This window comes from Coptis chinensis, chromosome 9 (assembly GCF_015680905.1).
Source record: "Coptis chinensis isolate HL-2020 chromosome 9, ASM1568090v1, whole genome shotgun sequence".
In the NCBI taxonomy this organism is placed as follows: domain Eukaryota; kingdom Viridiplantae; phylum Streptophyta; class Magnoliopsida; order Ranunculales; family Ranunculaceae; genus Coptis; species Coptis chinensis.
In genome coordinates, this window is record NC_141464.1 from 48,130,718 (window position 1) to 48,202,806 (window position 72,089).

The window sequence follows — 72,089 nt, forward strand, 5'->3', positions numbered from 1 at the left end:
TTGGTAGGAGATGGAAGTGATACATGGAGGTGGGCTGGAGGAGAAAGAAGAACAACAAGAAAAAACAAAACAAAAAATAGAAAAACTCCAAGCTGATATGAAAAACCTGTTCTACTTAAAAGAAAAAAAATTGGTTGCGATAGGATGTAAGAACTTGGAGGTAGACCCAAAAGAGCACACAACCCTGGTAGGGAAGCTGTTTGGGGGTAAACATATTCCTTTGCAAGTTTTTGCGGATGAGGTACATAGGAATTGGCAAACAAAAGGTCAGACGAGTATAGAGATGGTTGCAAAAGGTATGTACAAGATGGTGTTTGAAAATGGAGATGAATACAACTATGTTAGACAGAATGGGCCTTGGTTGATACAAGGTTTCATTCTGTCCATCAAAAAAGGAAAATATGTAGACCTCTTGGAAGATGATTGGAAGTTTGACAAGGTGGACTTCTGGATCCATATATATGGACTTCCAAGAGATCGGATAAACGAGGAGAATATCAACATCATTGGGATGAATCTAGGCAAAGTGAAGGGAGTTGATACGGGTGTTCCGAGTTTAAAAATCCAAAGGGCGGGGTAAGAGTCATTATGGATATCAAGGAACGCTTACTTAAGGGAATAGATTTATGCACGGAGCTGGGGGAAGTTATTCCAGTGACGTTCAAGTATGAAAAATTGGACATTTTTTGTTATTTCTGCAGATGTATTGGGCATGATTTGTACTATTGCATTTTAAGAGAGAAACTCTGTGTAGAGATGAGGAGTTTGGGTGGATCCCCTAGGGATATCAAAAATAATTTCTCCTTCCTCCAAAGGGCCAATGTGTTCTTTAATGGTTTGGCCGCCTCTTCTCCAGCAATTATTACCATTTCGGGGACTCCGAAAAAGCCTAGATCTGATCAGATACCAGCTAAGGACAGAGGCTCACTGGGTAGACGTTCATGGCAAGGGGCGGGGATCCTTGCTACACCGCCAAGAGCAGCTAAGGAGGGGGCTGGGGTGGTGACTAGGACTAAGGATGCAGAGGAGCAACGGTCTGATCTGACAGAAGGCAGAATGGATGGATCAGGAATGGGGAATGCAGAGTCAGTAGCCGTTGGGGATGCAGACATGGCAAGCCAACAGGAAGCTGAAGAAAACCAGATTATGGGAAAATCGGCCCAAGCCCAAAAGTTCGATATGATAGAAGCCCAAGAAAACAGTTGTGGATCAGGACAGGGGCTGGAGCATAAGGAACAAGCCTTAATTGTCTGGGGACTGGCCTCTATGGAGATGGACCTGGATAATATGAAGAGGCCTAAGGAGGATGGATTGGATAAGGCCCAAGGGGTTGGTTTGGCATACCTAGAAAGTTCTACGAGAGACCTAGATCCTCTAGCTCTGAGAGAGGACTCCTTGGAAACAGGGAATAGAGCTGGAGATGAGCAGGCCTTGCCACTTTCTCTCTCACCAGTCTCCAACACAATCATACCGTATCTTGAGAAGACCAACAGAGATGGGATCTATCAATCCAATCTAACAGCTGGAGAAGCACCACCTTTTTTCAGATTCTCTGGTTTACCTACACGTGGAAGGGGTTTTAAGACGGTGGTGTCTCGAGGAAGGCGTCAAGGGTCAGCCAAACAAAGAGCAGGGTTAGTAAGAGGGGCTGAAGTGGGAAAAAAAAGAAAGAGTATCTCAAGATCTGGAAGAAAGGCAGAAACCATGGATGATGAAGAATGGACAACGTATTGTCTGAGGAAGGTAGCACGAGAATCAAAACGAGCCAAAAGAGAGGCAGATGCTCTGAGGGCCAGAGGTCTAGGACACTTGCTCATCCCAGAAGAAGCTCCAGTGATTAGCATCTCAAGTGATTCTATGGTCTCAACTGAGCCATCTAACTCGGGTAGATCTCTGGTTTCTACCAACCCATCTGACTTCTCGGGACACTCATTTCCAGAAGATTAGATTCCTTCAGACGCGTTTACAGAATGGGGGGAAGAATATCAAGATATAGAGGTTGGAAATGATATGGGGTTTCAGCATGAGGAGAGGCCAGAGGAAGTGTCTATTGGAAATATGCCTGGGGATCTTGCTAAAGGCAGTTTGGAAAGAGATGGGTATGTATCAGAGGAGAGTATCTCTAAGGTGATGCTTCCACAACCAAAGCCTATAGCGGTTGATGATTCCTCAGTGGTGCACAAGAGATCTGTCAAAATTAAGCAACAGTATAAAGGGGAATGTTCAAGGCAGCCAAATGGAAAGGAGGGGGGTCGCAGTGTTAGTGGCGGATATAGTAGTGGTAGTGTTGAGTCTGGAAACAGTATGGGTCTGTTCTCTCCTCCGGGGTTCGCGGCAGCTGTCCCACAATAGTCGCCTCATCAACTTATAAACATAAAATGAATAGTTTACCTACGAAATGAACGATAAAACTCAAAACGTAAGTAAACTAAACTTATCTACGTGTCTATATTTTATCAAAGATTTCTACTCTCAATCCTATGAGATATAGTGGAGTAGAGTGATTCGTTCCACTCCTAGTCCTTCCGCATGCTGTGTTCTTTACGTATAAGTACTCTTAACTCTAAAGTCTAATGAGAGATTTACGAAGTGACAACTAGACTTCGATGCAACTACCCACAAGATGCAACTAGTCGACTATTAGAACAACTATGGGAATGCTACGTTGATTCTATGATAAAGAGTTAGAGGGGGGGATTGATTTCACCTTAACTCGACTTAATCCTATTAACGACGAATCGTCGTAATCCGAATTTGAACTGCTTCGCAGAACAATATGGTTTCTCCTAATCCCTAATTACACATGGCATTTCTACCAATTCATAACTAGCATGTGAACGATTAAACCCATTCTCATGGTGAACTAATCGTTTCTAGATTGGAAAGGAAATTACGACGACTCTACGATAATCGGAGTCAAGCTTTCATCAAGGCTTCTCAACCCCCTCAATGGAGGTTTAGCCGAGAATCATTACGCAATCATTTCCAATTAAATTAAAACTAAACATAATACAAAGAATTGAAATTTACTAATCTAAATTAAACAATAATTAAAATCTAATTAATAACTAAGAATTGAATAACAAGTAATAAATGAAATCAGGTCTAACACAATGTAAATAACAAGAATCGAAATTGACAAACTAGCTATTTCATTAATCAAACTAATTAAGAATAATGATTCTAAGAGTTTAATCTAAAATAAGAATTGAAATGGAACTAAACTTAATTAAACTACTGAAAACTAGATCTAGAATTCTATAAATTTTTAGGTCTAACTAGCTACCATTAACTATCTACCCTATCTACCATTAACCAAGAGTGAAGCTTTGGTTTTTATACATTCAGATCCAAAAATCGTGCATGGGCTTGGAGCCATGTTTTGGGCCAGAGAATCAGGCCCAAAACCCAATTCTTTCAGTCCAAAAAGGCCTCTTCAGCTGCAGTTTGCTTCAACAGACTTTTTGTTCACTTCTGATCCTCTGATTGGGTCAAGGCTTAGATCATTAGAAAGCTCTTTCCAAGCCGGTCGTTTTGACATAAGGTAGGCCCAATTCCGAGGTCTGAGTCCAAAGATACGGCCTTCAAGTTCTCACGACTTTGTGTCTTTGTTTACGCCCGCGTCGACTTTTCAGCTTTTGACCGGGCTTTAGAAAGGCTTTGTCTTCTTCAATCTTGGCCTTTAATTACATAACTCCTTAGCAACCGACCTTTGTTTCTTTATCTCGCTAAAGTGGCACATTTCTGCACATAATGGACTTTGAAGCCTGACATGCATAAAAACACGTAATCAGTGTTAACTCTTAATTATTACTCACATAATTGATCTAAAAGTATGACTGTTACAGGGTTAAAACTACAGTTTTGGGCTCTTATCAAACCACCCCCAAACAGCATTTTGCTTGTCCTCAAGCAAAGATGAGAAATTAGAATATGTGACCAAAAATGGAGTTCTAACTACTCGTTTATTTGAATCGCGATTGCATTGACCATATCTGACAAGGCCTTAAACCACTAGAAATTCCCTAGTGGACGAGTTATAACCTCGTGAGAGTTTTCCAGTGAAGGTACTCACAAACTTTATCTATACTACAACGACTAAGAAATAAAACTATTGCTTCCTTATTCATGCTCTAAATTAACTATTCCTCTCACTAGCAATGCATATAGAGTAATCAAGTCGAAACCTAAGCTAATATATGCATAATAATCAATCATCTACAATAAACATATATACAATGAGTACTACTATGAAAAATGCCTAGCAGGTTAGTTTCAAAACTTCGGGATAACGCCCCTTAAGTAGGTTCTCACAATAATAGTTAAGATACAACACTCGATTTTTCCACTCAAGTTTATTTACTCCGATTAATGCGGTGGGCACACTTTACCTTACAATCTCAATGGCAACAAGGAAGCCGGAGTCGATCAAACACATCTGCCACTTACTATCACACTAACCTATTCCTAATTGAGCTAGAGGTCTTTATTAGGTGTTGTGGGGATTAGGAGATGGTTTAAGAAGGAAGGAAATGGATATTCAAAAAGGACAAGTCCGAGATAATAGAGTCTTGATTATGTAACTAGAGAAAACCTTGTTATTTATTTTTTGCTTCTACACTTTGTTTCCATCCTTATATATTATATATATATATATATATATATATATATATATATATATATATATATATATATATATATATATCACGGTTTGTCTAGAGTGCCACTCTTATAGTGACACTCTAATCTCACACTTTTCCTAGTCCCTCCGATTTCATCCCCGATCTAACAAACTAAAATGATTTTGCCCAATAAAAACAAGTGGGGGTATAATCGTCATTTCTTACACAAATTAGATTTTGGAAGCAAAACCCACGCCTCTTTCTTCTTCCTCACTACCTCATTCTCTACTGACCTAACCCCCCTCTTCTTGCTATTCTCCTCAACAATGAACACGATCTGATGAAAAGAAATAGTCTTGTTGATGTTAAACCCACTACTCACCTCTAAAATCTTAGCCCCATTTTTCTACTACTTGGCCACAGCATTATCAGTTTCTAATGGTGGAAGCCAAGCAGAGAGACATCCTCACATGTACAGAAGCTCAACTGAGCGACAGAAAGCTCTGAATTCATGTCCACGAGACTTTTAAGCCTAAGTAAAACACTTTCTAAGCCTAAGTTCGAGACTTTTTTTCGCCTAGGTTCGATTTCTTTTGACATCATTTTGAGTGAATTAGTTTGTACTATTTTTTTTTTTATGATTCTAGTTTGAATTGGGTGGTTAATCAGATCAATGAAATTGTGTTAATGCGAACCACTAGGAGTCAGATTGGTCATCTCGACATGGAACTATCCTATCTCAGTATGTAGCAATCATTGAAATCTTACTTACGTGTAGCTTCTATATGTATGATCAGATCGACTTAAGTGCCTATCAATATTTAGCAATCCTTGAATGTATACAAATAATTATGTGCTCTTTTGATTCAAGTTATTAGTGTTTTTATCTTTAGTTCCTAATGATATTGTTCCAGATTTTTGTCACTTCACTGTTCATAAAAAACAGGGATTCATTTCCTTTATATGTTTATGAATAATCAATAAGTTCAAATAGAATGTATATGGTTAACTTTTTATCATTCCCTTTGCTTACCCTACAGCCGTGTTCTTTGAACTATCTAGGAAAATGCAGTTCGCTCATTTGCCTCATCTTTCAACCAAAAGTTCCTTCATCTCCCTTTCTTTTGATTTTGTTCTTTACCTGTTGGGAAAAATTATTTAACTCGTGGCTAAACCATTATATCCTAATTCTGATCAACTCTTCTTCATTTTTTCCCCTTATATTTGCCCGAATTTGAGTTTGTAGTTTTTTGCTAGATATTAAGGGTTCTTGCTCATTGCCGAACGTCTTTTCTAATTTGGAACTCATTCATTTCATTTTTTTCAGTTAGACATGAAAGTGTTTGGACGCTCGAAGTGGTCTACTAGCTTGTGCTCTTCTGTCAAGTTGCAAAAAAACGTGGGTAGCATTCGAATTGCTTCCTTATTGGTCATAGGCTATTGATACTTCAGTTTTTTTGTTTGTTCTTGGTGAGGTGTTTAATAGCATTTTCTGATTTTACAACTTCCAGCAGGATCAAGGGCACCACCTCAGTTGAAATTGCGTCTAGTCTCAATTGGTATTTGAAGTATTGGTGCGGTGCTCATATTTCGTGGGACAAAACTGGTGGTGTTCAGTTGTCGTCCATTAATTCCAAGCCCTGGAGCACTACCAGTTGTAAAAGTTGATGTATCTAATGTTATTACTCATTAGCGAGTGCGTGTTTCTTATAATATTGTAGTGAATATGAAGTCCTTTTTTTGGTAAGCCATTTAAGCAGGCATGGATGTGCTTGAATTGAAGAATGTAGGATCTGTTCATGTAAAAGTAATTGATTATACTTTTATCAAATTTGTCTCTTTTTATTTGCCTAGTATTTTTTGTCTTTCATATTTCTAGTACAAGGAAACAATGTGAATTGAGAAACAAAGTTCATTGCAATCTGCTTTTACGCAGGGCCGACATGCCAAAAGAAGCCTATGCCCTAACAAGGCATCTTGTGATGTTCCTTAGCTTCCAAACAATATGACTATGTTAGAAGAATCTAGCTTTGTGGAATTTTTAAATTTGATGAGAAGTAGGCTTTTGGGATCAGACGTGTGTACTAAAGAGGGGGCAAGTAAATTAGGCTTTTGTGCTAGTGGGAAGTGTTGGAATAGCAAGCAAGTCACGCTTTTTTTTCTAACTTTTGAGAAGCCGTACATTGCAGCTATACATTGCTTAGTAATAGAAGTTTATGCAGTTCCTTAAAGCTCAGGGAATTGCACATCAAAATTCTAGAATGAGCAGGATAGACAAATTTAACTTGCTGGGTTCTCTGGCAAGTTCATCTAGCTAGAGCATCCCATCTTATAATTCTGACTCCTGACAAAACACACTCCTGACATAACAAAACTCTGACATGCATACCAAACTTACACTAACACTATAACAAACTCTGACATGCAGGCCTAATGTATAAACTATAACTCCTGACATAGTTTATGACTATAACGTTGACTATTTCTTGCGAAATTTTGTTGTTATATCGAACCTTATGAACTTGCAAAAAAATGGCGTGTCTGTTTGGACTTTGTCCCCAAACGGCATGGCCACACCGTTGGACTTAGTCCCAAAACGGCATGGCCACACCGTTTAAGTACTAAGGCCAAACGGTGTGGCCATGCCGTTTGGGACAAAGTCCATCTGAGACCGCCATTTTTTTATCCAAGTTCAAATCCAAACGATATGGCCACACCGTTTGGATTTAGTCCCAAACGGCATGGCCACACCGTTTGGGACTAAGTCCAAACGGTGTGGCCATATCGTTTGGATTTGAACTTGCAAAAAAATGGCGTGTCTGTTTGGACTTTGTCCCAAACGGCATGGCCACACCGTTTGGACTTAGTCCCAAACTGCATGGCCACACCGTTTGGTACTAAGGCCAAACGGCATAACCATACCGTTGGACTTAGTCCCAAACTGCATGGCCATACCGTTTGGACTTAGTCCCAAACTGCATGGCCACACCGTTTGGTACTAAGGCCAAACGGCATGGCCACACCGTTTGGGACAAAGTCCAAACAGACACATTTGATTGTTGAAGGTGTTTGATAGTTTTGTAACATACATTGAGCAATCAAATTATTGGAATCCATTCCAAGGGAAAATAAGTTATCCCCAAAGGTCGATTAGTTTTTCGGTTTCTTCCATTTTGCAAAATATTTGACTTTCTGTGATTGTTATTTGCATTTTGTTAGTTAAAATAGTTAAAGAGAACTTTGTTTTTGATCATGTTGAACGATTTATTCCCGGGATGCCAAGTCTTGTGGAAGGGAGTGTAATTAATAGCGAGGGTAGGATTCAAGGTGCGATAGCAATAGCTAGAACCAATTTATACACTCTTTGATTCCTTTTGCCTCACAACTTTGCCCGAAAATTGAGTTGCCTCACAAATACCAAGACAAGCCAAAAGAGTGAAAATAACTAAATAAGCCACTTATAGTTCGGTGCATCGCTTATGGTTTTATCTTGAAAGGCACAGTTGATACATGAAATTCATAATATATGAAATTTCTATTTCTCACTCCCCGAGTATAAATAAGTACACCACAAGACAAATACATGAAAAACTTCACTCATCAACCTTATTTATAATCAAGCACAATTGGAATTGTACTTCAATGATTCTAAGTGACTATCCTTGTAGCAAAGAAGGTAGCTACTAGTTGTATCTGAGGGGATCGGCGTCATGCATGTTCTCGGTTTTCTTAAATGCGTTGATTTGCCGAGGGCCACATCGAGTAGGACTTGCAATACCTCCGTCATTTGAAGGTCGCTTTGAAGGTAAAGCACAGTACATATGATCCCTAGTCTGAAGACCAAACTCATTTCATGCAAATAACATGGATCCCGATCTCCTCGTCCGGGGCATTAGTTATAGATTTTTCCTCATTAAAGTGGCGCCATGCCCATTCGCAAAACTTATGTGCTCATCTCCATCATTAGGTTCCTTTCCGTAGTCAATTCTAGGAGTACTACCCCAAAACTGTATACATCGATCTTTTCATTCACCTTGGTTGTGTAAGTGTACTCTGAAATTCAATCAACCAACTGCAGTTTAGCCGATTTTCCAACTTTAAGTATGTTATAAAATATAGAAATGTACTCAAATAAGACTCACCTGGCGCAATGTATCCGTAAGAGCACACTACTACAGACATTGTATCCGACTCCCCATGCTTAACCAACATCTTTGCTAATCCAAAGTCTGCAATCGTAGCATTAAAGTTGGCATCCAACAAGATATTGCTTTCGATTTCACATCACAATGAATGATGGACTGAGAGCATCCATGATGCATGTAGCAAAGACCTTGAGCAACTCCAACTGCGATATGCAACCTTGTAGGCCAATCCAAGAGAACATGGTTAACTGAATCTGAAAATATTGATTCTCTCTTTCTTTTGTGTAACCATCGGTCTAAAAGCTGCTATTCACCATGTATTCATAAACAAGAAGTCTTGAGCTCTCACAAGAAATACAAACAAAAAACAGTTTTACTATGTTTGAGTGAAGAATTGTTCCCAATATCTGGACCTCTGCTTGAAATTCTTTCTCACAAGTTGTTGTCCAACTTCCCATTGTTCCATATCCTTTTTTACCTTAATGAATTCAGAATTAAGTAGATCTGGTTTTTTTTTTGTTTTGAGAAGATGAAAAGAAAAAGACGCGTTTTTACCCCCACTTTGTTGTTTGAAATTAGGAGTGTTAGATCTTTTGAGACTTAGATTAGATCCGACGGTTTGAGAGGAGTGTGAGATAAGAGTGTCACTATAAGAGTGGCACTCTAGACAAAACCGATATATATATATATATATATATATATATATATATATATATATATATATATATATATATATATATATATATATATATATATATATTTTTTTTTTTTTTTTCTTTGGCTTTTGACTCCTTTTATTATATTTTTTGGAGTTTTTATTTTATTTCTATTTTTATTTTTCTTTTCTTTGGATGGAAACTTCTTTTCTTTATTTTCTGAAGCCATTAACTAACTTTGTTTACACAAGTTTTTCTCTTCTTCTTTCTTCCTCATTCTATTTTCAGACTTATCTAAATTGGGTAGGTTGAATTTTTTATTATTTTGTTTTGTTTTGTAACCGGGTAAAGGATTTGTGGTTTATGAAAGGCTAAAGAAAGGCTTAGAGGGGCGACTAGCGGAAAATAATTCATAGGTTTGAATTTCTGGCTATATCGATCCAAAGAGGGCCTAAATTCTCGCTTAGGATATGGCATAATGATCAAGCAAGTGGACGTGTGATTTCTCTATCCGGATTTTACTTCTCCCTTGTGTCATTTCTCAATTGTTTTAGCTCATATAAGGCTTTTAGGCTATATTCTCCGGGATTTGTAGAATAAGTACTCTAGCCTAGAGTTCGAAAAACTTCTTGCTAACAATCATAGATACTCATGTAATATATTTATAGATAGATGCAAAGATTATTACCTACATATTAACCTAAGTTTCTAAAAATTATTCTAATGCAAAAGCTACATGAGACTTCTAGATTATTAAGAGCATAGAGAAAGAAAACAATACCACTATTCCTAAGTGTATAGCATAACTTATTTATTTATATTTTTGAATTTTTGAAATTTTAACTAGAAAACAAATGCATATTATACATATCTATATCCTAACAGATGCCTTAATTACACGTGTTTCTATGCCCCCAAACAAGAAGCATGCTTTGTCCTCAAAGCATATAAATAAAGAGGGTAGGAAAATTACCATTGAAGCGCGTGAAATTCAGGAACATCTGCAAAACAAAGTTAGAACGTACTAATATAAGAAATAAAAACTGACTCAACTCTATAAGAGTTCTACCCATTATGGGGTTAACAAGAATGAAATTGCTTGGGACATAAGCAGACACTAAATAGAATGAAAACTTACCTTATCTCCCGCATTACTCATCATCTTCCTCATCCTCTTCTTCCATAAAGAAGTGAGGTTCCTTCGCGTCCTGCCATGCCATGATAATTTGCCAGGCTTCCCGCCATTTATCATCTATTATTGCTAACCTATTAAGAGCCACTTGGTCTGACAGGGTGTAGGGTGCAACCTGATGAGGTTGTATCCTCCACCCTTGCCAAGTCATTGCACGAAAAGATCGAATAATACTATTGGTGGGTCGTACAGTGTCGACCGTAATCCAATCCATGAAACGTACAAAAACAGGGGAAAGAAACATAGCATAATAATACGGAAATTAGAACATACATAAGAAGGTACTTATGCCTCATGCTATGGGATCGAGCTAAACTAGACATCAAGGTTCGGGAAGGTCATGACACATACGTCCCCGCGGCTAAAGCAAGGAAGACGGCCGCAAGTGGCATCATTCACGTAAGAAAAAAACGCCATTCCCTAAAATGTTTAGCATGATCCAAAACATAACAGTTCCTATGTTCATGGACCCGGCTACCAAAGGCGGCGTTATATTCCCCTTGGTCCTCGATACGAAAATGCCCGCCATAATACGACTCATGCAAAACTTCGTAAGTGTAGATATACATATTATCTACCCAATAGCACCATGGGTCTTGTATTTCAGCGGGTATAGCAAGTCCAAGAACAAATGCTAGCAAGAACCATAAGCGGTTCCCAGCCTACATATGTGATCGCTTCGCGAAACCAAGCACCGTAAGTAGTGCTTTGGAACAAATCTTCGAAAGACTGTTCTGGTATCAATGTTGGAGATGTCATCTTAAAATTACGCTCTGGAATAGCTACGAATGATCCAGAAACTATCCGCAGAAAACTGGAATTTTTCAGGTCCACGAAAGTCAGGGCGCGAGTGCGCTTTGAAGATTTGGAATTCCAGTGTTTGAGCTGGTCGCGCTTCCTTTGAAGCGAAAAGGCCTCGACAAAAAATCTGAAAAAAAATTGCGAGGCGAAAAGTGCTTTCGAGTTCTTGAAACTTCGGAAAATGAGACGAAACGTGGGAATCGTGGGAGTGAAAGGTGAGTGATGGAGGTTAGGTGTAGTGTGAGTTGTGAGTGTAGAATGTATGAAGTTTATATAGGTTTTAAGTTGCTAAACCGGATCGGGAAGTTGCCAAAAGGTTTTTACGGCGGTTTCGAAAATACCAAATTTTCCAAACCAAAAACGAAACAACTCATTTTCTTGATTATAAAACAAACCTAGTATCTTTTAGGTTGAATTTATGATAGAATCTACCTATTTAATCGAGATTTCATCCTACCATGATACTTATTCATAGATATGCCTAAACGGCCATATTTTCACCTTGACTCCGCAATAAATTCTAAGGCGAGGGTCATATAAAAATCATCTTTGGAATAGATAACACCACCCCCAAACAATTTGGGAAGGTGGGATCAATATTAAACAACCACGCACAATGAAAATAACCTCATTTTATTAAAATTTTCATTCGAAGTACATTTCATTACAAAATTCAAATTACGAAAATAAAACTTACATTAAAATAAATGGCAATAATGAAACTACAAATAAAAATAGAAACATCAAACGATACTATCCCTAATCACTCCGGTACTGGTAGCGGAGGGCACACGGTCTGGGGATGGCTCCTGAGCTCCCGATGGGCCAACACCATTCGTCTTTCGGCGACGACGCTCGTGCCTTGATGGTGTGTCCTCAGAAGGAGAATCCCCGTGAGGTGGGAATCGTTCAAGCATGTCGGCCTGGAATTGACGCTGAGCTTCTAGCTCGGCCCTCATCTGTTCCCACCTCTCATCCTCTCTCGGGAACGGATCTCGAAGTTATGATGGATAGTTGCCCATCAAGTCCGGAGGTCTTCGCAGATAGTGTTGAGAGCAAACGCGTGCCACGATGAATTACAGCCATGCGTTACGCATCCGATCAACACCTCTCCGGGGCATCCGCATCAAAACAAGTCAAGTCCTCCTCATCCTCCGAGGCATTCTCATTTCCACCATCCTCCTCGGTGTTCTCATTTCCCCATCCTCCCTCATCCTCTACCCTATCCTCGGGCAACCTCCAAACTCGTTGGACACACTCCTTATAGATCACGAGGATTTGATTGTAGGGTGATGTAAGACCTATCGACGCCGGGAGTCGCTCTCAACTTCGGCATGATCTTGGTTATCAACACGGGGAGAGGTGCAACGGACTTCCCTACTCCCCTAATCATGCTAAGCAAAACTCCAAGATCTGAGAACTTCGTGATACGCTCCCGGAGTATCCATAAAATGTGGAGGCGATTCGGACCGATGTCGCGGCCCGACCTTCTCCTTCCCCAGATGTTCCGACCCAATCCAGCAAGCTGTAGCCAGTGGTTTGGTTCTTAAAGGATACTGGCGAACACAATGCGATCTCGCATTGTAGTTCCCTTCGATATCTATCACGTTCATCGCTGGCTCTACCCCATTATATTGGGACTCTGCAACGTGACATCGGATGGATTCTAGGCGAATGCCTAGAATCTCCGCCAACAACCCAATGGTTACTTCCTTTCTCCTCTTCGCCACCATTACAAAATTCTAGTCCCTTCCACCTCCTTCGTGTTGTAAAACCGTCGGACTAAGTCTTCGTGGTAAAAGGCTTCAGTCGAGTACCACAAGCTATTCCAGTCTCTACTGATCATTTCGTCACCGTAAAACGGCGCGAAGTGGTCGCCAGTAAAAGCCTGCTCCGGCAAAATTCGACGTTGTTGAGCCATTTTAGTGTTTGGAATGTAGTGGGGGTTTAAATGGGATGGGGTGGTGGAATTTGAATCGACCGACTGAAGCAAACCGTGGTGGTGGCACGACGGTGGCGCGACAGTTTAAATTTTTTTTAAAATTTTCGTGGGTTTTGGTGATGTAAGTTGGTGGATTTGGTGGGCGTTTGGTTTTTGAGAAGATTGGAAGTGGATTTGAATTGTGGGCGTGGGTTAATTTGGTTTTCTTTTTCTTTTTTATTTTTTTTAGGTTTTTGGAGCTTGGTGGGCGTTAATGGCGGTTTGGAAGATGAAGTACTGTTGGGGGCAAAGGTAAGGGCGCGGGTGCGCTGCCAGTGGGTGCGGGTTGGGCCCAAGCCCAATTCGAAATTTTTGAAATTTTCGATTTTTCGCGAAACTTCAAATCAAAATTGCCGCTTCGTTACCGGTCCGATTTTTGTGAATGATATATGGAAATGATCAGGAGAAAATTTCCAATCTAATGATCCATAAAACACTCTATTCCAACCGTGGATGACATATAAGATAGTAGAAAACGCCTCAAAGTGCGTGCATGACGTACGTTATGCGAACGAATGAATTCTAAATTCATAGAGTATGTCAACCCGAATTGAAATACAATTAAACGGCCTAAGCAACTCTAATGGGACATAAATATTCTAGGACGGAAACACGAACACCCCACCCCCAAACAAATTTTTTACAACAAAGCTTAGAAATTTTTTTTTCTAGCAATGGGTCTTTTAAAGTCAGATTTCCGAGACTTCCTAGATTTCTATGTTTATTTTTTTTATATATATATATATATATATATATATATTGTTACTTTTTAAAAAGAAAAACAATAAACAAGAAAGACATAATTCACCCCATAGAGAAACATGACTCAAAAATCCGAGAAAACATGCAAGAGTGGAAAACGTGAATTATGTCAAACGTGGACTTAGGATCCGGTACTTACAGCCACACACTCCGTAGGGAGGGCCCGGTTACCTTAATGGTGCACTCACCAATATATGGAAATGAAAAGAAATGCACCAAACACAAAAGTTGAGTCGTTTATCGTCAGATACTCGAGACTTTATCTAAACATATGTATGAACATGTAGTTTATCATATATCAACAACCGAAATAGTTGTGGATCATTCCATAAATAAATATCACAGAAAACATATCCAAACACAATCAAGCATCAAGATTTCCTATGACGCAACCTAGTGAAATGAAAGCGAAGTCGGGTAACCCTATTACGTAACCTAGCATGCACCTTCTTTTTCATTTTTGCACGAGAGGGTGTCCTAGTGAATAAGTGTGGAAAAGTGAATGGTTGTGGAGAATATGGTGGATATGGATAAGTAGTAGAAGGACAGCATGTAAACAATGAGGATGTGGGTTTAGCACAAAACTCATTCATGGTGTGTGTAGGGACTGTTTCAAGTCTGAAAATGAAGGTGTCAAATGCTTTTGTCTTCTGAATTATTTGTTTACTAGGTGGATTTAAAAATTATGAAGCCTGAAGAAACAAAAGGATCGAGTGCAAACTCGAGATTCCTTTGAAAGGGTGGAAGGAGGAAGTCGAGGTGTATGTTGTGCAAAGTAGTTCTTGATAGGGTGATTCATCACCGCTCTAAAAACTCATCAATTCCTCATCTAGATTGGTCATATCCTCGTTACTATGATAGTCCTCTACATCTTTGAGAAAGTCATCTATCTCATCCTCATCCGTAATATGTGTGTATCGACTAGTGTAGGGATGGAAATGTTGGAGTTTGAACTTCCAAAGGAAAGAAATTTGGGCATATGATTATCATGGAACGTGTTGTTGAAATAATCTCGAGCAAAACTCTCGATCATGCTAACCTCTCCATCCATGGACGAATCGGGTAACTGTGTCTTTGTTTTAAAAACATTGACTTCAACAACAAGATGGCCAAAAAAGACATGGACATTGAACCATCGCGACAATTAATGGCGCATTGGCGGTTGCCGTGAAAGGGCGCCCTAAGATGATCGGACAGTGTTAACGACTTACGTATCAAGGATGACAAAATCAGCCGGATAGTAAAAATCCCGAACTTTTACGAGAACATTTTCGACGACACCCTTAGGATACTTAATAGATCGATCGACTAATTGCAACGTCATTTTAGTGGGTTGCATCTCGTCTAGACCTATTTGTCTATACAAATAAAAGCGGGAGTAAGTTAACACTAGCCCCAAGTCTAATAACGCCGGTCGTCGTATAAGAATCTCCTAAGGTGCATTGTATGCGATGGGGCGACACGTCCTTGTACTTAACAATTCCATTATGTTCGGATAGAGTTGGGAATTGTTACGTTAAAAAGCGTCTTTTGGTATATTGGTCCTATGCCTAGTAGTACACAACTCCTTAAGAAACTTAGCATGGTGTGGTAGCTTTTAATAGCTTTCCTGAGGAAGGGAAGATTTATAGTTAGATTATTGAAAACGTCCATAATCTCCTCATAATTAGTATCCCTAGTTAACACGGCTAATTTTTGTGGAAACGGTGGTTTCGTCTATATTTAGCAATGGTATCACCCGGATGTTTAACCGTGGCTTTCTATTTCTTAGGTTGTGTTGTAACCGGTACCTCTACGTGGTAGGCTCTTGGGTTTCTATTTCGCATCTAGTAAAATAGCGGTGTAGGGGGCTCTTGGTGGGGTACCTATAGGCATAGTTACTTTGTTATCAACCACTCTGCCCGAAAGCGGAGAGTGGTGATGGCCTTTAGCTCACCTACATTTTCATATTCATTACTAGTATTATCGGTTACCTCAAAGGCTGTACTTGTTGTTTTAGGATTAGGTATTTCGTGACCTGGAAACACACCTTTGGGTTGGGCTTTATCTTGAGCCAACTGTTTGGTTAAATTATTAACGGATTGTAGAAGCTGTTGGTTAGATTGAGCCATGGTTTGGAAAAGTTTTTGGCTCACTTGTATGAAGGTGTCAAGACGATCCGGTTGTGTGGGCGTAGTAGTCATGGGTGGTGTGACTGGAACTATTTTACGTGAATTATTTATGGGTGGATTTTGATAGTTATTATTTACCGGAACGATACCTCTATTAGCATTATAATTATTATAACTACCTTGACTTTGTGCTTGACCTTGTCGAGGTTTCACTTGGTTGTTATAATTATTAAAATTACCCCGACCACGCTAGTGTCGTGGGTGGAGCTTGGTTAAAACTTTGTGTTGGCCTAACATATTGATTATTGTACCCTGGAGGTGTGACGTGTTGGTTATTTCTCCAACCGAAGTTGGGATTTTGTCTCCAAGGGGCGTTAGGTTCACTATTAATGGAACAAGCCTGTTCATAGGCTATAGGACAGTGGAAGTCGGGATGCTCGGGGCTCCAATAGAAACTACATGGATTTGAATTTACATTCATGACGGGGATATGATTTTGTTGAACCGAAATGGCCTCTACCTTTTTAGTGAGTGATTCAATTAGAGTTTTAAGCTCGGGATCGTGTTTAATTTGAAACATACCGGCGGCCTTAACTGTATTAGAAGAACTAGCGGAGCGGTGGATATCGTCACTACCCCCCAGTTGTTATTTCGCTTAGTTTGATCCTCTAAAAATTTATAAGCCTCCGAGGCTCCTTTGCTTAAGAAACTACTCCCATTTATTATGTCTAGGACTTCTTTATGGTGGTGTAGAAGTCCTTTGAAAAAACACCGAACTAACGTGTCTTTAAGCTAAGTTATGATGTGGACACTCTATAAGGAGATCGGTGAAATGATTCCAAGCCTCTGAAAATGATTCATGAGGATTTTGTCGAAAGAAATGAATCTTGGAAAGCATCTCATCCGTCTTTAGGGGTGGGTAAAAATGTTCCATAAACAGCTGAACAAGTTTAGCCCACGAGTCCACAAAATTAGGCTTTGGGCAGTTAACCAAGACGCCTTTTTATCGGGCTAAGGTGAAAGGGAATACCCTTAGTTTAATTTGTTCCGCACCAACCGTAGGATGGTGGAATGTTGTTAGGACTTGTTCAATCCCACGATAATGCGATAAGGCTTTTCATGGTCTAATCCATGAAAAACGGGTAACAAATTAAAAATATTTGGGGGGATTCTGAAATCCCCCACTGGGTCTGCTAGAACGATGCAAGATTTGGGGCTATTGCTCAAGGCTTTGTAGAAGTCAGAGAGAGGAGTCTCTTCTTCGTCGGGCATTGTGTCAGGTGATGTGTGTGAAATAGTAGCTAGAGGTGTAGTGGGTGGTATACTAGATAGAATTGTTTGTTGACGTTGTTGTGTGATTACGTTTGGTGTTTTTGTTCGACCAGACCTTAATCTCATACAAGGCTAAAACCAAACTTAGCTAAACACATCAACACTCCAAACAATTATGATATACTAGTATAAACCTCTAACAGGAGATGCGAGGTGTGGAAGAAAGGAATACCTGATTGGTCCTTGCTTTGCTTATGAATAAGCGTCTTGTTCTGGCGTGTTCGGTGTATATAACAAGTTAGAACAACGAAAAACTTGAAAAATCAAAGTTCGAATCAAAACCGTAGAAATCTGGAAAAATCTAGCTTAGAGGCGCTGGTCTTCGCGATAGAAGCGTGATCGGCTCCGTGTAACTTCAAGTTACAGTGATTTTAGGGTCGTCGCTCGGTTGCTCCGGTGCTTATGGGCGCGAGTCGCTCCGTCGAGCGAGATGCTTCCGGTGTAATTTCTCGCGGGACTTTTCAACGATGAAACGGAAACCCACAGTATGAATCAAACAAGGGTGGGTGGGTGAAATGGGACTTTAAGAAAATTATTTACACTACAAAAACAATGCGAAAGTGAAACTAAGATGGCAGCGGCGCCATTTGATAAAACATAAAATGAATAGTTTACCTACGAAATGAACGATGAACTCAAAACGTAAGTAAACTAAAACTATCTTATGAGCCTATATTTTATCAAAGATTTCTACTCTCAATGCTATGAGATATAGTGGAGTAGAGTGATTCGTTCCACTCCTAGTCCTTCCGCATGCTGTGTTCTGTACGTATAAGTACTCTTAACTCTAAAGTCTAATGAGAGATTTACGAAGTGGCAACTAGACTACGATGCAACTACCCACAAGATGCAACTAGTCGACTATTAGAACAACTATGGGAATGCTACGTTGATTATATGATAAGGAGTTAGAGGGGGGGGGGGGATTGATTCCACCTTAACTCGACTTAATCCTATTAATGACGAATTGTCGTAATCCGAATTTGAACTGCTTCGCAGAACAATATGGTTTCTCCTAATCCCTAATTATATATGGCATTTCTACCAATTCATAACTAGCATGTGAACGATTAAACCCATTCTCATGGTGAACTAATCGTTTCTAGATTGGAAAGAAAAAATATTACGACTTTTACTTTATAATCGAGTCAAGTTTTCATCAAGGCTTCTCAACCCCTCAATGGAGGTTTAGCGAGAATCATTACTGCCAATCATTTCGATTAAATTAAAACTAAACATAATACAAAGAATTGAAATTTACTAATCTAAATTAAACAATAATTAAAATCTAATTAATAACTAAGAATTGAATAACAAGTAATAAATGAAATCAGGTCTAACACAATGTAAATAACAAGAATCGAAATTGACAAACTAGCTATTTCATTAATCAAACTAATTAAGAATAATGATTCTAAGAGTTTAATCTAAAACAAGAATTGAAATGGAACTAAACTTAATTAAACTACTGAAAACTAGATTTAGAATTCTATAAATTTTTAGGTCTAACTAGCTACCATTAACTATCTACCCTATCTACCCTATCTACCATTAACCAAGAGTGAAGCTTTGGTTTTTATACATTCAGATCCAAAAATCGTGCATGGGCTTGGAGCCATGTTTTGGGCCAGAGAATCAGGCCCAAAACCTAATTCTTTCAGTCCAAAAAGGCCTCTTCAGCTGTAGTTGGCTTCAACAGAATTTTTGTCCACTTCTGCTCCTCTTATTGGGTCAAGGCTTAGACCATTGGAAAGCTCTTTCCGATCCGTCGTTTTGACATAAGGTAGGCCCAATTCGAGGTCCGAGTCCAAAGATACGACGCCCGGAAGTTTTAATTGACTTTGTGTCTTTGTTTACGCCCAGCGTCGACTTTTCAGCTTTTGACCGGGCTTTAGAAAGGCTTTGTCTTCTTCAATCTTGGCCTTTAATTACAGAACTCCTTAGCAACCGACCTTTGCTTCTTTATCTCGCTAAAGTGGTACATTTCTGCACATAATGGACTTTGAAGCCTGACATGCATAAAAACACGTAATCAGTGTTAACTCTTAATTATTACTCACATAATTGGTCTAAAAGTATGACTGTTATACGGTTAAAACTACAGTTTTGGGCTCTTATCATCAACCATGATACAAGCCTGGAATTGCCGAGGGATAGGTTCCTCCGTGGAAATTCAAAATCTAAAGGACTTAATAGGGAAGTTCGATTTTGATATTATATGTCTGTCTGAAACAAAGGTTGGCGTAGATAGGATGAAAGAAATCAGTAGAATGGTCAAGTACAGGGGTTGTTTCTGTGTTCCAGCAGTAGGTCGGAGTGGGGGGTTAGCAGTTCTATGGAAAGAAGGGGTGGACCTTGAAATCTTGGGAGCTACTAGGAATCAAGTGACAGGTAAACTTAATAATTATTTTTGTACTGAAACCTGGTTTTTCTCCTTTGTGTATGGTGAACCTGTTGCATGTAATAGACATCGGGTCTGGGCTGAGCTCAGGGATGTGGATACCCTGATCCCAGGACCTTGGTGTCTATTTGGGGATTTCAATGCCATTACCTCGCTTAATGAAAAAATAGGGGGAAGAAGTATGTTTGATAACAGTATGGTTGAGTTTAATGGGTTGATAAATGACCTTGGGTTGATTGACCTAGGTTTTAAAGGACCTATGTATACTTGGAGTAATAACAGAGCCCCCCACAGTCATATCCTAGAGAGACTTGATAGAGCTCTGGCTACTGATGCCTGGGTTGTCCTCTTTCCTAACATGTATGTGTATAATGTTGTCAATGCTAGTTCTGATTATCTTTCTATTATGATAAATCTCAAAGATAAGGAGGAGAATAGAGCCAAGCATGAAAAACCCTTTCGGTTTTACAATATGTGGTTCTCTGATAATGCTTGCATGCCTGTTATAGAAATAGCCTGGAACTCTATTTTTCATGATTTTCCTGACTTTAATGTGATCCTAAAACACAATATGACTCAACAACATCTTACTATATGGAATAAGAAGGTGTTTGACAACATCTTTACAAATCTGAAAAAAGTTAACAAGGAGCTGGAAGCTGTCCTGACTAAACCTTTCTCCCTAGCCAACTATGAGAGAGCAAAATGATTAAAATCTGAGTTTCTTGAATGGTTGGTTAAGGAGGAAAGTTTTTGGAAACAGAAATCCACTATTCACTGGTTGAAGGATGGGGGAAAAAACACTAGGTTTTTCCATCTCTCCACCATTTTTAGAAGAAGAAAAAACAGTATTGAGAGGCTGCAGAGGGGTGGGGGGGGGGAGTAAGGGAAGAGCTGAATTGGGAGATAACATCAACTCCTATTTCCAAGCTCTCTTCAAGTTTGATCAACCCCATCAAAATGATAGCATTCTCAATCTGTTCACTCCTTGTATCACGGAAAAGGAAAATGAGATGCTTACTGCCATCCCATCTTCTGAGGATATTTGGAGAGTTGTTAATAAGATGGGAAGCCTGAAGGCTCCTGGGCCTGATGGATTCCAAGGGTGTTTCTATCAAAACACTTGGGAGATTGTGGGGAGCAGTATTGTTGCTTTTGTGAAGGATTTTTTCCATAAGGGGGAGCTGAACCCTTCTTTTAATGAAACCTATATTGCTCTCATTCCTAAGATCAATAATTAGGAGACTGTGGCACAATTTAGGCCTATTAGTCTCTGCAACTTTTGTTATAAAGTCATCTAAAAAATCCTTGCCAATAGGCTCAAGCATCATCTGAATAAAATCATATCTCCCTTCCAAGGGGCTTTCATCAAAGGTAGAAACATAGGAGATAACACTGGGTTAGCTTGTGAGCTCTTTCATCACATGAAAAACATGAAAGATAAGAACCATGGCTGGGTAGCTTTGAAGATGGACATGGCAAAAGCCTATGATAGAGTTAAGTGGTCCCTGGTGGACAACATCTTTGATAGACTGGGTTTTAGCCAAAAGTGGAGGAATCTGATTAAGTAGTGTATATCCACTGTTTCCTTTCAAGTGCTTCTAAATGGGAGTCCTCTTAATAAGATAATCCCTGAAAGAGGCCTTAGACAGGGTGATCCCCTATCACCATATCTCTTTATCATCATGTCTGAGGCCCTTTCTAGGATGATTGCAAAAGCTGAGGCTAAGGAGAAAGTCCATGGGATTAAGATCCGGAGGGCTTCTCCTCCCATCTCCCATCTTCTGTATGCAGATGACCTGATCCTGTTCACCAGAGGAAATCTTGAGGATGGGGGTCATCTTAAAGATATCCTCCAAGACTATTGTGTTGCTTCTGGTCAGCTGATAAATTTTGATAAATCAAACATGTTTTTCAGCAGAAACATCAAGTTTCGCAATAAACTAAAGTTAAAGAAGTTCTGGAAAATGAGGCTTTTTTTATCCAAAAGACAAATACTTGGGCATACCTATCATGCTATCCAAAAAAAAGGCTGAGGATTTTGACTTTTTAGTTGATAAGATCCATAAGAAAATAAAAGGTTGGAAGGCTAAGGTCCTTTCACAGGCTGGAAGGGCTACCCTGATCCAATCTGTGGTACAAGCCACTCCTCTCTATGCTATGTCTACCTATATGCTCCCCATGTCTACTTGCAACAAAATAGACAAAGCATGCAGAGATTTTTTTTGGCATGGTGTTGAAAATTCTAAAAGTGTCCACACCATTGGGTGGGACAAGTTATGTAAAAGTGTAAAACTAAACCTGAAGGAGGGTTGGGGTTTAGAAAGATGAGGGATATAAATGTAGCAATGCTAGCCAAGCTCCCTTGGAAAGCTGCTACAGATACTGAATCTGTTTGGACAAAAACTCTTACTAGTATATATAGTAAAAACTGGATAGGGGATGTCTGGAAACCTCCTGGGCATGCCTCTTTCTTTTAGAAAGGTATCCATAACACTTTCAATCTCATAAGTGGAGGGATAGTCTGGGGAATCCACAGTGGTAACTCCACCTCCGTTTTAGATGACCCTTGGGTGATCTGCAATGGAAAACCTCAGACTCTGAGAGAGTTAGGGGTGGAGGATCCCAGACTAGAAGGCCTTCATGTGGCTGATCTCTTTCTGGAGGATAGAATTGGATGGGATGAGGCCAAGCTACAAGGCTTCTTTCATCCTTTCCTTGTGGCAAGAATCAAAGATATTATGATCAGACCTCTGGGTCTTGGCAAGGATAGGCTGATCTGGAGTGGAGAGAAGTCTGGGAGATTTACTGTGAAATCTGTCCACAAGTATCTAGCCAAAGATAGTGGTGAAGGACAGAGTTCTAGATTCAATACTAAAACAGTAAAGCTTCTTTGGAAAGCCAAAATACCAGCCAACATTCAAATGTTCATATGGAAAGTCTATATGGATGCCTTACCTATGGGAGATAGGTTGGCTTCTCGGAAGATGGAGGGGGACTTTTCTTGTCCCCTATGTTACACCAGTTTGGAAACAGAAAACCATATGTTTTTTGAATGTGATTGGACTAGAAATTTGTGGTTCACTTCAAGCTTGGGGTTAAGAATGGAGATTCAGGGTAGGAACAACACTAAGGATTGGATTTCCAAATTCATAAGTTGGAGCAATAATAAGGGCCAACATATAGCTCAGGCAGGAGTCCAGGCTTGTTATCTCCTATACAAGATCTGGAAAACTAGGAATGAAGCCAAGTTTGAACAGAGGCTCCCTAATAGGGAAAGAATTCTCAGAAGGAGTAAGATGGAGGCCTGCAACTGCTACAAGGGTTTTGCCACTACCAAAATGCAGAATGAGAACTCTATCCCCTCTGAAACTTACTTTGATCAAAACAACTTTGATTTAGATTCTTTGTTCCCTACTATTCCAAATGATTGTATTAATATTAGATATGATGCTGCCTTTCAGGTTATGTCAGGGGAGACAACTGCTGGTACTATAGCCTGGGACTCAGAAGGCAAAGTAGTAGGGGTAGGCACTAGAAGGTTCCAAGCTAGGTCTGCAGAGGAAGCAGAGATGGTGGCTGCTGAGGTGGCACTAGGACTTGCGATGCTTCATGGGTGGACTGCTGTGTACATAGAAGGGGACTGCTTAGAGGTCACTAAGGCTCTTAATGGCCAGACATGTTCTTGGAAGTCTGAGAGCTTGTGAGACTATGTAGTAAAGTTAAGCTCTAATTTTGCTTTCTGTAAGTTTAAGTGGATCAATAGGAGGTCTAATGGAGAGGCACATTTGCTTGCACAATGGGCTTTCCATAAGCAGCAAATGGACCAGCTTCCTCTTTGTATCCTGCAAGACAAGTTAATCCCTGTTCTGGTTTGATGGTATTAGTAATATATATGGTATTATCAAAAAAAAAAAAAAAAAAAAATTGCCAGTTTGCCAAATTGCACACATTAGGGTCAATGACATCCCTGTTTTCAGATTTTAAATTTCGTAGCATTAATTAATTACATTTTATTTTGCAGGACACATGTTACAAGAAATATATAAAAGGTATCTCACTTCTTTAGCTAATCGAACAATGATAATAGTCTTGCTAATTCGCTATAACAGCAGTGTGAAACTGGATTGGTTCAATCGTTCATTTGACTTGCACTAAACAGTTTAACTCAAATTTGTCCCACAGCACAAGGTCCCACGTACTCGTTCCAGTTTCATTAATTTGACTGTCGAATCAACGAAGTGATACGTGAATGGACGTGGGTTTGACTTTTGTGTCAGGCCTTTTATTAATTGTGTGAGGCTGTGAGCTAACGCCGTTGGCTAAGACTTTAAGCAAGCTGTAACTAATGAGGCAACTGTCTAGGTTCAGTTGCCAAGGTCCAACCAATTGCAGGGGAAGAACAAAGCCAAAGCCTTTAGCAAAGAGTCCTGTTACTGTCAGACCCTGATTTGTGTTGGGCAGACCCCGAGTTGTCTGACATTATATTGGGCGCAACTTCGAACTATGCACCTCCAACCAAAACACGTAAGAAACCGAGAAACTGGCAATAGCCAGTTACAACTCTTCATCAAATTCACAAAAAAACTTACCAAAACCAAAAACAAAAAATTCCACTCGTCGAATTCACAAAAAAACCTACCAAAAACCAAAAATTGCGCTTGTGTTCTCCTTCTCGACAGACCCCATCTTCCAGGTGAACTCCACAAGCTTCTTCTCGCACTTTCAAAGGTATTTTCTTAAAAAAATTAGTGTTTTTTTATATTTTTGCTAGCATATTATCAATCGCTCGTCTTCTTCATTTGCTAATTAATTTAACGCTCCCCTTGTCACACGTTGTTCCGAGGAACAACTCATAGTGTGAAAATGCATATGCCTTTTTATAGCCCTTTTAACTATATTACAGTGAACTAGTAAAATGCTTTATCTACTTGAAAAATTGATACTTATAGTTCTATGCTCTTATTGCCTTCTCTTCGTTGTTATTTTTTACTGAGTTTCCTCAGTTCTGACTACTTTCCTGTTTAGGTTTGCTGTGAAGTTATTGTACATGTGCCAATGTGGATTTTATGTTTACAGCATTGCCAATTTACTTATTATTCATTTATTTGGGTATTTTGTAGCAATGCCTCGAACAAAGAATGTGAAGAATGTAGCAAAAAGTGTTTTTACGGGTGCTAAGAAGTTGTTAGGTGGGGGGAGTAATAGTTCGGGTCGCGGTGACCCACCTGAGAAAAAGAGAGGAAGGGGAACAACCACCTCGGCATCACTTCGTAGAGGGGATCGAAAAGCGGATGATCCCAATAATGTAGTTGTAAGTGGTGTAGACTTAGGAAATCAAAAGAGAAGAAAGGGGACAGTTCAAGTGATGTAGATGTAGATGTAGATGACGTAAATATGGATCATGGGAAGAGTGTAGTTGTAAGTCATGGTGATGGTGAAGAAGATGACGAAGAGGGTGTTGATGATGCTGAAGAGAAGAATGACAAGGAGGAGGAGGACGCGAAGGATGAGGATGAGGAGGAGGAGGATGACGAGGAAGTCCCTGTACCTGTACCTCTAGTGATGAATATTGTGAGAAAGTCCAACAATGACTTGGAGTTCTAGAGAGGTGTTTATGGAGGTGGCCCTTGTGTGCCACATCTATTGTATGACTATGCGGTGCACGTGGCTCGCGATGTTTGGGAGGGGCATGTAATATTATCATATAGTGTCTATTAGTATTTCAATTTTTTATTACGAAACCTTGTGTATATTAATACTGAGTTTTTGTTGTTTTAGGCGGAGCGAGGGGTGTTGAAGTGCCATGGACACCTAAACAAGTTGGTATAATGGGATATCGTCGGAGAGTGTTCAAACTATTCTAATTTTCACGTGGAGCTTCAAAGGACCGGCTTATGTGCTCTGGTCTTAGGTGTATACAGGCATCAGGATTCTGTGTTAGTCTATATATATGCATTTGTGGAGAGGTGGCATCTAGAGACCAACACATTTCATATGCCGTGGGGCGAGATGACAATCACGCTAGACGATGTTTCCCAACTCTTAGGAGTTCCGATTAGAGGCAAAGCAGTGACTGGGGACACTGATTTGACCCTGGAACAAACAAAAAGACTCCTCCACAAAGGTCTTGGCATACCCATGGACAAGATAGATGCGGAGATGAAATCCAATAAGTTCACTTCCAAAGTTAGGATGAATTTCTTGATGAAGTAGTTTGCTGGGAAGGTAATGGATGAAGATTTAAGTGATGAAAATGGGGTTGTTGTGAAGAAGGCGTCAACCCAAAAAGAGTAGTAGTTTGCTGTGAGAGCTTATCTGTTATTTTTTTTTGGATGTACCGCCTTCACCGACACGTCTGGAACTGCAGTTCCCGTTTGTTATCTGAGACTGCTTTTGAAATTTACCGAGATCAAAGACTAAGCGTGGGGTGCAGCCTTATTGGCTTACTTGTATAGGGGTCTTGGGACTGCCACAAGTGCCAAGGTGAAGGGTGTTTCAGGCTATTTCACTCTCCTACAGGTATTAGTTTTTTATTTTTCTTTTCAATATCAATTTTATCTATCTATTACAATGTTAACTTGGTGTCTATATTAATCTAGGCATGGATTTATGAGTACTTCCCGGTGTTCAGGCCATTCCCAAACTTGGACTATCAGTTGAGCATGTCGCGTGCTCATAGGTACTTAGTTACTCAGTCTTTTTATGCTAGCACAACAGCTGCATTGAAGCATACCCGAGCGATGATTGATAATATGACTTGTACCGATGTAAGCATTTTTGTTTGTAAATAGTTTTATTTATTAATTGATATTATTAGTATGTGGTTAATGATTAATTTCTTCGATCATATGCTATTTGACAGGTTGAATGGTATCCATATGATGAAGTCCGAGCTACACGCCGGGTGGATGAAATATCATTTTTTGAGGGATTTATATGCTTTCTTGATGATGTCGAGTAATACAATGTTTCGAGGTTTGTGCGTCAGTTGGGTCATATGTAGTTTGTACCCTCAGATCCCCCAAGACCAAAAACCTCGACGCGAACTACTTCGACGCTGGCATGCGATGTGAAATTTAATATTGCGTTTTCCTACTGGAGTAAATGGCAGAATCACTTGATACAACTTGAACATCGAGGACCCATTCCGTATTATCCATGGGAGTGTGTTAGTAGATACATGAGTTGGTATGAAAACAATAGTCATTTTCGAATGATAAACCGTGATCATCCTAATCACTACTCCCTACAGAGTCTTCCATATCATAATCTGGTGAGTTAATACCTTACAACGTTAGTTTTTATTTTTATTTTTTTGTTTGTTTTTTTTGTTTTGGTATTTTATAAATGTATATACTAATGTAGTTTTTCATTTTAATTTTGACAGCACCCCATCGACGATGAAATTTCTCACTTGCTCGATCGAGGCCTGCAATTGGGTGGGACTGTGATTCCAGATGATGCACAGAACGAGTTCATGGAGGCATACAATTTGACCCGGTGTAAGTTCATTGGTGGACGATATCGTGAAGGAGCATAGGTGAAGAAGCAGCCTATTCTTGAGCATTGATCTCAACTCTTGGAGTTCTAGTAGTATATGGCTATTCAGGTTGCTTTTGTTGTAAAGAGTGACGTTGTGATATCTGTACCCAACTTTATGAATACTTGATTTTGTCGTATGTTATTTCAAAATATTATTTGATGTTATGTGATTCTCCATTTTATGTGTTTGGTTTTGAATTTGGAAGTGTTAGAATTGTTGGAATATGGAAGTTGAATTTGGAAGTGTTAGAATTGTTGGAATATGAAAGTTAAGAAAAAAAGAAACCGAGGTTCGCCAAATTTCAGTCCCAAACGACTTGGCCACACCGTTTGGGACTTAGTCCAAATGGTGTGCCCACACCGGTTAAGAGGCCAAAAAATAGAACTTCATATTTTTTTCAAAGTTCAAATCCCAAACGACATGGCCACACCGTTTGGGATTTAGTCCAAATGGTGTGGCCAAGTCGTTTGGGACTTAGTCCAAACTGTGTGGCTATGTCGTTTGGGATTTGAACTTTGAAAAAAATATAAAGTTATATTTTTTGGCCTTTTGACCGGTGTGGCCACACCGTTTGGACTACATCCCAAACGACTTGGCCACACTGTTTGGGACTTAGTCCAAACGGTGTGCCCACACTAGTCAAGACATTGTTTTAACATAAGAGTCTCCATAACATGAATGCTACCTTGTACGCTACCAAGACATTGTTTCTCTTCATCTATCTTGGTACAGGGTTATGAGGCCATGGTGAGTCAAGTAAACATGCATAATAATCCCAATCAACCTCAAACAAGCCATACATCGAGTAGTCGCTCTTCCGAGTCTACTAATCCCTTTGAAGCTAAAAAATGGGCGACAAAAATCCTCCGTGAGTCTTCAAGAAAGGTAATTCTTAAATTCCAAGAAGTAAGCCCTTGGACAACTTTTGGTCATGTAGCCTCGAATGGGGTTATTTTAGAGGCATTAGAAGGGCAAGCCAAGCTACACATAGTAGATATTAGCAACACTTTTTGCACTCATGAAGTGCTTCGAAGATTGCCTAATATTTTATACTTACTATTTTGAGATGTTGGAGGAAAGTTTTGTTCCCACTAGTAACGAGAGGTTGATGTTGGAGAGGGAGTGTTCAAGGAGCATAATTAGTGTATTAGCTTGTGATGGGGATAGTGGTGGTGAGGAGTCAGAGAGAAGGGAAAGAGGAACCCAATGGTCCGAGAAGCTAAAGGTGTCCTTTACACCATTCCTGTATAGTGATGATGTTGTTGACGATGTAAAAGCACTTTTGAAGAGGTATAGATCAGGATTGTCGCTGCAACAAGCTCAAGGGAAAGATACCACACCGGTCAAGAGGCCAAAAAACAGAACTTCATATTTTCCAAAACATACGAATTAGGCCATCTGTGATCTGTCCAACAACATATGAATCGATCCTTGTAAGGCAACCAAGTCTCTCGCAGATAACTAACAAAATTGGAGTACTCAACCCTATAGTGTTTTTCCAAAGCAGCAATTCTACGGTTGAATATATCCTCAGTCCTTGATTTCACTACAGTGTTCCACGAGAACTGGCCTTTATCTACAAGTTCTGTGGTGGGAAAAATATCATTGCATTTCTGAAGGACGCACATAGAGATATGCCATCTACAGAGATGCTTGTGCGCATCAGGAAACACAATATCAACGACACTCATTAAGGCCAAGTCCCTGTCAGACACGATCACATATGACCTTTCTTCTCCCAGCAAGCTATTAAACTAACGCAAAGCCCACTCATAGTCTATCGCTGCTTCAGACTGAAGCAACACTTGACAAACCATGAAAGACTTCCAGGTTTAAGTCACCCCCACAAACTGTACAAAAGGCCACCGATACTTATTGGTTTTGTAGGTGGCGTCTATGATAAAAACTTTTGGAAAAGTCCGAGCCATTTTAACACCGTCCGAATGGGCCCAGAACAATCTCGTTATCTCATCCGTATTCGTATCCTCTCTCACCTCCTCGAAATAATGGTTTTCTGCTAACAACTCACGCAATCTCTGCATTTGCGAGCGATCATTCATATCCAATGTCCTCAACTTGTGCCTGACATTGTAGACCTGACATATGCTAGATAGGTTATTAGGAAACCTATGTCTGATGGACTTCAAAACTTCTTTAGGCTTAACTCTATTTTGAGTCATCTCTGACAAGAACTCGAATTGTGGAACGGTCAGTCGAGTAGCAAATGCATGTCCTTCAAGGGTTTTCGACAATGGATGGTTGTGAACACTATTAAGAAAGGCAATTTTCCAACTATCGACAGTGGCGTTGGAAAATACATCTGAACTTAAATGGACATCCACGTTTCTTGGTTCCCGTATTTCTCTTATTAGCCTTCTCTACCTTTTTGTGTGAACGATACACGCCCAAACTCTCGCAAGCTAAATCCAGCCTTAGTACTCGGTTCCCGTTAGCATTTTGCGACTTCCTAATTACCACAACCACATTACATTGTTTCCCCCGAGCAGTTGCCCAACCAATTACGTCATTACATGTATGAAATACCTAAAGATATGAAAGAAAACAAAAATCAATAAACTAATATAAGTTTATTTAGAAAATAAAAACAAGTGAAAACAATGTCTACTATGAACCTCTTCCGTAGTAAATATTTCAGTTGTATCCATTGAAAGCGGTTGAACATCATCCACGTCATTCGAGTTTCCAGAGTTCTCGTAACACATCGAAGGATCCTAAATGCAGAACAGTTGTTAATTGATGTATTATGGACCCCGTAAAGACATAGCCACATTGTTTGGCTTAAGTACCAAATGCCACAAACACATCGTTTACCACTGTTTGTGTTTTTCTATGTTCAAATCCTAAAACGACATGACCATACCGTTTGGAATAAGTCCCAAACGGTGTGGACACACCGGTAAAGAGGCCAAAAAACAGAACTCTATGTTTTTCCAAGTTCAAATCCCAAACGACTTGGCCACACCGGTCAAGAGACCAAAAAACAGAACTTCATATTTTTTCAACGTTCAAATCTCAAATGACATGGCTACTAAAACGGTGTGGCCATGTCATTTGAGACTTAGTCCAAACGGTGTGACCACACTGGTAATTTGTTTTTCTAAGTCCAAATCCCAAACGACATAGCCACATTGTTTTGGACTCAATCCAGATGGTGTGACCAGACCGTTTGGTGTGCAATACGAACAACCTAACCGGGTCGTTTAACCCTCAGGTATTCAAAAATTTTCTCTTTCAGTTCTATATAGTACACATGCATAATTACATTTAATTTAGATTTACCTTATTCTTATTAAATATATCATCATCCATTCTTCTATTTTCTTCACTTTATTTGAAACTTGTTCTACATTTTCTCTTTGAATGGAGTGAACTTATTCTACATTTTCTTCTTGAATAAAATCACTTACATTTTCTTTTTGAATGGGTCACTTAGAACTTGTTTTACATTTTCTTCTTCATCTTCGTGTTTTAAAATAGAGTTGGACTATTATATTAGTGTTTAGTGTTAGAATATAGTTTTATTTAGGATTTAAGAGTTTTGATGGTGGAAAAGAAAAAAATAAAAGATTGAAAAGATTACAAGTCAAATTCATGTTGATTTGAAAGATAACACAAAACAACTTTTCTGGTCAATAACACATTTGTAATAATTATTTTTGTTTTTAAGATATGCCACACAATATGGGGTCCGGCCCGTAACGAATACCTTAACAAATAACAACAACCTCAAAAAGCCAAATTCGGAACTCTTTATTATGATGGGAACATTGTGGAAAAACAAGAAAATAAAAGTAGTGGAAAAAATAATTGTGCTCTTAACTAACTTCTGAAAATTTTAAAGAAAGAAAAAAAAAATAGATAGCCAGAAACTAACAAACATGATTATTCTTTTAGCCCGTTTTTACTTTCTTTTCAACTGTTTACCAAACACCTACCATTTTGAAATTATTCCTCACCATTCCATACTGGACCAATCTGTGAAGAAACTCCCCTTTGAATTGATCAGGCATGAGGTTTCTTTTCATTCCATATTTCCATTACGCACCATAGTGATTAGTCCCAAATTTAAAGCAGCATGGCTTCTTCTACGAGATCATCATTGCATAGGGTCCTGATCTAGGCAATCCTAAATTTAAATCATTGCATGCATATAGAAAACAATCAACAAGTTTGTGGTGCGTTTCCAAATTGAATTTTATCTATTAACGATTTAACATTAAACTTGGTAAAAAGAGAAACCATAAAACTATAAGGGAAAATGATCAAAAGCATCATCAGAAAATGAAATTTCTTTCTCATACACAGAATAACGCTGTGTCAGAAGGTGTCCTAAGATAATTTCAAATTCATCATCTGATGCTACAGAAACAACAACAATCTACAAAACTATACAAATAGCAAATATTATTTAATGTGTTGATGGTATTGGATTCAGAAAGAACGTAGCGAAAAAGGAGAGATTTTGTAGGTTCATATATCTTGTAGATTATCACCAACTCCTTCTTTCATCATAATCAATTAACCAAACATTTTTAATAAAATAAAAAACAATCAAACACATATGCCTAAAACGTTACCAGCAGAGCATGTTTTCTGAACCTCAATTTACAACTTATGGAGATGTGAAGATAGGATTTATAGTAAAGAGCTTGCAAAACCCTAGAATTTGGTACGGAAAAGACGTATATACCCTGATTTTTGTTCACAATATCTCGAAGCCCAATCCAAACGGTGGGCTGGACCCTGACTAACATTCGTAAGGCCCAATCCAAAAGGTGGGCGTAAGGACTAGTATACCCTTTGAAATATCTGCTAACCTACCAACGCTGCATGCATACTTGCAAATTTGCAATACAATTTGAAAGAGAAAATCAGAGGCAAGCATATTCTTTTTTATACTAATTTTTTCTTTATTTTCCCATATTGATTATACGTGTTAGTGGTGTTACCTATATTATTGATTTTGTTATTTTGGTGCAGACGACCACTAGTATCGACTTGGAAGTTGGAACCTATGAAATTTGCCATTCCCGGTTTGTGTAGTTTTTGTAATTTTCCATTTTCCCTTCTTTTATACATGCCATATGTATTCTCTTTTGTTTGGTAACTATCATTATATAGGTATTGTTTAAGCCTTGCGCTTATTATTTCATTTTTCTTTGAATTAAGGTATTAGTTTTCTATTGACCTTTGCATTTGAAATGGATTGGAATGAAATTTGATTAAGAACTTCTGTTGATCTAGGGGACTGGTGCACGTCTATATGGTAATAGTACTCTGAAACATGCATGCATGCTCTAATTGAACGATGTGATATACTGATTTGAATATATGATCTCTTGTATAAAAGCTGTCATATATAAAACATAACTGTAGAATTACAACTTATCAACTTTTCAATTGTTTGTAACAACAAAGTAAATAAAAACAATACTTTTGATAATGATCACCTTTCTGATCAACCTCGTAGACTTGGTGTAAATGTTTAAAAGAAAAAAAAAGACTTTAATGCAGTAAGAGAAAAAATACTTGAATATGGCTTCGAAAGTATTCAAGTGATTGCTTGATGAGTATTACATGTTAAGAAGTGATTGCGGCATTGAATATACTCTCGAAGGCCTTCTCCAAGCAAGAATTGAATTTTTGGTGATTAATGAAGCCTTTCTGTGCTCCCACAGCGACTCTCACCTTTCCCATATAGCTCACCATTGTCATTGTCAGACTCTGTAGTTCCATCAACTTATGGTTAATGAAAGATACTTTGTATAATTAAGTAACAACTAACAAATGTCATACCTTAGGTAATGAGGTAATTCCTTAATACGGTTTTTGAGATAATTATCAAGTTAATTTCCCTTGTTCGATAAAGGTGCGTGCTTCCTTATATAGTAATACTAAGAGGTATTCTGAAACTAGCTCAAGTCATTGGATTTGCTCAGGGCCGGCCCTAGCTTCGGTGTGGCCTTAAGCGAAACTCAGAACTCGAGGCCTTTTTCCAAACCAAATTTTAAGTCAGTTACTCCATTTTTTTGTTTGCAATTCTACACTACATAGCAAGTTTTCTTTGCCTAATAGAATTGAAATTTATGCTTATTTTGATTAATTTGTTTTTCATAGGTCTGGTTAGACTTATCATTTGTGGAGATATAGTATAGAGATGGAAAATTGAAAATTTAACCATTTGAAATTTGAGATATTTTTGGAAATTCTTTTTAACATAAGAGAAGGAGAATTATTACCTTTTATTAGGAGACTTGTATGGGATATGTATTATGTTTTGTAGTATCCAAAAATCTTTTAGTAAGATTTATTGGCTATTTAGTAGGAATTTTATGTTGCATAGTACGATTTTTGTGGAAATTTGAGGCCTTTTTTCACTCGAGGCCTTAGGCAATTGCCTAACTCGCCTTATGGACGAGCCGGCACTGGATTTGCTATAACTTAATTTGAAAATCATATTAAGGTACAGATAGTATGTGTAAATGGCAGAAGAAATTGGTCTGGGCAAATGTTTGAAGTGTTTACCTGAGGAACTGCAACCACCATGAAGTACATTCCTTTACATGGATGATTTGCTAAAGCTATTTGTTCACTTGGGCCAATCATATTTGAGAGAGTCATGCTTGTATTTCCTATCGTGTTGTGAAGGTATTGCGCTGTAGTCTGTAAAAGCACAAATATCATCATGCTCAATTCTAATCTTTAGTTCTATAATCAATAAAAAAAATAGATCGAGCAATTTTTCAAGTCCTACCAAGTTGAAAATGTACCTCAGGGCCTCTGAATTTTCTACTCATCTCTAGTAATGCACCAGTAAGAAAAACAGCTAGGGAGCTTTTCTTTCTTTTAATCATTTCTTGTGCTTCATAGACGAATTTAAGTGGGTCTGCCGTCTCTGCCTCAACGAACCCAGGTATCGATACATGCAAGAAACCAAATTGGTTTCCCCAAGGAGATTCTGCATCCGGTTTATTCATGTCTTTTACGGTTCGATAAGTGTTGATTATCCGAGTATTTAGCAACACCAGCGCTGTTGAATGCGCATTACTTGAGCCCTGGCTTGCATTTTGCATATATAGCCTTGTTCCATAAAATATTGCCCCGACCAAGATGTCGTTTACCGTCTGCAAACAAAATATATGTTAATGAGACAACTAGAAGCTGACCATTGTAGAATATCTTTAATAGTTCCTTGTTTTTTTTAAGCAGAAATTTGTAGAGGAAAACAAGAAAAAAATCCCTATAATCGTCCTGTCCATTCCAAACTCTGCCCCAAAGACGGTGTGGGATTTGGCTCAGAAATCCCGTGTGCACTTTTTAATTGCGGCAAGTTGAATGTGTAACGAAAAAACTACACAGACGGCATGAGCTGAGAGACTATTGGAGGTGTTTTATACTTTTCACCGGCCACTATGCAGTCTGCATTTCAGCCTCTGTTATTGAGAGACTATTTTACAAAGATATGCAAGTCTAATGCATTAAAGAACGAGCACACACCCGCCCTTGAAAACAAGTGGAGGTGTAATTGTGTATAGCAACTCTAGGCACCATTGATCATTTGATCTTCACCTCAGTTCCAAAAGATGTCTAGATTCGCACGCTATGAGGAACACTGAACCTAAATCCTATTAGACATTCTTCAACAAATTTTCTAAGCATATAGTTTCAAAAAATCCAACAGATACATATAGCGGTCCTGAGCTTTATCGACTCCTGTTAGTACTTATTACTCATGAAAATGTAGTACTGTGTTTTTAATTCTCATGCCCATGAACATGGCAATTGTATGATAGCGAAAGAGAGAATTGTACAAACAGGTACTTCTCATTTCACAAAAAGCATAGTAAATGCTAGGTTTAGGATATATGCTAACAAGAAATAAAGTGTTTTGGGTATTGATGTGGTAGCTAGACTGGTAGCCCACACACTATCACGGTTTCACCCTCATGGAATCATGGACCATTAGTTACGCATCAAGTAGCTAGAAGACTGGAAGGAATAAGTGGAGGGGCACTTACTTCAGCTACTTTAAAAAGAGAGGGCCTGGCTTTAGTGGCATGAGAATGTGTACTAAAAGGGAAATCATAGTGATTCACGAAAATATCCTGTAATTACTTCAGTAATAACTTAAAGAAACAAAGTAGTTCTTCAAACCTTACCCCTCCAATCTTGGCCTTGATTTTTTTGATATTATCAAGGGAAAATGTAACAGTAGAAATTGTGATCGGCAAAAACTCCACTCCTTCAGTTCCTGATCTTATCGGCGTTTTGTCGTCTACAACAACACTACTTTTCAAAACGCTCCATATAAAATCTGATGCAGTATTAAAGAATCTGCTGAAAAATCTGGGCACACTCTTGTAAATGTTAACTTCATCATCAGATTGCATTTGAATAGATGGAAATGTTATAGGAAGAGAAGGATCATCGGCTCTTTGAAAACACGAAAATAGAGCACTCATTAGCGAAAATCCATCACCAAGGGCATGATGTAGCTTGAATATTAGTGTCCCAGCTGCACTACTAGTTGGATACTTGAATATGTGAATTTCCCACAATGGCCTACCATGTGGAAGCCTTTCCATAGCCATATTTGATAAGTAGTCTTGAAAATGAACATCGTAGCCCTCTGGCGACAACCCATCTGGAAAAACAGGCTTATGAACATGCTCTTCAGGCTTCACAGTTACCCTTTTCCATTGTTTCACTCCTTGATCATCTGTCACCTGAATACACGTTGTTATTCCTTAAAAAAAGACTATATAGCCCAAGTTCGACAATATTCCCTTTAACATAACATTGCAGAATGAGCTATATAGAGGCTGTATGACAAATAAAAACGATGTTGTAAACAAGAAACTTGAGCTCAAAAAGAGGCTAGAGAATATACCATGATGGAGGAGAAGCGTGGACTGATGGGAAGAAATACATTCTTAAGCAATGCCATGGTTAATGAGTCATCAATTGGTATCTCAGACTCTAAAGCACAAACAACACTAACAGACAACACCGAACTATTGAAATATTGTCCTGTTGGGCTCACTGGCTCGTGTACTTCTTCATCAACTTCACTGGGTTTCATTGTTTTGTTTGTTGAGTTTGGTTTCTGTCTTCGCAGTTTGTGTTCTCTTTCGATCTTTTAGAAGAAAGAAATGGTAATCTGAGTGTTTTAAGCGCAAATTAAAGACAAGGTAGTTGGCCAAAATTAATGCTACTGAAGAGTACTCAATAGTCAATACTGATTATATGTCACCCCTAATATATGGAGTAGATGATAATAATGATCATAATAGAATTAACTAGTCTATTAGATTGCTTTCATTGAAAATGCAGTGCACCGCTGCATTATTGATTATACTGAAATCAATGCTGCCACACCATTATTTTCGACGAACCACAAGCAATATCAAGTGTGCCACAAGTAGTTGGAAATTTGATCCACAATGTGAGGGAAGATTACTGAAGTCCGTGCTCTATCATTTATATTGCTGGCTCATGAAATTATGTTGATAATATTATTATAACCCACCCCCATGTATGCATAACTGGAAAAAACAAAAAGTAGATGAATGTTATATATTTCTTATTAACCCATATAATTGTAGTCTAAGTCACAATATCTGCAATAAGCTGGGTCCTTGCGATCGACCTTGCCTAAGCTAGGTATAGGGCACAATTAATTTCATATCTTCTTTTATAAGTAGATATGTAATCCTCCTTTTTCAAATCCGTTAAACTAATATGAATAGGTAATAATTGATATTAAGGATGCATAAAACATTTTCTTTAAATATACAACTGTAGACAGGTCACGGAAATTGGCAACTTGTGTGCTTTGAACTTTTGAAGAACATAATATTAGAATCCAATTTTTCGGATGATTATATAGTCAGACTCGTGACACTGGCAGTCTGGGACTGTAGACATAAAATAACTGCACGGCTCTAATGTATGTGATATTGTGATTCATCCATAGTTCGGAATTTTCAGAATTTCGACAAATATTTTGGTTTTTCAAAAATTTGGAATTCCGGTTCAAGGGTTGAAAAATATGAAATTTCGGAATGCACTTGGAATATCAAGAATTTGGGTTAGGGAGTTTCTTTAAGAAAAATTTATACTTAAAATATTGAAGAATATTATTTTATAGATTTAGTACTATTTACCTTTTTTATATAGTGAAAACTACTTGTACAAGGAAAAAAAACAAGATTCAAAAGTGCTATTTATAACTATCCATACAATATCGAAAAAAAAATCTATAATTACCCATGTTTTTTTGGAAGTGGACAATTTAGTTATTGAGATTTGTAACTATTTTATTCTCTTTTTTATCTTGATATAACTACCAAATTAAATATTTTCACTAAAAACAATATAATTCAATTATAACCACATATTTTGCATTTTTACCAAGTTATAGATAACACCTATTTTGCATTTTTTACCCTTACATTTTAAAATGCATTTTATTATTTAGTAGTTTCAATCAACTACTATGAAATGCAATGAGTTGGTTTAGGATTTAATGTATAGAGGTTTAGGGTTTAGGCTTAGTGTCTAGTTTATAGGGGTTTAGGATTCAATGTCTTGAGATTTAGGGTTTACACACTTAGGATTTAGTGTCTAGAGGTTTTTAGGGTTCAGGTTTAGGGTCTAGTTTATTGAGGTTTAAAGTTTATTCTTAGGGTCTAGTCTATAAGGATTTAGGGTTTAGTGCGTAGAGGTTTAGGGTTTAGGCTTAGGGTCTAATGTCGACAAGTTTAATTTGTGATACACCATATGCATTTTAAAATGCAAAGTAGCTAGGTGGTTTGTTATAATTGAATTCTAACATTTTAAAATGCATTGTAAAATATTGAGATCAAAATAACTTAATGAATTTTAAAATGTTGAGTTAAAGTGCAATACTAAATGTTTACTTTCAAAAGCATTTTAAAATTTATGAAATTTTTCGAGATTATAGGAGAGAAAATATAGTTGTTTAGTAGGTGCAAATAATTAAAAGATGGCATTTTTGTTAATTGCTTTTGAAAATGGGTTAACATGTGTCAAATTACGATTTTGGCGTAGAAACTAAAAATATTATACCTTTGGCTTTAGAGTTCAAATAATTATTAATCGACTCCTTTAAACTAACTAGTATGATGCATGTGCTGACGCACATATTGTTTTTATCTACAAATCAAATGATTAAGACAATAAAGGTAATATCATAAATATAGGAAAATAACATGGGCAAAACAGTCCTAAAAAGTGTGACCAAGAGTCACAAATCACAAAATAAACAAATATTATAATACTGTTGCGGGACTGTAACTCAGGGTCAGGATTTTTAAATTAGTAAAAGATTTTCGGAATATAGCCGAATAATTAGACAACGGGTTTAATCTCTCTGGTACTTAAATGGTTGTACAAAAAACCAACGAAAGCGAACAAATGCATAAAACTTCCCTATTATTTAAAACATAACATTAAAGCCAAAACAAACCAAAATACCCCTGTGAAAACCAGGCTAACGTCATCAATCTTTACTTTAATTTCAGCTTAAGGACAAATCGGGCTGACGTCATCCTATGTACATTTGTATTTACATATGACAATATAAAATTACACAGTCTTCTTAACCTATTTAAATTTAAATTTTCATATGAAATTTTTTTTCATAGGAAAATTTAAATTTATATTCTCATTCTGTGTCGTCGAAAATTTTCAATCCCAAAAGTTACTTATGTAAATTTAAGTTTTCATAGCTCTAATGACTATATAAATATAGTTTTACATATATATGACTATTTAAAAAAACATTTACATATATTCTGTCAGGTGTCGGAAAATTTTCAATCCCAAAAATTACTATGTAAATTTAAGTTTTTATAGCTCCAATGACTATGCAAATATAGTTATATATATATGACTATGTAAAAATACATTTATATATAGTCGGGAAATTTTCAATCCCAAAAGGGTAAAAAAGAAAATAAGATAAAATGGGAAATAAAAACAGACTAGATTTTATCTCTTTTTTGGAAAACAAGGAAGTTATTTAACGAGACCTAAATAATGAGGAGGTTATGTGATATGGGTCGATGGGAAGGAGTTTATACTCAACTGAGTTAGAACCAAAGGGCTGAGTCTCGTTTCTTGGCCAAATAATAGCCGGAATTCCGGTTTTTGGATTTGTTGGAGATTCCGATAATTCCGAAATCTTAAACTATAGATTTCAAATTAATGTGAAATACAAAATGAGAAGACTGATCTCTCTTTGGTGCAGATAATTTGAACTACTATTTCACCACACGACTCATCACATAAATACATAATGTTGTTTGACTTGTTTCCAATGTTTACGTGTAAATTGAATCACAAGAAAAATTAAGTTAGGAGATAATTTTCTCTTGTAGAACACATATTTTTTTTCCACTAATTCTATTGGCTCAAATATCAGATATTAAAACTGATAAGAACAGATACTACACTTGATCTTATCCAAAAGGCCGAAAAATGTATAACACATAATACAATCTATTTGTCAGAGAAAATTGTTGCATTTACCAGCTGTCTGCTGTCCTAACCCCTAACTCCCTATTTAATAGTGCACTTCCAAGTCGTCTAAATTTAAGAATTGGAATTGTAGCTCAATGGCTCAATCAACAAGTTGGAATTTGGGATGGCCATTATTTGAATGGGAAATGCTTGTACGACCGTCTAACCGCTTGCAAAAGGACGACCAAGTTTCCGTTTCATTTCGACAGGGACAGCCTAGTAACAGATAGCAAACAAATGGACAATTTAACAAACCAAGAGCCAAGTGGTACCGTTTCTCGCCACGTGCAAACCCTTCAACGTCATTTTACTTCAATTTATGTAAAAGTTCTTGTTTTGTTTTCTGGTAATTTTACATCAAATTATGCAGCGAGTCCACTGTTGGTTGATGCTGATCGATGTCCTTACCAAATGGAAAATGTGCAGTTGAATTCCACTCCAAAGTAGAGAAAGCAGTCAAAATTTTCATGGAAAAGAATGCGTGCAGTCGGGTGAGAGTGGGGTTCTCTTGTTTAGATGTCAAATTCGTGACAAAGGCTTTAGCATGTACCTTGTCATTGATTGAGCCTTGCTCCCACAATAGATTGTGTGCGCATGTTGAAACTTGAATTACTCAAAAACTCACTGCATCCACATATAAAGCTTAATGAATGGCTGGTGGTTCAGCTCAATGCAACCGTTTCTTGCTTACGAAGTACTAGATAGTGCTCCGAAACCAAGTTAGAAAATAATTTCACATGTGTTTTTCTCAGTAGTTCCGTTACTGATAAATCCCAACAATTAAAGTTAGGAACCGGTGTACACTGAATTCCCTATAATTGGTTGTTGTGTATAAATGTATCAAAAAAAAAAAAAAGATTTTGTTACTCCAGGATACTGCATAAATCGGAGATTACAGAGACTATGACAGTAGGACAGACAACATAGTGCCTCATTCCGTCACACATAGCAATACAACTAGTCAATCAACAACAACGAACCATCGTTAATACAATAATACCGAACATTATTGTACTTCACTAGACGTGTGCTTAATTTAACTGCTACATGACCATAATCCATGATTTTGAACGGAATCTCGGAATTTCATCAAATATATCAATTTTTGAAAAATTCAAAACCGTGTCAAAAAAACAATATATAGGGCTGATGAAAATAGTAAATTCCGAATTTTGTTGGGAATATGTCCAAATTCTAAAATTCCAGTTTTTGAAACTATTGGAACTTTGGTCATTCTGAAATCCTAAACTATGTAATATGAATGATATATTAATATTACTGTGGAAAGTAATTTCAATGACAATTGAGTTATAAACAGTGTTCATTATTCCGAACGGAACATTGGAATCCCGTCCAATATTTCGGTTTTTCAAAAAATCGAAAAAAACAATATAGAGTTGAAATATTGATAATTCTAAAATTTGTCGAAATTCCGAATATAACATGGGTCGATATATTATAAATTTCGGTTTTTGGATTTGTCGGAATTCTGAAATCCCAAACTATGGTTATAAGTGTGACAATATATTATGGACAAGAATGTAGCATTACAAGCATAGTGCAGGATTTCAGAATTCTCAAAATTTCAACCTTTATTTTATTATTTCGATTGCTTACCAATTGAAATATTTGGTGAAATTCTAAGATTCTATTCAAAATAAAAAACTACAATTAGAAGGAAAGAACGCATGCATTAGACTAGGAGTGTAAAAAAAAATCGTTGACCCATCACTCGGTAGGGGACCCGGTCTTCACCCGACACCCAAACCCATACTGATCCGAAAATAAACCCGCCCCGCCCTGGCACCATTTCTATGTGGTCCGGTTATGGGTGTAGGTTCTATGCTCAAACCCGAGCCATCGAGCCGCCCGACCCACACCGTGCCAAAAGCCATTGACCCGCACCATTCCAAGACTCTAACTCCAATATTTTTGTATTTTGTTTATATCTTCTTTTAACTTTTGTAGAAATTTGGAAGATATATATGAACACAGACTTATGAGTTCAGCATCAATTTCAAATGTTAAAGTTTGAATATTGGTCAAATATCAAGAGTTCAAATTCAATTTTCGAATTTTGGAAAAGATGAACTATTTATCCTTGTATTAATTTCGAACTCTTTTAGTTTATATTTTATTATTTTGTACCATAGATCCTCCCATCTTCATTTTTATCATGGAAGATAATCAATATACAAATGGTAAATCACAAGAAAGAATTTTCAAAATTTCAGATATGCTTTTAGATTCAAGTTCTAGTTTTTCATTTTTGTTTATTTTTTCATTGATTGATTCCATTTTTTTTTTTTCTATGCTGTGAATTGAAAATATATTACTTGCAGAATTAGAATTTTTTTTTGGGGTGTAAAATTGGGTTAAAATGACAATTTTCACCTAACTCGGAAGACCCGCCCAAAACATGCCTCGTAAGCTAATCCAACAGGCCGGGTGATGGTATTAAGATATGACACTTCAACCTGCCTCGCCCTGTCGAGGACCACTATATTTGTATCCCCTAGATCTGCCTCATCACTGTTTAATTTTACCCGTGATTGACCCGACTTGCCCCCTATTACACCCCTATATTAGACTTAACATTGGAATGTGACCATAAAAGACAATTTCCTTCTAAAAGAAAACAAATTCCAAAATACTAAAAGTCTATAACAAGATGGCATCATCATTTAATATTATTGAGGGTGACATTGAAACAATACTATTGAGGGTCACATGGAAACACCTCTCCATCTATTCTTCTCTTGTGATTAAGGGTGTCGATGTCGATGGGTACCCGTTTAACCAGAACCAGAACCGTAGAAAAAATCATGGTTCAATCTAATTTTTATTTTTAAGAACCGTTTAAAAATGGGTACTAAAAAGGCCGGACTATATAGAACCGGAACCGAATGATTTTTTAAACAAAAAAACTAGACCAGAATCGGGACCAGACTGGAACCGAATGTTATCATACTTTTAATATACAAAAATAAAGAATATAAAAACTCATAACATTCATTTATATATTATTAAATTTTATTTATTAGTGTAACTAGATATTACCTGTGCCTCCGACACAATTTGTTATAAGGTGCTTATTATTATGTTGTTTATAACATTAATCTTGGTACACCATAGTATTTTCAATGGGGATGGTTATATGAACTCCACTAAAACGAACTCCAAATGAACTCCACCACTTAACTCAATGAACTAGAAGCTGATTTTTGGTGGAGATGTTTTCCACACAATAGAGATCATCCTCACAAAAAATCAGCTCATTTGAAGATGTACAACCTCATCAAAAATCATTTAGAAAGTTATGAAATTATCTAACGGTCCAGATTTTTTTAATTTCGATACAATTTTTGACAAGGTTAGACATATTCAATTGAGCTGATTTTTGGTGGGGGTGTTCTCCATCATGAGATGTACACATCCACAAAAAATTAGTCCTCAGTTCATTTTGTAAGTTCATTTTTATGAGTGGAGTAACTTTGGAGTCGCTATAAGGTGGAGTTCATATAACCATCCCCATTTTCAATTGTGTAGCCTATGTGAGAATTTGTAGACATTTTATTTTGAAGTGGTACTACATGTTGGATGACATACTTCTCTGCCATTGTTTATTTTGTGGATGCCAATATGTGGTAATGAATACATTTTTTGAAATAATATAGATCAAGCTTTATTTATAAAACCCAATTTGAAGTCGTGAATTAAACGCAATTTCATCCACCGTACTCTCACCAATGGATAGTTGTTCACATTTAATATATTTTTTTTTACGAACAATATAAAGACGATAAAATTAATGTCAATAATTATTGTATAACATCAAACCAGAAATTGTCGACATCACCTTTTATTTTTGTTTTACTAATATTCTAAATTTCAAAGAGCACTTAACTATGCTCTCAATGCATTGTGAATTGTTAGAAAAGTCACACTGGTTTGATTGGCCAAAACCACACAGGCATTATGGTTATGTTGAGACATTTTCTTCATTTATTATTATTATTATTATTATTATTATTTTACATCCCCAATCGTGACAGTCGGTTTTAGGCCACTGAGCTTTGCAAATGTAGTCATATATTGTTAAGACTGTTTGATGGCCTGAAGTGCCGAGGGTGCATATATGTTCATAAACTGGGAATTTGTCTTTACCGGAAGTAAGAACTTTATTGCATGTCTCATCCGGCACTTTGGAAAGATTATTCATTCTGTAAATAAATTATTATATGCCAATTAGAGAAAAAAAAACACATTCAATTGAGACAAACAAACTATTACTAAGGATGAAAAAAACATAAAAAACAATTATTATGTCTGAATTTATGGATATAACTTTTTCAATAAGCAATTATTGGATATAATTGAGTTGAGGATGGATGGTTGTATTATTATTATTATTATTATTATTATTATTATTATTATTATTATTATTTTTTATAAGAAACATGAAACTGAGTAGTGGGATTGACATTGTAATTTCTTTCCTGTTAGTACTTCAGTAATCCAAAGCAACCCAAGACAGACAACATAGCGCATTAACTCTTAAATTCTCACCCAAACAAACTCTTATCATTGGGTGTCTACCAAACAAAGACGTGAAAAATCCAATCCATACAACCAACAACAAACAAACCAACTTTATCAATCAACCCATAACACTTGTGGCATGTCGAAATTTATATCCAACATATTAAAACACACATGTAAATATATTTTTTTGAGAAAATGCAACCATTTGCTAAACAGGCATACTGCTTGAGATGTAATGAAATTTCAAGTGACTCGAGAGCCTCTTTGAATGCGGGAGAAAAGAACAATTATCATTCTAAAATACAACAACTAATTAGTAGTTTTTTCACAAGCAAAAAGAAAATCAACTTTACGTACTAAATCCACTCCTTTAAAATTAATAAAAAATATTGACAATTCATGCACCCTTGTAAATACATTTAAAGTTGTGCCAATTCTACTCCAATAAAATCCAAGAGTTATAAACAAAAACTTGATGAAATGTGAGGAAAACTTGAAGAAATGAGAGAAAGGATACAAATTTTCAATTAAAAAAAAAAAAAAAATCTTTAGGGAGGTGGGAGTCTTTTTCTTTCTTAGCAAGATAAGAGCTCTTAGACAAATTCAATATAAAAAGGAGAGTAAAAAAGTGAATAAATTTGGTTGTGTATATTTATCTGCATTTAAAAATTGTGAATACCAAGTGAACATCTCTTTACAATATTTCGAAAACATCTCTCTACTTCAAATTACATACCATCCAAGAGAAATATTAACTAAAAGAGACAAATAACACAAGCAACAACGTGAAACGCCTAAGGCAAATGAAATGATGATAACATAAAATATAATCTTAACCACTCCATGCTTCTCCATTGAACACCTTAAACCTTTGCATATTAAGATAGTCAAATGAGATTAAGAGCGTTTTGCATATAACCACTATAACAACATGCATGGCTCAGAGTGGACATTTTGTATGACAGGGAAATTCAATAGCCACAGTGAAGATAAGTTTGTGAACATTTTGTATGAAAGGGACATGTATCTTGATTTACACAATAGCAAATTCACTCCCTTTAGGCCTTTTGTCGGCAAAACCATGGAGTTGATATCCTCTGCATGCACAGAACCACCCAATACACTTTAAAAGACGACTGATTTAAGTTGCTCGTCCCACCTGGAACGCTTCACTCATTGAGATGCTAGGCCAATAATTAATTTTGCTTATTGAGAGTCATGGGCAATGGGAGCCTTATTCAAGTCTCCGAAGCTCAAGGGGCAAAATCACTGATCCCATGAATGATTACTTGCAAGAGTCAATGAGCAGCTAAACGATGATAAACTTATTTACACCAAGGACGTACGCAAAAATAGTCAGCGACCTCCTTTTCTCTATTAAACAGATACCTGCACGTTACAACACAAAGCTTTATACTCAAGTTAAAATGGCAATACAAAGCAGAAAAATCCAGCTCCTAGATATAGCGTGCATTCGGCACGATGCCCTTAGCAAGCTGTAGGACATATTTACTCTGATTCTCAAAAAAAAAAAAACAAAAACAATGACATATTTACAATTGATATGGTGAATCAAAATATTCTATCGACACGATGCCCTTCGCTTTAGGACATGTTTACTCTGATTCTTGAAAAAATAAATGACATTTTTACCTTTGATATGGCGAGAATCAAATTATTCTATTAAAAGCACTTAAAGGATTACAAAGGTAAACTACTCCAAATGACCTGTTAGTGTTAGTCATAGTGAGGTCCTTTGATACACTTTATTAGTACATTGAAACAAAATCTCATTATGGACATCGGGGAAGCTGGGTATCAAGCAGTTTACTGTTCTATCACACATTTGGACATAAAGCTTTTCCTTTTCAATCTAGTAAGCATTCCAAAAGTCAATAACTCTAACCCCTCCAAAAATAGCAGCAACTCCCATCCTACTTGCAAATATAGAAAGTGTTGAATTAAAGCGATAAAAGGGTAACTTTTCTAAAAGCACAAACTAATTAACATAGATCAAGAGAGTTGGGAAAAGATTAAGAAATCTAAACGCCTAGACTTGAATCCAAAGCGGGCAGTCTTGCCTCGGTGTTTCATCTCATGTGAAATTTATACTCAAATGTGTACCTAAGGTGGAGCCCCTACTTGTGTATACCCCAAACTAACTAAACATGCTAAAGATTAAGATCGCACCTCCCACCTTGCCTTTTTTTGTGTGTTTATGAGATATGGGATATGGATGATGTAGATGAATGATGGTCATTGAACAAAATAGAAACGTATCAAAACCTAATTATCCTTTAATAAGTAAATGATGAGTAGGGTATCGTTCCACTTTTAAGTGTATGTTATGTGAAGGACAGGACTGGAAAGGGGTTTAAGGGATTAAAAACTTTGATTGTAGAGATTTTAGATTCTAATGCTAAACTAAACTAAATTAACTAAACTATTGGAAATTTATAAGAGAGGGAATTCAAGAGATTAGAGTCTACCAATACTTTTAATCTATGACTTTCTGCTTCATGGTTGTTCTTACAAGTAGACTACAATTAGGCAATCGAGCGAGTGTCGATGCCCTCTTGGACAAAACATCGTTAACAATTAACTTCACTTAAGGTTGTTCCTATGTTTATGATATTAATATCTTCTTTCCTTTTATGTAAGCTCGGGCAGCCATTCAATATATTACCGAGAGCAACATCAATGAGTACTTCCTAATAGGGCGGCCATTCAATGAATCATCACTTAAGGCAAACACAAAGAATACTTCCCCTAGGCAGCCACTCCCTGAGCTACCCCTTCTAAGGCAACACAAAGAATACTTCCCTAACTCTAAAGAACTATACTACTAGAAGAAAAGTAAAGAACACTAGCATGATATTAATATTGCAAAACATAAACCCTATTCTATACTTTCATCCCCTAGTGTGGGCAATGAAACTAATAACTAAAAACATAAAGAACTAATTTGATTGAAAAACACCATGAACCAGAAGAATCATTAAACTTTAAGCACTGGCTTCATCTACTCCCTTGAAGGAGAATATTAGCCTTCCATAAAGAAAGAAGAACACGAAGAACGAGAAAAAGAAGAGTCGAAGAACATAAGACTAGAAAAGACTAATTTATTAAGACTAGGCTAGTTAAAATCGAATTTTTTATTATTAATCTCTCTCTGCCTCAAGTTCTGGAGACAAGAATATAAGTGAATTAGCAAATTACATGAGGCACTTAGGTCCTCTATTTATAGGGATTACAATGAGTTCTAGAACCATTCCAAACCACCATTTGTTTCCTAATACAAATAAACTTCTTTCAGAGTTCAACTTCGTCTCCAAAATTGAGAAGGAATTGGCTACAATGTCGTTTCATGCGTCTGGACGCACGATCCATACATCTCAGACGTGAGAAATGCGTCTGGACGCGTGATCCATGCGTCCCAGACGCGGAAGTCTATTTTGTCTCTTCTGCTCTATCCTTCTATCCTCTTTTGCGGGCTTTGGTCCAAGCAACAAATCCTTTGGCCTTGGGTTTCCAAATAGGCTTTAAAATATGTCCAAGTCGCATCTTTAATAGTTTCAATTCCTTGGCCTTCTCCATGATTGTCCACGGGCTTCCCATGTGATCCTTAATGCTCCGAATTGCTCCGTTTTACCCTTTTTTCTCTAATATTCCACAAAACTCTCTGTTTCACCTGTAGAATCATAAAACATAACTTACAAACACTATTAGTCCACTAAGATGGCTAAACAAGAGGCATAATCGAGGGTTAAATTGCACCTTTTGAGCACTTATCAATTGAGGGTTAAATTGCACATTTTGAGCACTTATCAGTAACCAAATTCTTTATTTGGTCTTCTGCTTCTTCATTGGGCAATGATAAAATGAGAGTATCTATCCCTAGCCTTTTAAGCACCTGAGTCACCGTAGTGGGAAAATTCCATTGGTTGTCGGCAATGCATCAATTTAATTTATTTTGTTGTTTGGTTTCTCCATGCGCTGTTGTCCATCTCAAAATCATCGAGAAAACTTTCATAGCCAAACACCAACTTAGATGTTATCAAATAATCCAATAAATTTTGTAATTATAAACTCACAGTTTTGCATGCATCACCTTTTTGAATATAATGGGTCTTTTAGACATTGGTCATAATATTACTATGGTAATTAGACTTTGGTCCAGAAATACTGAAATATTTGTTTTTGGTCCTACTTTTACTATTTGGCCGTTACTCAACTCAGTTGACTATGGTCATGATGCTTGCTTTTTTGAAATGGCCAGAATGCCCCTTAACGTGCGTCACACGCGCTGACAAGTAGGACTAAACTTTAATATCTAACTTACAGTAAGGACCATGTCCTAAACGATGACATTATTACTTGGGTCAAATAATTCTAACTTATCATTAAGAGTGAGAGGACGATGGTGTAACCAGCAGGTGATTTTTGCTCTTTATAAAAAATGGGTTATGCTATTCATAAGATTATGTGCTATAGTGGATCCAAGTGATTTTTGGGCTAGAACCCTAAAATCATTATTTATTACATGGACCAACGTATAGAGCATAGTTTTAAACTGATTTGATGGTGGGGTGGACTGCATATGACAACTTTCAGCTCAAATAAAAATTGATGGGAGTTTAGTCAAAATAGGTTATAAGTTATAACAGAAAAATTACTGATCCTGTTCGGTTTTAGTCACAAGGAAAAAGTGGATGGGTGTAGCTGCTTTAGAATCTAGATGCATCCAGTGGAGTCGTGGAGGACTTAAATGAGCAGACTATAGCTTGTTGACCCATCATGAATCATGGATTATATTTTGATTGCTCTTTTAAAGTGAATTTAAGTAATAGAGTGAAATTGGTTGAGAAGCTTGTGCAAGAAAAGATAAGTCGCGCATATGAATGAATGATTAATATGGATCTCTATGTAGTAAGCTTCCATCAGGAATTTCCCCCTTCTTTTTCTATAAGGCTTTTGGCCGGTCTGTCTATGGAGTAATAGAAGATACACATTGTTTAAACCATCGTTCTCTCCCACTCTTAAAGATAAGTTAGAATTTGACCCAGGTAATAATGTCATCGTTTAGGACATGGATATATTGTAAGTTAGATATTAGAGTTTAGTCCTAATTGTCAGCGCAAGTGACGCACGTTCAGGGGAATTTTGCTCATTTCAAAAGAGCAAGCAGCATGACTACAATCAACTAAGTTGACTAACAATCAAATAGCAGAAGTAGGACCAAAAACTAATATTTCAGCATTTCTTAACTAAAGTCTAATTATTATAGTAATAGTAGGACCAATGTCTAAAAAACCTTTTTTTAATCATTCACAATAAGTACAAGTAAAACAAAACTAAAATTCATACGCGCGTACCTAAACAAAATGAGTAAATAAGATTGCTGGCCATAGGCAGCTGAAGCTCTCCAAATGCCCTTAATTTTGGACTTGAACAGTCGCTCACTGTGATCAAGGATGAGAGAAACTTGGACATTGTACATCTCCATTGAGGAATTGATGCTAATACTAGGTCTTGGAAAATAGACATTCTGAATGATATTTTCGATAATACCTCTCTAAAGAATCAAAATATATATCTACCTAGAGCTAACCTTAACTTGAGGATAAATTAAAAAGGAATCTAACAAAAAATGGAAAACATGGTGTAAAGTCTGTGTATCATCAGTTGAGTTTAAGGATTGCTACCAATGGCCCTTACAATACAACTTTGGCTTACTGGTATTATGTATGACTTGAAAAACACGTACTGACTAGTTCTTATTGTACTTATACCATCACTAGGAAAAACACCGATGATTGCAATGTCCAAACACTGCTTCAAATGCACAATTTGCGTTCTTATATGTACAGGGTATAAGTGATTATTGGGAATGCCGGCCGTTTGCACAACTGCCATCCTACATGTAGTGACATAGTGTCAAGAGGGCTTAGGGGAAAAGAGAGAAAAATACAAATTTTCCTTGGAAACTTACAGTACAATGCATATACCATAAACATAAAAAGCACGACAAATTGAAACACAAGAGCTACATACTAAGAAATTAAAACAGTCTTTGATCGCCACTCTCATTACCAACATTCATGCAACTTAATATCGACTTGAAGTCTAAAATAAACATCTCCTTCATAGGCATCGGTTTTTAAAGTTGCTATTCCCCTACTCATAAAGAAGTCTCCTGTACCACCAACTACCAGTGTCGGCCCTGACCTTTTGGTGGCCCAAAACGTCACAATAGAATGTGGCCCTATATGCGGTAATACTAAATGCATACATTTCTCAAACAATGAAATGAATAAGGCAATAGACCAATAGTCCAAGAAAGAGCCGAGTGACTTTGTTCTTTGAAGAGGATTTTTTATTTTTTTAAATGAAAGTTTTGGTTTTTCTTTTATTTTTTTTTAATATAAGAATGAGGTCAAGTAGATTTTGTTTTTGTTTGTATGTAACTAGTGGGGGTAAGGATTGTAAAACGAGTTTGTATGGAGTTGAGTTCTCAGATTATTAATTGATTAAGAGGTGATAGTGTGTGTTTTTCCTAAATTTTGGTAGGCATTTTTGTCTTAATGAAGTGGAAAGTCTATATTGGAAAGGTTTCCTATTAACAATAATGTGGCCCTATCTTATATATTAGGAGTTGGTGGCCCAAAGCCACCGCTTGGGTGGCTTTGCATCAGGGCTGGCACTGCCAACTACAGAAATATCCCTAGTTTTGTTCACTGCAAGATCTGCACTGGCAAAGTTTATAGTTCCCTTGTAGTCCTTCGAGTCAAGAACAAAAGAGAAAGTGTCCCAAGCACTAAAAGCTTCTTTCCTGTTATAGAGATAGAAGCCTTGTACTCGACCTACTGGGTATCTATGAAGATTGTTGTCGGAGTAATGGGGTTGTCGAAAACAACCAAATCATCAAAATGATTTTGTTTTGTTAAGATAACCTTGTTTGCCCAACCGGGTGCACTTATGATTGCTGAAGTTGCATTTTTGGCATTTTCACCCTTGTAAATTATGTCATGGAAGTACAACACAAGCCTCTTGCGTCTAGTCTTGCATGGTTGATGCTGCTAGTGCTTCCTCATCTGACCGTGTGAAGCAGTGGCCCCAGAAAAATAGAGAAAGAAAAGAACAATGCAAACCAAATTACTTGTCATTGTACTTGTATTATTCACATTTTCTTGATCATCTTGTTACAGTATATATAAGGTTGATTTTGGTGGTGGGGATACTACTTAATGATTGGTATATATTGGTCCACTTTTTTAATAGAATGGTTGTCATAACCTAGCTTTTTTTTTTTTGCTCAGTAGGGTTAACTTTATTAAATGAAAAGGAAAGTACAAAAGTTTGTGGGTGACTGTGGAAACAGCTCCCTTCGGACTATATGAGACTAGAGTTCATTCCTTTCAAGGCTGTGAAACTCTTTACAGCAAGCATTTTAACAAAATCTATAGTAAACTTGAAATGGTACTTCCCAAGTGTGCAACCAACTTGGTTTACCCACATGAATCTCACTATGACCTGATGGCATGGATGCGCCCATCTTAGCTGCACAGTCTGTGGAAAAATTTGCTTCCCTGAAGACATGTGTGATGATCATATACAGAATTGAGTGTTGTATATCTATCCATCTCGCTTGAAGGGCCCAAGGTATGGAGCTGTTAGCAAAGGCAGTTACCGCAGCAAGGGAGTCATATTCCAACCAAATGTGCTTCCAACCTCTTGTAATTGCTGTTTCTGCACCCTCAATGATTGCCACGTGAGTGTTCTACGGGAGTGTTCTATAATCTATACTCATATCCCTTAAATATACGTAAGATTAATCTTAATCTCCATGTGCTTTCTTCCATACTATTTAGTAATACACCATTTGCGTCGCTAAGTTTTGTTTTTTGGTTCTTTTTGTTCCCGTAACCTGCCACCACTGAGATTTATATGTATGGGTTAAAAAGAGTAGGTTCTAAGTGGCGTAGGATTGTTCAGACTATTGATTCAACGAAACCTCCTCTCTATCCATATAACATTGTTTTTTGGAGGGATAGAGATGCAGAGTACAGAGCCATTGGACTCAGCCTAAGGTATGTCAAGCTCCCTTTTATATGCATATTGTACATGTCCCTTTTATATGCATATTGTACATGCAAGTGGATGAACTACAACAGAAATCCTTTGTATACAATTGTAACGCCCCAGGACCCAACACACATCCCGAGGACGTGAACACAAATCTTAAGGCATTACACTATCCAAATTCTATCGAATTTTGGGAGGAGTTTCCTTTGTTTTGTCAATGTTTCGTATACTTAACCTGTCATAACTTGGAAATCAATAATGCCATCCTTCCAACAACCATATGTACATATAACCTAACTTTTACACGACAGTGAAAATGTATATATATACAAGACTGTTTCTGTATGAACGCCATTTATATACATCAAGTATTACAACAAAATAATTGGACTCTCTCTACAACAAAATAAACTTGACTCTGTCCCTCGTCAAGCAGAGGGGAGACCACCCAAATCCCTATAACCATCATCACTAGTGGTCGTGATGGTCTCCTCCAATACTGGTTCGTCTAAAAAATGTTAATGTAGGATGAGCAAAACAACTATGCCCAGTAGAAACGCACATAACCAATAAATAGTCTACTTATAGCAAAACCATTTAAAACATGCAGAGTTTCTATCATAATAATCAAAATAGTGTGACTATATAATAAATCACTAACTAGCATAAATCATATCGGCATGCTTCTTTAATAATCAAAATAGGTTTTTCACAATCATCATACATTCATTGTGGCCGCTGCATCCTATTAGAATAGTGAGGATACGACTGGTACTCAGCCCCAGTCCCAGGCAATATCTCGGTTCAGTACTTCCCAGTGTGAACCATGCACCGTTAGTTTCCTGATTTTACCGGCAGCAGGGAGCTGAAATGCCGTTGTTGTGATCTTACACACAAAATCCCAAAGCTTTTAGGGCTCAGGTGGGCCCTTTGACCACGACCCCCATACGGGTTGTCCTTAACTTACGGTGGTCAATCGTTCGACGACTGCAGACTGCTCAGGATCCTGACACACGTCCAGGAGTGGACTAACTCTCACCCCTCGCGTCTAAATCTCATCGAGGTAACATGTAACCTCACACAAACTAAGCACCATACAGCGTGACACGTACAAACATGGTTATCTGCAGTACAAGAATACTAAGTATTAGCCACAGCCATTAACCGTGGCTAAAGGCCTTTTGCCACAGCCATTAGCTGTTGCACAACCGTGGCCAATGCACCTGTGGCTAATCTGTTGCTACGGTTATTAGCCGTGTCCAAAGCTTGTTTTTTACCCACAGTTCTAAACCGTTCCAAGGGCCGTCGCAAATGACTCTTTTGCCACAACTATCAACCGTGGCTAATGCTTATATGAATCGTGGGGGTTTGCTTTGTGTGTGCTGGATGTATTGTTTGGCAACGGCTAAAAGCCGTGGCAAATTCTTTCAATTGTTTTAAAAAAAAAATTATTCGAGCACCTTTATATCACACCTGCAGTTCATATCATACAAAGATCTACCATTTCAATAAAAACCCCCCCAGAATCATAATTCTCCATAATTTAAAATTTCAGATACGCTTAACATAAATATTTTTACATCGAAGGTCCAATTAGGAATCCAAACTTACATAAAAGAAGATAATATACTACTAACTACTCTTTAATAAATTTGAAAACTAAAGAATCCCAAAAAAAAAAAAAATGAAAACATCACCATTGATAGTGCCTAAACTCGGTAGACTGCATTCCTAGCTATCTAAACAACACCTCAACTATGTCGGATCAAAGTCTGCATATTTAGGTTCGCTTGGTTGTACCTCATCATCATGTATCCTACCTTAGAGAGTAAACTTTGAAGACTTAGCTACAGCCACATAAAAGCAGCCATTAGAACTAAAATGACACACCATTCGCACAGAAAATTGTGTGATATAGCAAATATCAATTGAAAGAGAAAGCACTAACCATTACATGTTGTAAAACGTTGTACAAATGAATCCTTGCCAAACGCTGCATCGTAATTAGTCATTGACTCCAACTTCTTTGCTTCTAAGAAACAACTCCTTGTAAGAAAAGTATAAGTAGAGAAAGTAGTAAAATAATCACTAGAAAATCATCGAACTAACAAAACACATTAATGTTGAAGTTCCATCAAAAGAAGACAGATTATTTAATCGGATAAATGAGGCAGATTATTTAAAACACACGGGAATGAAATACTACACAAAAGTTGTAATACAAAGTTTTAAAACAAGCCCACTCAAGCCACTTATGAGCTATGGACATAAATTACAAGGGGGAGTCCTAATGGTCATTATCAACAATAGACCTAACAAGCATTACCTTTATTGCTATGTAACTATCAACTTGCTAAATAATCAATTAGATTACAACAGTAAATGAAGGATCAAATTGGCATTAAGCCAAAACCCTAACAATGAAACATTCTCATGTAACACCCTAAATGTATAACTTTTGTTTTCTATACTTATAAAGTATATCTATTTACCGATAAAAAAAAAAAAAAAAAAAAAAAATACACTCGTACCCCTCTTAGGGGTACATTCCCATGCAGCACATCTAGACCACACAAAGTTGAAAGATATAGGAAAGAGCACCATGAACCAACAACGCATTTTCAACTGTGGACGAAAAGCGAGCACACCATATACCTAAACAAAAAAGCATAGATTAGTATGTATAATCAGGACTACATAATAGCTCGACACTCATTCTCTAAGAGCATCCCAACTTCCTCTTCATGTGGTCACAATCTACCTTTTTAAAACTAACCTTCATGCATGTCTGATCATCTATGATTCCATGAAAGTTAAAGTAGTTTGGCATACACAAATATCAGTGACTCTGTAGAGGTATCTATCATGTTGAGGAATCACAGTTATTAAGTGGTCTTCAATATTGCCTATTAGCTAGAAATTGATCAGATCTCATTTTTCAAGGGGTGAATTAACACCATCCGATGACATAAATAGTTAAAAGGCGTGTATAACAAATTAAAAGATTTAGTACCTTGATTGTGTACTCAGGACATTCACCAAGAGCATTAAGAAGGCAAGGACTGCAGCACTTTGCAATCCAATGAGCTGCAACAACCATTCCACAGTGTGCATATCTTACCAAATTGCTGATACCGGCCACCTTCATGTAAAACAGAATGATGAAAAGGAACCATGGCTTCAGTTGCAGCTGTTAGTGTGTCTTTTATGCTATGAGTCCCTCTAATTAACAGAATAAAGCATTTTGAACTTCTATCACATAAAATTGTGAAAGCTGGCTTCAGAAGCTGCAAATATTAAAATCATTAAGGTCCTATGGTTATGTGAGATGATATATGATATGGAATACATGAAACACATACTTGAGTTTACTCTATTCGATTAAAGGTAACCAAAAATTGTAATATGAAAAGACAGTCCCAGGGGAGTTCAGATTTTACCTACCCCTGTTTTAGGCTATTGAAGAAGCACATCTTCTTGTGAGTATCCAACCAACTCTAAAAACATTGGAAATGGCTTCTTTGAGAAAAGCATACAAAGACTTAACAAACGTAGAAGATATGTCAACTCAGCCTTGATTTCAGGACCTTTAAGTTGTACCCAGTTGTTTTCCAGCATATATACTTGCAACTTGTCGATTACCCTGAAACAACAGATTTTTTTTAATTGACACTGTCACAATTGCAAAACAAAAAATTCAAAATTTATATTCATTTAGATCTACTAAAATTAGTTCACAATGCATGTTTTCGGATCGAAAGTGAAGTCTTAATCTTGAGAAAAAAACAAGGGGGGGGGGGGGGGAGGAATTCACATGAGTTTCCTAGCTTATATAAAACACACTTAACTAATAACAATTACAAAACTAAGCAAATCATAACTAATTCTAATAAAAACTAAAATAAATGCATGTGCGTACATCAAACTCCCCTCTAACTCGGTTTTGACAACTTGGACATCTTGTTCCCATCTCTGGCAACAATGAGGTCGCATATATGCATTTTGTCGGCCCTTAGTGAGTGTTATCTAATGAGATGGCATTTGACTCGATCACTGATTAGGAAGTGTAATGACCTGTCGACCCACGTACCCTGAAGAATGCAATATTCCACCCATGCATAATAACCATTTCGATAATGTAATCGTGAAGTGGTTCAATAATGAAGTCCAACACATCGAGACTACTGAAATGGCACAAAACTTAATCATGGTCTAATGAAAAGTTGATGTGAGAATACACTCAAGCCAAGAGTATCAACAACGCCTCTCAAAATCAAAGAGATGTTGCTACCATTATCCAATACCTTACTACAATGACCCAAACACAAAAGCCCATAAATAAGTTCTAACCTATGAAAAAAAATTAATACAAGCATGAGTAACAATCGAAACCCACACCAATACAGAGATGGAAAAAAAAAGCTCACCTTCATGCGAAAAACGAATACACGGAACAGACCTGTTTACATCAAATATAATAAACAGTGAATGAAGTCATTTCATATGAACATAATTTATCAAAAATATCTTAAGAAAAACACTACCTTCAAAGCCGAAATTGGTTAACCCCAACCCTAAAAAGTAAAATTGTAAGAGGGGAAAGGGAAGCATGAGGAAGAATAGTTACCTTCGATTGAAGTTGTCGTTTTAGTTGCTTAAAAAAGAGATGATTTAGAGAAAGAAGATGAATTCCTGGAAAATAAATGGGGCAATAACATAAAGAGGTCAACATGAAGAAGAAATGGGGGAGTGAGAAGAGAGACGACCTTATATCCACTTCTTCTTCTTGTCGCCCATATCTGTGATGACATGATGACATGAGAGAGATAGAAAGGAAGGGGAGGGGAGGGGTTTACCCTAATTCTATTTGGTTATTTCGCAGTGATACATTTCATTTCATTTTTCAAGAGATCAATGGATATAAAAACACAGATTTACATCAACGGTTCAAAGAAAAAGAAACATGACCGTGGCCAAAAACTCACCTAAACTCAAACCACCCACGTAATTGGCCACAGCTGTTGAAAGCTTTAGCCACGGCTAAAGACCGTAGATACTATGCTACAGCCATAGACCGTGGCTAAAGCTAAGTTGTACCTGTGGCCAAAAGTCATTTTTCTTGTAGTGCTGGAAAAGTAGAAAAGGGATTCCCAAACTATATCCTGTGATGCATCCCTTTAAAGATGGCCCACCACCTCGAAAGGTGTACACCACATTTGTAAATCCTAGAATGAACTGCCATCTCTGGAAATGCGACAACAGTTTTTTCTTTATAGGAATTCATCAATTCTTTTCTAATCCCCTCGTGCTAAGAATAGTACTATATACTCGTATTACCGGTTATTTCAAAATACTATAATTACATATTTAGTTTTCCTTTAAAACTGCTGGTCCTGTATGTGTGAGTTCCTGGATTTCCAACAAATTGATTAAATACAACCTATGACTCCCAAACGGGCCAGTCATAGTAAATGACAGCCTATAATTCCCAAACGGCTAATCATAGAAAATAACAACAAAACTATATCCAGGGAACAATCCAGAACCTCACATATAGTTACAAACAACTGGGTAATCCATACCCACATAACAAAATCCATCTCTCTTTCTCCTTCCTGAGACAAGAGACAACAACCCTTCCCAAAATCAGTTTTTTTTTTTTTTTTTAAAACAAAGAAAACAATCCCAACTACCCAGATTTCACAAAAACTCATTTTCACACAAAAGCTATTAATATATTTAGTTTATATCGAGGAAAAATACAAATGCAAAACATGAATATCACATATACATGTATGGTTGATAAGTAAACTATCTTTTACCAATTTAAACCAATCAAATTATGCATAAAAATAAACATGCTATATATTGGTATGTAAGTTCCTACCTTAGCATGCTCCATTTTTCCTTAAGTCCCAATTAACCGAATCAACTCGTATCCAACTCCTATAAACATCATATATATTTGTAGGCTATTAGAATTTATAAAAAAATAAACTAACAAGTAATTCTTTTCTAATGTAAGCCGAGAAGAAATCTCGACGCTAAGAATTTGTGTTTTCGATTGCTACAACATGTGTAACGAATTCCCAAGGTTTCTATGGTTTCAGTAACTTTTCCAATAACTACTATTACCAGCTGCTATAGGCCACTCTAAAGTGCTAGGATGCTACATGCCATTTCTAGCAATATTCCTCTGATAGGCCTCTGCAGGCCATTTCCAACCACTGCAGGCCCTTATGCCAATACCAATCATATCAATTCCACTAACGATTAAGATTTTTCCCAACTCCAACTACAAACAAATTCCACACCCTTCAATTCACATTAAATCTAGTAATAAAATAGGTGTGTTCCTTCTTATTCACTCAATCATCAACATGATCTTAAACAAAGTATAGAACCAACATGAACTTCTCTAAAATGGAGTGAATATATAATGATTCTTACCAAGCCAGTAAGGATATCTCCTTTAGCTTTCTTCTCTACTAATTTCACTAAGCCATATCTCCTCCAAATAGGTACTGCCGAAATATAAAACCACCCCATTCAATTATTTTCATTAATACATCAAATCCCTCGAAATGGGTTTAAACTAGCTATTTGGGAAGAAGACTAATTCACCTTTCACTTTGGTACGACGGAAATTCGAATCTCACTTTGTCGCGAGAAGAAAACCCGATAGCCACACCTACGTCATATTTCGAAACTTCACACTTGACTTTAGTGTTTACAAGAGATGTGGGTAGAAGATTTAGAGGTGGATAGATGGTAAATGGATAAACTTTGATTTTCTCTCAAGTAGCTTGCCTAGTTGTTGGCGTGACAGAGAAGGAAGAAAAGAAATGGGTATGTAATTGTTTGGTTCTAATCCTATACGCACTTGATAAGGAATATTGCAATAAGACTAACTTACCCTTATATATTTTTTCCTTTTCGATATCCATATATTCTAAGTAACTAATGATACGAAACTTTAGAATTTTGCTAGTGGTTTTCCTTAACTAACTTGGTTTCTCAGTCGGTGTTAAATCAATTTACGTTACGTAAGGCTAAACGTCTATCCGACTGGCCACGTACGTAATCGTCTCTAGGTTTCACAGGTCATTTACTAATTTACCCTTAATAAGAATTCAGGATTTTACAACAATTTAGTTGAATTTGCGGCTTATTATTACCAACTAACAAGCTAGCTTCTCCAATATTGCTATTATTAAGTAGGTACACTGCGAGTGATCGATTCGTGAGGTTGAAGTGTTGAACAGGATTTACGAGTAAAGACACCATGGTCCGGATTAGCAAAAAAATGTTTTATAAATTGTTTTCGGTCTATCCAATATCATAATCTTTGGACACTACATGTTAAGGAATTGTGGTATGAAAACCAACTGCGGATGCGCACTCCACTATAACTAGTTGCAAGGATTCACGATTGCAAGTTTGCAACCGTTTCATCCACCGGTGCATAGAACATGTGCTGCGAGCTCGAGATGTGTGTGCATAAACACAAGAAGGAATCAATTCCTATTTTATGGCAATTATATTATCCATTGATTTATTACTTCCATATATAATGATCTCCGTGATTGCCTATATCACATGTTAAAATGAGCCTAGTCCCAGGTTATTATTGATCACATGGTTTTTTTTGGTAATGAAACAACTTAGATGCTCAGTTTTTACTTACTGGGCGACAAATAAATTAAGTTTGGCTGGGATTATAGAGACATATATTAGAAAAACGCGCAAACAAAATTCCTGATTATTAAGATATTTTTAAGTTTTAGATTTGACTAATTTTTAGTACACGTGAACTTTTAACTACTTAAAACATTATCACATAAAATTATTAAAATCCAAAATTTGTAATCCCATGCTAATTGTGGACCATTCATTTTCATCATTTTTGATATTATATTTGACAAATTTAGAAATTTTTAATTTTTTTAATTATTTGTGACAATGTTTAGAATAGTTTGGAGATTATATCTAAAAAAAAAATTAGTCTAATCTAAAATTTATAAATGTCCTAACAATTTTGAGTTTGTTTACGTGTTTTTCTAATGTTCTTAAAATCTCTTCTATTAAGTTTTTATCTTATGAGATTAGTTTGACTTTTAATTAAATGGGCCGGGTGACATTTTTTTATTTTTATTTTTTTAACTGATTGAGCAATGCACATATTGTATTGAAATGTTGAGAAAAAATAGAATTTTTTGACTTAATTACTCCCCTCTCCCCAGCTAACTTTGCCAAAAATGACTTCCACCCCGAAGTTCTTCATATTTTAGACTTACCCCAAACCCACGACAGGACCAAGTTAACCAGATTCGACCGTGATCCTGCTGTGTTTGAGCCACGTGAAATGCCGTAATTAAGCATAATTTGGAACCTGAATACTGTCTCAAGACCAAATTGGAAGTTAGTGACATGTGTCACCATCCTACTATCAACTTAATCCAACAGCATAAACCATCCATTTAAGTTACCATTAATTTTCACCAATTCTTGAGAGGTATGCAGAATAGGGGCGCTGGGTAATACTAATTGGCTAGTGTAAATTGGGAGAAATTACTTGTATGATCAAATTTTACAACCTCTCAAATTACTATCTTACTCCCCCTTCACTTCTCCTGGCGTTTATCTATATATATCCCATAACCGCTATCTTTCTCCAACCGCTCCATCCTCTCTAACCGCTCTCCATGATCTCTTTTCGTGTCCCACGTCTGCCACTTGTCCAACCGTCTCTTTAGGTATTGGGTTCTGGCTATTGTGCTCCTGCTGCTTCTTCCCTTAATCCATATTCCTTTAGGCCCCCGATATTTCACTGAAACTTCTGCCTTTCTAGGTTCCGCAGTACATCTATGTTCCGCAGACTTTATCCGACGCTCCCACTCTTTCTCTGGCAGTTACAGGGCAGTTGTATTACCGCGGACACGATCCGCTACATTAGTTCTCTTCTTCGCTATTCAGCATACGACCCACTTGCCACCTATAAGTCTATAACCCCATGTGTCATGAATACGTCCTATACAGATGCCCCTCTCGGTCCCGTTTGATATTCCGCGACATCGTTCTAAGTCCGCGGATAAACTACGCGACCGAGATAAATCTCCCCCTTTCTTTTACGTCTGTGGCATGTGCACCCTTGGCACGTGCGCTATCATTACCTCTCGATGTCCGATCCGCACGCGCATCGAACCTGTCATTTCGGCTCACGTATATCGAGCCTGCTTTTCCACTTTTCAATGCCCCACGTGTCCTTTTTTTTCTGGTCCTTTTCATACTGAAATGACCCTTTTGCCCCTGTCGATTAGTGCCCCGCCCAAACCTCTCTCTTCCTTCAAAACCCCTAAACTCGTCTCTAAACCTTCCTATCTTTCTTTTCTTCCAGTTTCTTTTACCTTTTTTCCTGTTCTTCATCTTCAGTGGGTCTTCGATTATTCAAGGTTCGAGCTTCTCTTTCATTGCTCTTTGCCGCTTTACTCCTCAGGTTTGTCTTCCTCCCCTTAGTTCTTGTCATTGTTCCAATTATTCTTCCTCGTTTTACTGTTACCATTTCTCTTCCTTCGTAGCCTATTTCCTCCATTGTTCTTCAGTTAGGGCTTCTCCATTGTTTAATTTTGCCATGTCTGAGTCCGGATCGGCGAATTCCTCAGCTACCCGACCTGATGGATCGGAGTCCTCTGCTCCCAGATCTAGCGGTCACACCGTGGACCAATCTGACTCCACGACTTCGGGCTCTGCTAGCCCTGTCGCGGAGCCTTCCACCTCAGGAAGGAAAGCCACTCTGCCTCCCCATCATACCGGGTAGGCCCAACTTAGATGCGATTAAAGGCGCTACGGCATCCCCGCCAACGTGATCCTTGAGCACATGCCTGGCGTCTCCCATTTCCACATCTAGTTCCACCGCGGTCTGGTTGTCTCATCGCAACTGTTGGTCAGATAGCGGCCGGCTTGCGATTTCCCTTAACTCTCCTTGATGTCGAGGTATGTAACCACTTCAACATCCCACCCTGCCAAGGCATCGGTAACTTTTGGCGTATCTTATATGCCGCAGACCATTACAACAAAACCAATTCTCCCAAAATCCAACTCTGCGATATGATAGCTCACTATTATATAAAGAAGAGCACCAAATTTGGTAGTGTAGGATATCAGTCTTTCTGCACCCGTCCGCAGAAGAAATCCTTTGTCCTCCACCTTACTACCTCTGATAAAGTGTGGCATCATTATCCGTTATATGTGTCCGGTAGTTTTCTATCCGCGGATCTTCCCTCTGACGTTTCTCTAAGGCATCTCAGTTTCCTTACTAGTGGTACGTCAAATTTTTTGATTTGCAGTGCTCGTTCCTAACTTTACTTTTAACTTGTCTTTCTTTTGTACCACAGGTTGGAGCCCAGATTCGCGATCCAAACTTTACAACGGTGTCTCCTCAGCTATTTTTCAAAAACTCCACGACTTGGGAAGTGCCCAGAGTGAAGTCCTGGTCATAGATCCAGAAAAGGGGCATCCTCTTCTCCTTGATTCTTCGTTGAAAAATATTGGTCCGTATCAAGGTCCACTTTATCACCCAACCCCTCCCAAAGAGAGACTCCCCAAACCCTCTCCTAGTCCAAAGAGAAAGGCTTACAAATCTTTTAAGTATACTAACAAGATATCGCACTCTCGAGCCGTGGCCCAACGTTTTGCCGCTGCGTCCAAGGCCCATCCCTCTGCTCCATATACCACCCCCTCTTCCTACTCTGCTGCAGCAGATTGGGAAGACGATTTTGATCAACCCACCTCCCCTATTCAAGAAGCTGCCATGGCCTCTTCCAAACTCAAATTGTGGGAAAGTGACTCTGACGAGGATGAACCCGTTGAAATTGCCGCGAAGAGTCCTCCTGCTAAAAAGGCTAAGACTGCAGCGCCCAACCACACTGAAGCTGCTTATGTTCTGCCGCGGCCTATTATTTCTGCTCGCCGCCCTTCTAAAGATTCCTAGCCATCTGGGTCAGTGCCACCTGGTGCACTTGAAAAATGGCGACCTCAGTTCAGGGCTAGAGATCGCGAAATAACTATACGCGACTCGGCCCTGGACAATCCATCCGTCGCTGCCTCTCTTTTCTTCATCTCTCATCTGCCCAAAGATCAAGCATATGGTGATTCTGGCAGTTTCGCGTCTCATAGAACATCCATATACCACGGTTGGGAAAAGGTACTATTCTGTCTCTTGCACCGCCATTCTATTCTTTTTAACCCTTTGATAACTCGTGATTCTTCTCAGCTGAGCTTGGATATTGGTTATGTGATCCGTGGCTTGACCAACACGCTGGACTCTATGGAGACCATGAAACAGGAGATTGAAGGGCCAGAAGGCTGGAAGGCCAAATATGCTGCGTTGGAGAAGGATCGCGATGCTCTTCGAATTGTGGCCGTGAACGCCCAAAAGTCGCTTCAGGTGGCCCAAGATCAGCACCGTGACTATGTATCGGGTGTTACATCCAAACTGGAGAGCCAACAAGAGGCAGCTAAGGTCGCCACTCAAGTCGCCGTAGATAAAGCTGTGCAAGAGGCCGCAGATCGTTTCCGTAGCCTAGCCGAGAAGAAGATTAGCCGCGAACTTAAACAACAGCTTGAAGAACTCTCCGTGGCCGGTCGCCTACTTCCTGTTGCAAGTGCAGATCCTCAACTAGCGCGCCCTCCAACCGTTGCCTCGATTTCAACTCCTTTACCGGTTCCATCCTCAACTGAAGCCGTTAATCCAGTGATGCCTGCTCCCGTCAGCTTGGATATCCCCCCTCCTTCTGCCGGTGAAGTGGAATTAGTGCCTTCTCACCAGACTGTGAGCGAAGGGCCTCAGTAATTTCTTGGAAATTCATCTTTTGTGCTTGTGAATTTATGTTTGTGAGGAACAATGTTTTGTACTTAAAATGTTCCCCCTTATACTTTTGAGATTTTGTGATTCCCACTTTGACAGTACTTGATTGTAACATCTCTTTTACCTGGTTTCTGGGAATGGCCAAGGTCTTTAATGTTGATCACTTTGCAATCTAGAATTCCCCTCTTTTCTACCAAGTCCAATTTCCCTCGTATATATCTCTGTGATTTTATTCTCCGCTGACTTGGACTCGAAATATGCAGTAGGCGCATCGATATGAGTGTTTGTACTCAGCTGTTATGCCTAATGGAATACTGATTCGTGCAATCTTGTTGATTTAGACATATAGTCCGCAAAGGGCTTCTTCCCCTTTGTTTCTCAGACGGCTGTGAAGCCTGGAGGGGCAACTCAGCTGCCCTGAAGTTGATTTGGACAAATAGTCCGCGAAGGGCTCCTCCCCATTTTCTCGGGCGGCTCACGGCTCGGAGGGACAACTTCGGCTTGCCCCAAGTTGATTCGTACATATAGTCCGCGAAGGGCTTCTCCCTCCGCTTTCTCTGACGGCTGTGAAGCCTGGAGGGGCAACTCAGCTTGCCCCCAAGTTGATTCGGACGTATAGTCTGCGAAGGTCTCCTCCCCGCTTTCTCGGGCAATTTGTGTGAAGCTGGAGCGGCAACTTCGGCTTCCCCAAGTTGATTCGGACATTAAGTCCGCTGAAAGGGCTCCCCCCGCTTTCTCGGCGGTACCGTGAAAGCCCGGAGGGCAACTTCGGCTTGCCCCCAAGTTGATTCGGACATTTAGTCTGCGAAGGGCTCCTCCCCGCTTTCTCGGGCGGCCAGAAGCTGGAGGGCAACTCGGCTTGCCCCCAAGTGATTCGGACGTATAGTCAGCCGAAGGGCTCCTCCCCCGCTTTCTCGGGCGGCGGTGAAGCTGGAGGGCAACTCGCCTTGCCCCCAAGTTGATTCGGACATATAGTTCGGCGGCGGCTCTCCCCCGCTTTCTCGGGCGGCGTGAAGCTGGAGGAGGGGCAACTCAGCTTGCCCCCAAGTTAATTCGGAGATATAGTCCGCGAAGGGATCCTCTTTTCTATGTTCGTGGGTGGCTGTGAAGCATGGTGGGCGCCATTCAGCTTGCCAAAATGTTGAAAATTACTTCTGCTTTCTCTACCAACTATATACAGGAGAAGGGCTTGTTTTATTCATGGAAATTATACTGTACCAGATATTACACCGTGACTCTCATATCTCACTTTGAAAACTAAACAAGGCTTTCACTATGGTAAATTTTCAACATTCTTATGTTCCACGGTTTATCAATCTTTTTCCCTGCTGAAGTCCGTAGCTTATAAGTCCCAAAAGTTCCCTTTTCCGTCACGACATATGGTCCCTCCCAATTAGGCCCCAGTTTGCCGTCACTATCCTTCCTGGTGGCTGGCGTAACCCGTCGCAGCACCTGATCCCCCACATTGAAAGTTCGCGGCTTCACCCTTTTATTATACTGTCTCTGTAACTTTCAATGATATTCTTCCAGACGAATGTGCGCAATTTCTCTTTTTTCCTCTATGAAGTTCAACTCCGTGGTTAAAATCCCCTCATTTTTGCCTGACTCCACTGCGCTGGTTCTTGTCGTTTTCTCTATCATTTCCACCGGAATCACGGCTTCTACTCCATACGCCATTAAGAATGGTGATTCATTTGTAGATGTTCGCGTTGTTGTGCGGTAAGCCCATAACACATGATGCAACTGGTCAGCCCATGCCCCTTTCCGCTCCTCCAGCTTCCTCTTAAGATTATCCATTATGATTTTGTTCGAAGCCTCTGCCTGTCCATTCCCCTCCGGATTGTATGGGGCTGAGAACCCCTGCTGCACTTTAAACGCCTGAAGGAACTTTCGTACCTTTCCCCCAGTAAATTGTGTTCCATTGTCCGCGATAATTGTATGTGGCAATCCAAACCTACAAATTATATTTTCCCACAGAAACTTGTTCACATTTTCTTCCTTGACTTGTTGAAGTGCCACTCCTTCCACCCACTTTGTAAAATAATCAGTCGCTGCCAACATAAATCTCCTCTTGCCGCTTGCCGTCGGCAGGGGCCCTACTATATCCATCGCCCATATGGCGAACGGCCACGGACTAAACACACCGTCGCGATTGGTTCACCGGAGCATGTATCGGTGATTGCAAATCTCTGACATTTTTCACACCTTTTGGCATATCCTACTGCATCCCTTTTCATATGTGGCCAAAAATACCCTTGTGAGATCAGTCGGTGTGTGGTCGTGCGCCCCGCAGAATGACTTCCACAGTCGCCTTCATGTACCTCAGCCAGAACTTCTTTAATCTGCGGTGGCCCTATGCATTTTAACATTGGTCCGCTAAAACTTCTCCTATACAGATCCCCATCGAGTAAAGTGTATCTTTGGCTCACCTGTTCCATTCTGCGTCTTTCCTGTTTGTTTTCTACCTCCACCCCCATCAAGAAAGCTTTGATGGGTGTTATCCAACTTGGATCCATATCAGCGATAAGGCCGACATCTTCCTCTTCGGTGGTACTAGGCTTGCTCAACACCCTTACTTCAATAGATCTTCCCTCTGTCCCTGGAAGTACTGCCGCGACATATGCCAATGTATCGGCATGTCTATTTTCACCGCGGTTCAAATGTGCAAATTTAATCTTCTTGAACTTACGTGCTTTTCTCTGTAAGACTTCCAAGTATCTTGCCATCCTTGGGCAGCGAGCCACGAATCCTCCATTCACTTGACACACCACTAGGTTAGAATCTGAGTAAACAGACAGTTCGCTCACTCCTAAATCTTGTGCCATACCTAAACCTGCTATCAACGCCCGTTACTTTCGGACTCATTGTTGGAAGCCGCAAATCCGTTTCATCGATAATTCCGACCTTTATTGTTCGAGGGAGTCACCGGGGCGGCGCCTATACCGTTCCTCAGATTCAGAGCGAGCCATCCGCGAAAACTCTCCAACCATTCCGCGCACCCCATGGATCCAATGGGTCGTGGTTAAGCTCCCCTTCGCGATCCATGACCATTTCCTCTCCCCATGTTGGGTCCTCAGCTGGAAATTCCGCTAACACCTCCGCCATCGCTTGTGCTTTTTCTACGGTTCTGATTTGGTACTGTATTTCGTAGCAACTGAGTATTACTGCCCACTTCAGCATTCTTCCTGACTTCTCCGCTTTCAATGCCTGCTTGAGAGGCAGGTTTGTTATTACCACCACGGAATGAGCTTCGAAGTAAGGTTTCAACTTTAGCGCTGAGAATACCAGTGCCAAAGCGTATTTCTCAATTCTGTTGTATTGTGTTTCCGTGTCCAGCATGGTCTTACTCTGGAAGTAAACGGGTTTTTCAATCTTTTCAACGATTCGCACCAATACCGAGCTCACCGCGTACTCTGAAACCCCCAGATACAAATACAGTTTTTCCCCTTGCTCTGGCCGTGACAGAAGTGGTGCTTTACCTAAATAACTCTTCAACTCCTGGAAGGCTCCCTCACATTCCGCGGTCAATTGGAAGTCTTGTGTTTTCCTCAACAGTCGATACAGCGGACGACATTTGTTCGATGATTTAGAAATAAACCGATTTAGTGCCGCGACTCTTCCCGCTAAACTTTGTACCTCTTTCACATTTTGCGGGGACGACATTTCTATCAGTGATCTAATTTGTTCTGGATTTGCCTCTATACCGCGGTGTGTTACTATGTAACCCAAGAACTTCCCAGACGCTACTCCAAAGGTACACTTCTCGGGGTTGAGCTTCAGCTTGTGTCTTTGTAGTATGTGAAAAGTTTCCTGAAGACCCTCCAAGTGTTCGTCTTCTGACATGCTCTTTTCCACCATATCATCAATATATATCTCCATCCCCTTCCGAATCTTCCCTTGGAATATTTTTTCTCCTACCCGTTGAAATGTTGCCCCAGCATTTTTTAACCCAAAGGGCATCTTGGTGTAACAGTAGGTGCCCCCCTCTACCACGAACGTGGTCTTTTCTTGATCCGGGCCGTACATGGCGACCTGATTGTATCCCATGGACGCATCCATGAAAGAGAACACCTTGAATCCTGCAGTTCGGTCCACAAGTTCATCCACCCGCGGCATAGGGTAACAATCTTTCAGACACTCCTTGTTCACGTCCGTAAAGTCCACGCACATTCTGACTTTGCCATTCTTTTTCGTAACCGCGACCACGTTGGACAACCACTCTGTGTATTCTACCTCCCTTATTATTCCCGCCCCTTTTAGTCGGATAACCTCCTCACGAATCGCTTCCGCGTACTTCGGACGTATGCTTCTCATCTTTTGGCGAACTGGCTTAGCACCCTCATTCATGTGCAGATGATGACATGCAAACTCTGGATCCAACCACGTGATATCCTCTATCACCCACGCAAACACGTCTGAATTTTCAGTTAAGAACTGCACGAGTTTACTTTTCCACTCTCTTTGCAAGTCGGTCCCTACGGATGTAAATTTCTCATCGTCTCCTACCCCCAGGTTAACTATTTCCACTGTATCTAATGTTTTCGGACCCAATGGCGGCTTGGATCTTCTTGCCTCTTCTGCTTCCTGTAATTGCTATGCTGCTCCTTGTTCATGAGACGGCCCCTCTCCTTTTGTTCCGCGGACCAAACTCTTCGCAGTTACCTGCTGTATACTCTGTGCGGCTACTTGATCCCCCTTGATTTCATATGTTCCCCCCTTCGTGGGAAAGCGGATCACCTGGTAATACGTCGATGGAATGGCCTTCATTTCATGAATCCATTTTCTCCTTAAAATCGCATTATATTGTGAGCCAGTGTCCACCACCATGAACCTAGTGAATACGGTCACCGGACCTGCTGTCACAGGGAGCGTCAACTCCCCAACGGGCTCTGTCATACTGCCGTTGAACCCATACAGATTGGTTTGTGGAGCCTTCAACTGGTTTCGGTCAATGTTCATCTCCTCCATGGCCCCTTTGAATAACAAATCCACTGAACTGCCGCAGTCTATCAACACCCTTCGAACCAGGTAATTCCCCATTGCTATGGTAATTACCAAGGCATCCTCATGCGGCAAAATTACCGACTCTAAATCCTTCGGGGTGAACATTATGCTCCCGTCTATCATCACGGCGCCACTTACTAACCGCGGTATGCTCACCACCTCACTCACCTGTTGTAGACTCGCTGCCCTTCTTATCTTATCCCTGTGTGTATTCCTACCTAGCGTCTCTCCACTGAAAATGACATTGATGGTACCCAAAATTCTAGCCGGGGCTGGCACTCTCTCAGCTTGGTGAACTTCGGCGACAAACTCTTTGAGCATTCCTTTTTCAATCATCCTTTCTACTAGCCATTTCAAGGCGTAACACTCATTTGTAGCATGGTTTCTGACTTGATGATACTCGCAGAATGGTTTCCCTTCTATCTCCCGTGGGATACTTCGCGGACCCTCATAATACTGGTTCCCCTTAATTAAAGGCAAGATTTCCTCTAAAGGTCTGATAAGAGGCGTATGTTCTAACTCACGGTATGGCTTCCTCTCCCGTATGTCCCTTCTACCCCGATCACCTGTCCTCTCCGGACCTCGGCTCTCCCCTTTGTAAGACCCCCTCTCCTTGTCCTCTATCTTTCTTTTACTCTTTCGATCATCCCTCTCAACCTCTTGCACTGTTTTTCCCGATTTCTTCTGTTCCTTTGCAGTTCTCTGCATTATATCCTCATATCGTATATATTTTTCTACTTTCGGGTACAGTGCGTGCAAAGTAGTAATTTCGATTTTGGAGACCGACTCATGGACTCTCGTTCCTGACCTTAATCCGTGTTGGAAAGCTATGACCGCCGTATGCTCATCCAAGTTTTCCACTCTCAGTGTCTCTTCCTTGAATCTACATAAAAACTCCCTTAACGATTCTGCGAACCTTTGTTTAATATTGAATAGAGCTGCGATATCGACCACCCTTCTCTTCTGGTGAATGAAGTGGTCGATAAATGAGCGCTCCAATTCTTCAAACACTTTGATGCTCCTGAAATAACCGGTAATACCGGTCCGAGCCTCCTCCCTAAAATGCTGGCGGGAACATCATCTGATGGAGCCCATCATACTTACTCTCCGCCATAACGGCATTTCTTTGCGAAAATGGTGCAAATGATCGATTGGGTCTCCTTTCCCATCGTCACCGTTCAAATCACGGGAGAACCTCTTAGGTACTTCAGAATTCCAAATTGAATCTGCCAGCGGATTTTTATTGAGGCTCGCTACCTCTTTCTGAGCCTCACTCTGGTTCACTTTTTCTGCCCCACGGTTCACTTCCCTATCTTTCTCGATCATGGCCTGAACTACCTCCAAAGTGATACCCGCCGTTGGTTCGACGTCCTGTAGTGGGTACTCCACATTCTCCCCCTCCACTTCACTGCCCTTAGGATCCCCCAGCTCCGTTTCCCCCTGTGTAGTCTCCCTGTCCTTCCTCAACTCGTCATTTTCATTTCTTAGCCTCACTACCTCTTCCTATAGAAGTCTGGTGGCGTCAGCCGCCACATCCGATAATTCTTCCTCTCCTACCCCTTCCATCCCAGCGCTCTCGACTTCCTCAACAGCTTCTCTAACTGTTCCTTTCTTAGGTCTTCCAACGCCTCTTTTTGCTATAGTGGCCATTTTCTCCTACGATTCCCCATAGACGGCGCCAAAATGTATGATCAAATTTTGCAACCTCTCAAATTACTATCTCACTCCCCCTTCACTTCTCCTGGCGTTTCTCTATATATATCCCATAACCGCTATCTTTCTCCAACCGCTCCATCCTCTTTAACCGCTCTCCATGATCTCTTTTCCTGTCCCACGTCTGCCACTTGTCCAACCGTCTCTTTAGGTATTGGGTTCTGGCTATTGTGCTCCTACTGCTTCTTCCCTTAATCCATATTCCTTTAGGCCCCCAATATTTCACTGAAACTTCTGCCTTTCTAGGTTCCGTGGTACATCTATGTTCCGCGGACTTTATCCGACGCTCCCACTCTTTCTCTGGCAGTTACAGGGCAGTTGTATTACCGTGGACACGATCCGCTACATTAGGTCTCTTCTTCGCTATTCAGCATACGACCCACTTGCCACCTATAACCCCATGTGTCATGAATACGTCCTATACATTACTATTAATGATTCCAAGTGGATTGCAATAATCAATAGTAGGTGTTGAATGGTCGTGGTTACTTCTCATGTGGTTGCCTTACTTGATGATCACTGGGTCATGTATGAGGAACCCAACAACATCAAAACACGTGTTACCATATTATGAGCTTAGTCTAACATGCAATTGATTTCTAAAAAGCCATATAAAATAAAAACCTTAAAACTTTATTAGTAGCTCACCCCATTGTATTTATAACGCCTCAAAACTCTATAACCTTGTCAGACATCTTGACGAAAGACATAAAAATTTCGGCAGAGTCTCTTATGTATTTTCAACATTTCATAGACATAA

The 72,089-nt window shown here is 38.7% G+C and overlaps 4 protein-coding genes, 1 non-coding gene and 2 pseudogenes across 17 annotated transcripts; 1 reads left to right on the plus strand and 6 right to left on the minus strand.

The window, feature by feature from the left end:
* The first annotated feature begins 19,872 nt into the window (after positions 1–19,872).
* Positions 19,873–20,712, plus strand: LOC147476394 (uncharacterized). The gene has a single exon (XM_086585716.1). It carries the CDS (start codon positions 19,873–19,875, stop codon positions 20,710–20,712), a length of 840 nt encoding a protein of 279 aa, XP_086441842.1.
* Positions 20,713–31,837: 11,125 nt separating this feature from the next.
* On the minus strand, positions 31,838–31,931 carry LOC147476395 (small nucleolar RNA snoR31/Z110/Z27). The gene has a single exon (XR_015210012.1). It is a non-coding gene; the product is annotated as a small nucleolar RNA snoR31/Z110/Z27 (small nucleolar RNA).
* A 978-nt stretch (positions 31,932–32,909) lies between these two features.
* On the minus strand, positions 32,910–36,789 carry LOC147476396 (wax ester synthase/diacylglycerol acyltransferase 11-like). The gene is made up of 5 exons (XM_086583334.1): positions 36,461–36,789; positions 35,730–36,296; positions 34,341–34,694; positions 34,096–34,233; positions 32,910–33,294 (listed from the first exon to the last, which is right to left on the minus strand). Exons 1-5 carry the CDS (start codon positions 36,650–36,652, stop codon positions 33,151–33,153), a joined length of 1,395 nt encoding a protein of 464 aa, XP_086439460.1. The 5' UTR covers positions 36,653–36,789; the 3' UTR covers positions 32,910–33,150.
* A 3,163-nt stretch (positions 36,790–39,952) lies between these two features.
* Positions 39,953–40,080, minus strand: LOC147476397 (U2 spliceosomal RNA; annotated as a pseudogene).
* A 10,670-nt stretch (positions 40,081–50,750) lies between these two features.
* On the minus strand, positions 50,751–51,827 carry LOC147476398 (dirigent protein-like; annotated as a pseudogene).
* A 2,442-nt stretch (positions 51,828–54,269) lies between these two features.
* LOC147476399 (uncharacterized) lies at positions 54,270–59,690 on the minus strand. Of its 13 annotated transcripts, none has more exons than XM_086584775.1 (11): positions 59,371–59,655; positions 59,197–59,270; positions 58,634–58,692; positions 57,374–57,545; positions 57,174–57,205; positions 56,334–56,389; positions 56,191–56,243; positions 55,760–55,888; positions 55,278–55,401; positions 54,695–54,778; positions 54,270–54,593 (listed from the first exon to the last, which is right to left on the minus strand). In XM_086584775.1, exons 8-11 carry the CDS (start codon positions 55,844–55,846, stop codon positions 54,568–54,570), a joined length of 321 nt encoding a protein of 106 aa, XP_086440901.1. In that variant the 5' UTR covers positions 55,847–55,888; positions 56,191–56,243; positions 56,334–56,389; positions 57,174–57,205; positions 57,374–57,545; positions 58,634–58,692; positions 59,197–59,270; positions 59,371–59,655; the 3' UTR covers positions 54,270–54,567. The 13 variants fall into 13 exon arrangements, 10 of the variants coding, with proteins under 10 accessions (XP_086440901.1, XP_086440898.1, XP_086440895.1 ...); XM_086584772.1 differs by having other exon boundaries at positions 55,760–56,033; positions 57,513–57,545; positions 59,371–59,651; XM_086584769.1 differs by having other exon boundaries at positions 55,760–56,033; positions 56,191–56,389; positions 57,374–57,438; positions 57,513–57,545; positions 59,371–59,651.
* A 9,515-nt stretch (positions 59,691–69,205) lies between these two features.
* Positions 69,206–70,324, minus strand: LOC147476400 (uncharacterized). Its single transcript, XM_086585717.1, has one exon. The coding sequence runs from the start codon at positions 70,322–70,324 to the stop codon at positions 69,206–69,208; it is 1,119 nt and encodes a 372-aa protein (XP_086441843.1).
* Between the last annotated feature and the right edge of the window lie 1,765 nt (positions 70,325–72,089).

Coding starts and splice junctions, on each gene's coding strand:
- LOC147476394 (XM_086585716.1), top strand. CDS start 19,873: ATGGTCAAGTACAGGGGTTGTTTCTGTGTTCCAGCAGTAGGTCGGAGT.
- LOC147476396 (XM_086583334.1), bottom strand. CDS start 36,652: ATGAAACCCAGTGAAGTTGATGAAGAAGTACACGAGCCAGTGAGCCCA. Junction 36,297..36,460: donor CACGCTTCTCCTCCATCATG/GTATATTCTCTA, acceptor ACGTGTATTCAG/GTGACAGATGATCAAGGAGT. Junction 34,234..34,340: donor GAAAATTCAGAGGCCCTGAG/GTACATTTTCAA, acceptor GTGCTTTTACAG/ACTACAGCGCAATACCTTCA.
- LOC147476399 (XM_086584773.1), bottom strand. CDS start 55,894: ATGAAGGTGGCCGGTATCAGCAATTTGGTAAGATATGCACACTGTGGA. Junction 54,779..55,277: donor GGAATGTACCCCTAAGAGGG/GTACGAGTGTAT, acceptor GTTGTTTCTTAG/AAGCAAAGAAGTTGGAGTCA. Junction 54,594..54,694: donor ACGTTTTACAACATGTAATG/GTTAGTGCTTTC, acceptor ATGTGGCTGTAG/CTAAGTCTTCAAAGTTTACT.
- LOC147476400 (XM_086585717.1), bottom strand. CDS start 70,324: ATGCAGAGAACTGCAAAGGAACAGAAGAAATCGGGAAAAACAGTGCAA.